Below are 72089 nucleotides of genomic sequence, written 5' to 3'. Positions count from 1 at the left end.
TTAAGGAGCAATATTTCTATAAAAGTACAAAACATTATTTCCCAAGGTTGTATATAACTGTACAAACTTAGTGTCGGCATGAGCACTTTAATGGATCTTTTTTGGCGTATTTAAACTAAAATTCAAACATTATATAGGACAGGCTAATTGGCATGTCTATTGCCTAAAGGGGTACTGAAAAAATCCTAAAAATATAAACATTCAAACTATAGCTGTTTTAGACTTTCATTTTAACTATTCAATATTTAAATGTCGTTGATAAGTGTTAATAAGTAGGCCTATCGTTTAGGTGTTATACAATAACTTAATGAATGTCGTTCAGGCGTTTTACAATAAAACAAATATCTCTTGTCTGGCTGTCACCTTGCAAAGAGCCTCAACTAACCATTACTTTGCGAGAAAAATTGCAAGATAAGTAATGACACTGGGATTCACGAAATATAAAGAGCTTGCTTGTTAACAACTGAAGGTAAACGTCGTTATTCATGGAAATCAACTTTCAGTTTTATTTGAAAAGCATTTTTGTGCAGTTTTCGTTGTTTGCAATATACGCCTAAATAGTATCCAGTGAAAATAGCACCTATAAAGGTTAAGATGAATTTTAATAATTTTGCTTGTTTTCAAAGCTGTTGTTATTACCACGGAATTTAATTGCGTTGCATTACAGAGGAGTAATTATATATACAATTTTGTAGTTGGTCCGCATAAAGCTTATGGGATAGGCATCCTGAACGTAATACAAATTCATGTTAAAAGTGTATGGAAAAAGGTTAATTAATTACCTAATATCCTGCGACATTACCTGTTTTTAGTGCGTCAAACATGAGTTTGAACGCAAGATTTTGCCTGTGCAGAACTTCCGTTGCTTGGTAACATGTACATTGTGTAGCGCTTTGAGACCGGTATACTTTTTTCGAACGCCATTTAATGTTCTTCATTTTTTGTTAGTATAATTTTGCAACATTTTTTACTTTTATTAAACAATATTTAAGAACGAGATAGTTTCCAAATGACGGAAAGTCAATAGGCTTTAACTGAAGCTGCCCAACTCACTTTTTTTACTGAAAAACACAGAAAATTTGTTGTTTCATTTTATTAACAGATAAGATGGTAAAGTCACTGAAATAAAGTGCTATAAATTCAAAATTTTACTCGATGTGCCATACAGGCGGTTTGCGAAACATTCAAAGCATTAGGGAAGTGTTGTAGAGCAAATATAGCAGAAAAACTGAACGCTATTTATAAAGTTAGCGCAATTGGCGGCTAACATTTTTCACTCAAAAATGTAAATGTCAACAGGTGATTTTGTTCAGTGGTTGATCTGCAAACTTCCTTCATTCAACTAATGGGAGATATTGAATAATATGAGAAATATATTTCACAGAAATACGTGCTAGGAAGGTGGGTCAAAATTTTAAACCATTATAGCCACTATTATGAAGCATAGCAAGTCAATGATAATTCTTGCAAAACCAAGGACGCTAAGGTCGACTGTGTGTACTGCCGTAAAATTGTGTTTAACGACTCAATTAAAGTTTTATCCCAGAAAGGACTAACTAACATCGAATTGACCATAGTGCTCCTTTACCTATATGAAAAACACTTTTAACAATGGCGTTAAAAATTTTTTTGCCCTAAATGAAATGCTATAAAAGACAGCGGAGTTGTGCTTAACATTTCACCGTTATTAAAAGAAAATAAATATTGGCAAATGGTTGTTTGTTCAATGTGGTGCACCAAATTTATAAAGACGTTTCATATTTTGTACCTCGGTTTCTGTTTTAAGTAAAAGCTGGGATGAATTAAGTAAAAGCTTTAAACTGCGAGCTGCGTATATACGCATATGCCGCATATGCCATTAAACTTTTGCGTTGATCAGAGTAAAAAAATATGATTAGGCCTACTCGTTGTCATAATGTATAGTAATTTCGTCGATACAAGTGCTGTGATGAAAAATACCCGGAAAGCAGAGCGTCTTGTGTATCTGTCGGTATCTGTAGAGTAAACGTCACTACACAGTCACGCCATGGCTCTTCCTTTCTGATATAGGAACACTTTGAACTAGTACCTAATAAGGCAAAGGGTTCATTGCTGCCTAAAAGTACTACGAGCACTTTGTCTTTAGAAATGCATGCATTAATATCAGATACTTTGGCTGGTGAATACTTAGCTGTATTACACTACTTTATGTATTATTTTCGTAAATATTTTTAGGTTTGTAATAATATACAGTAATAAACGACCAGCAAACCATGTGTCCCGCATTTTATTTATTTTGTTTTTCTTGAATACATCAACTTATAACTTACTTAGATTATAGCAACCATTCAAAAGAACATCTAACTTCTAGTTCTTAAACAGAACTCATTAATCGGTTAGACGGCTAATATGTTCAGTGTTAAAAATATAGATAAATAAAATCATTGAAATCAAAATAACTCAAAAAAATTGTAAAATTGTGCAACACTAGGCTAAAAGTTAATCTAAGTGTGTTTAGAAGTAGGTTTGCGGTTTCGTGAAAAGCGAAATCGAACTAGGGTTAGATTATCCGGATAACGGTTAACCGGTTAACCGATTAACCGCAGTTTTTTTTTCTATCTGATATCCGGATATAATTCTGCCGGTCAACCGGCTAAAAGAGTATGTTGCTAATGCGTTTTACACTTTTTAGTAAGTTTGAACATTATTTGTTACGTAGAGCAGTGGTTCTCAACCAGGGGTCCGCAGCAGAAATCACGTTAAAATAAACGTGTTATAAAGTAATTTGGTGTTGTCTGTAAATTTATTCAACATAAGGTACAGTGCAGATATACTGAATTATTAAAAAGAACTATAAACGCAGATATTCCACCATAAAAATGTAAGGGGTCCGCGACCATTTGAAAGCATCAAAAAGGCGCTACGGGTACAAAAAGGTTGAGAACCACTGACGTAGAGGCTGACTCCCGCTGAGCGCAATTAAACCTTTGTTCACACTTCTATTGTCTTATACTTTCAACTATGGTACTCGCAAAATGCACGAGTGAAATTTACTATCACGTCACAAAGAAAGCATTCTCATGGCAAGGTAAAGTCTGGTAGTGTCAGTTGAAGAGCTTTTGCGTGATTTTTCTCGTACTGCGCGTGTACGAAGATCTACAATAAAACTGTGTAATGATTTTACAATTAATTTTTCATGCAAACCTCGTGAAATCGATTATCTCACTTAGCAGTTATTATCCGGTTAACCGCTTAGATAAATTCCAAATATACGGATATATCCGTTATCCGGACAGTAAAAATTATTGATATCCGACTAACCCTAAATCGAACAGTGAACAAATAAAAAAACAACAGAAAAGGACAAAATGCAGTGTAAAGCGATGAAAGGCAATAGAATATGGTAAAGCTGCATCAAATACAAACAAATCGATTAACTGTTCACCAATGTTTGGCGAAGTGAAGAAGAACACAAGAGATCACCAGAAGAATATGTTGAATTAAATCTACAAATTAAGGCCGGTTTTATGCAATATTAAAATACTAAAAAATGAAAAAAATTATGAAATAACGGTAATGCAATAACTAAATACAGTAATTTTATATCACAGTACAAGAATAAAGCAAGCAATACGTTTCAGACATTGAAAAACCGTTAATATCTCCTGTAATGGATTTTACGCTAAAGACAGCGGGTTAATATAATGTGTTTATGTCAGTGAAACCAGATTCATGACAAATTGATTTGTTATAATCTCACATAATCCCAACCATACCCGATGTTAATAAAACCTAAAAGATGTTTAATTGGAAAGAAGCCCACTTGCGGTTTCTCCATATAGTATTACCCAAAGTTGTTGCGAATCATCGAATTACGACAGAATTTGTCAAAAACAAACTCAAGTGCATTGCAAGACACAAGTAAAACTCCCGTGCAATTTTAGTTGCCGTGATTTGGTATTCAACACTATATTTCTAAACAATACTTGACTTGGGTGCAACAATACTCATGAACGAAATTTGACAGTGTTTACTGTCAGCCTTCCAGATTGACCGTTACGTTGCACTAAATGTTTCGATGATGGTTAAACATAAGGGAAAACTAAAAAAGATTACAACAAAACTTTGCAGCATAATAGTTGAAGGTTGTAGTAGCACGTGGTAAGAATACCAAAGCCCAAACAAAAGTAGGTAGCATTTTGACGTTTAGAATAACTCTATATTCATTTTGAACATAGAAAGAGCTCCTGATTATTGGTTTTATATCATATATGCGTGTGTGTGTATGGACTTTGATATTCTTATTACGTATCACAAAGGAACTTTATGAGAAATCGCAAAATAGGTGTTTTATCACTTTTTTACTTGCGAGTACAAATCATCAGGCGTTGAATGCTGCTCGTGGTTGGAGGAAGCATAGAGAGGGTTGGCAACAGTTTCCTTTTCCGAGGAGGGGTTCTTGTCTCCGTAAAGCGGGTTAGCCACAGTTTCCTTCTCAGTGTAACTGTTCCTTTTTCCGTAAAGCGGGTTAGCCACAGTTTCCTTTTCATTGGACTTTTTCTTTGTTTCTGACGAAAAGTTTTGGCGACGTTTATTGACAGTTGATATATATATATATATGTAATTTAAAAATTCTTACTAAATGTTTTCATTTTTAAATGGTTCGGGTGTTACTGTTATGAGTATGTTGTTTGAAAAAAAATATATTTTAAAACAAAGGCTTATATAAATAGGCTATAATTTCAATTAATTAATTAGAGATATTCAATAATTGATTGATTGTTTCTTCTTGATTATTTCTTGTCTTGAGGAAATACAATTAAAATCAGAGTCAATATGTTTGACTTCAGTTTGCAGGCCCGCCGTTGCACTATCCCAAGCTAGTTGATTTTAGATGAATGTAATTCCTAGGACATCTATGTTAAAGGCTTACCAATCGTTGCCACGGAGTACACCGCCTGTTCTTGTGAGGTGACATTTCCAGTTGCTATTCCGGATAAGTTAAGATGCGAATAATCGTTGCCAGTTTCAGACGCATTTTGACCACCGCTGTGTGGTTGAGAAGTAGTTTCCAAGTTTAAAGACGAGTATTCGTTGTTTGCGGGAATTTCGTTCACATTCCGAGACGTGGCCTGATTACCTATCAGCAAATTTAGAATAAGATTTGTTTCCGACAACTATTTCAATTAAAATGTCATCAATTTTTATGTACTTAACTTAGTTAAATAATAACACATATAGTTGCTTAAAACACAAATGAACAACTTCGGATGAAATCATTTACGGCCGGATGTGAAACAAACCTGGTCACTTTTCGAAATGTCGATTACCATTGCAACCACCGATCCTCGATACTATAGTATTTGTTCTCGTACGATAGTAGCGTGGTATCGTTACATATCGTTTACCAAACTATGCTAAATAAGCGTTTTTAAGTCAGAACAAAGCATTTTGCCACTGTGAGCGTTTTCCATTGTGAGCGTTTCTCACTATGAAACGTTAATTTCTTAGAAAGATCATGTTAACAATAAACGTGCTTCTCGGCGTTTATATATTTGTATCGGAATAGAATAATAAGTGTCAGACAACACTATTGACCATCCGGCTAATTCAATTCGAGCTTTTAGAAGGCGAGATATGCGAGAATTGTCCTATACTTTGGTAATGTAACACTAACCTTCATCGTGATTAATGCTTGGTTGTTGCTCGACCGCTCTGCTCTTCCTGAAAAAAGGAACATGACGCCTTTAAACAATTTAGACTCTTAACCTACACATGTTATAAGCAGTTCAACCCACCTTATGCACAATGCTACAGCAAGAGCTGCAAGGCAAAGAAGCACAACTCCGGAGATCGATGCAATTATTACAACAGTTGAGGATCCAGATTCCTTTGCATACGTCTCCGTAAGGCCGTCTGCAAGTACAGCCTTAACGTTACAAATAAGGCTATAATCGTTTTGCAAAATCAAAATACTTCCGCAATTAATGCTACGCTTTTAATGCGAATTAACTTTTGCCAAATTGCATAGAAAAACACGTGACCTGATGACGAGCTGCTGCTTATTGTTTTTCCTTCGTATGACGTCATATCCGTGATAGTGGGCTCATATTTAGTTTGTTCTACAAAGAGGGTTAAACTGTTTTCGAAACCAAATAATTTTGATGAATTGTCGTTTTACTGTACATTACGTTTGAGAAAGTGAAGTCAATGGCTACCTTTTGGAACGTTCTTGGTTAGTGCATTATTGTTAACAGTTGTGGGGTTTATCACCGCATTAGTGAAGCCTTCAACAGATGTTTGATGAGTCGACGAAGCTGTTGTAGGGCTAAGTAGCTCTGTAAACCGACGTAAATACATAAAACTACAAAACAAAAATGTTAAATGCTAAACCTTCAATATGAACACAACTAACAATGCTATTGGATACAACAACATGGGGTGGTGGTAGATATTTCTAAGGCTACATATTTCTAGCCTTACTATATTTGTAGAGATTTATTAGGATATGGAATCATTTTGGTTAAAACCCGAAGGTTATAGATTATTATGGATTGTGTACCGTTCTGATATGTGTACAAATTTATATACACAATCACACAATCACAATTTGACATTTCACGTATTGTGTGAAATTTTGTTTCGGTATACAAAATCGTGCATGACTAATCCTGTAATCTATCAGAAAGAATATTGCTTTTCGTCTAACAAACAGGCAATTATTTAGGAGGAACAATATTTTTGCAGAAACAAAACTAGAACTTTAATTTTGCTTTATATATATATTTAGTTGCTGATATTACTTAGGTCATTCAAAATCTTGATGGTAGCCCACAGAGCATACATACCAATTGGTCTCTGACAAATGTATGCTTCTTCTCGGCTGCATGATATATCATTCCAAAGAAAGTCTGGACTGTCTTGCATCACGGCACAATCCTCATCATTCCACAGCCAATCATTCGGCTCCCCCTTTTCCCATTTCGTATAAGCTAAACTTGATCCGTCCAACCATTTAAACTTGTCATCCGTTCCTCTCGTTAATCCAATATAGTAAGTGCTTGAACCTGAACAATGAAACGCACACTAAAACCAATAAAAGCTCAATATTTAAATCGAAACTTTAGATACCACCTTACTAACCAACAAAATAGTTAAACCAAAGACTTAATAATACCCTTTGTGTGTTTAGAGTAGAGATTGTTAAAATCGTATTCTGTACGTTTAGGTTGTTTTCTGAAAGGCTTGTTTCATTCCGCTTTACAAGTTTTTCCGACTTTGTGTATTTCTATTTTGGTCTTACTCGGAACTCAATTTTGTTCGAACGATTAGGCCTACGTTATTCTAACTTCCGTAAAATGGATAGTGACCCAGAATAGTACTAAGCTTTAGGAATGATTTGTCTATTTCATAAATATGAGTTACGTGTGATTCGCTCTTTAATTGTTTAAGCTACCTCTTTTAATTTTCTGGGCTAAGAACATTTGGATAACCGAAGAGTTGACTTTGGCCAGAGTTGCATTCATTTCTCTGCAAGCCGTAGAAGCTCCCTTAAACGTTCGTTTTCCATTGCTTTCAGTTTTGTATTCAAAGTTGTCCGATTGGTGCCACATCGCAAATGAGCTTGTTGCAGTAGTAAATGCAATCATCACATTGACTAGTGTGACCATCTTAAACCAACCAGAAGTTGCTGAGAATCGCAAATGAATGCCGTGGGTAAAGCTGTACAGACTACTAACTACATCAGCAGTGACGTAATGCGGTCATTCTTTCAGACAAACTATTCGCCCACAGTCATATATTGTTCTAGTGCAGTACAATCACTTGGTAACACCGAAGCGTATTCTTTCAATTTATATAGTGTGTATGCTAGACAGGTTATAACCTTTATAGCAAGCCGCAACACAAAGCTCACGGAAGTTTTTGCTTCATCACAAAGTATGATTAATTGAATATTAACTTCGTTATGAAATAGAATAAATTTTAATTTAATATTTAACAACTGAGGTTCAACAACACTCATACTATCCATGCCATTGAAATACCGCCTTTTACTTAATCATTGTACTATCCATTCCATTGAAATACCGCCTTTTACTTAATCTTGTACTATCCATTCCATTGAAATACCGCCTTTTACTTAATCAATATATGTGAGGCACAGGCTGAAATTCGTAACTTACAGCAAAGTATGGTTTTTGGTCGCCTCTTCTTCCGTGCTAAGTTTCAAATGAATTTGTACGACTTTCTTCATTAGCAATACTTGATAATTTGTTTATTTAATTGATAAACCGCTAGCGTCTGCTACCAGGGGCAGATCTAACAATTTATAGGGTATAACTATTAACGAATTCGGTCGTGCGACAGTCCCCGTTTTGCCTGAGGTCGTGAGCTCGAAACTTACTCAAGGCTAGATTTTTCTTTTCTTGCTTTTCTGGTACGATAATCCTGATAAGGCTTACTGTGCTTGATAGACTATTCCGAAGGCATCTGGTGGACTATGTAATGCTTGCCGTTATCGTTGGTCGGTGGGACTTCATAAGGTTCTAATCACACAATGTGTATAGGAATGATTCAATAACTTAACGTCTATACCTTCAGGTAATTTAGTCAAGTGAAGCACGAAGAAATTACGTTTTGAAGATTATCACTATTTACTTAATAACTGAATGGCTGCATGAAAATCGCCTAAAACTGGTTAAGCTACTGTGATTGCTATACCCGTGCGATGTGTCATTTCCACAACTTGAAAGAATATTTTTGAACAGGCTTAACATTGAATCAGTCACAACGAACCAGCACGTCTTGTGAGTAATGCTATTGAGGAACCTTTCGCGCTCAGTTCGTTCTACGTGAATCTTGTGTTCAGTTCGTTCTACGAGTGTCTTCATCAAGGTTACAGAAGTCCATGAATAACCCTGGCATATAAATCGTGAAGCGTTACTTATATAAAAAAAAATAATAAGAGCCCTAATTTTCCTCATATGGCGTATAGGGCAAGCTTTCCATCAAATTTATATTGCAGAGTAATGTGCTAAGGGCGAAATTAGTAGATGTAACCAATCCAATTGACATCGTAGCCTAAACTGTTTCTGCTTGTATTTTATCTAGTTGGCCGGTTTAACGCTCAACCTCAAACGCAGAACAATGAAGTTAAAATTGCCAACCTCGTAAAACGAACCATAAGTTAATATTTACGAACAAATCAACAACTTTAGCTATTTTTATTTTGGGTTATTTCACATAAGAAAACCGCAATTTTACGCGATAACAATTGATAACATTTTACGATCAGTTCTTCGTACTCTTCATTTTACATAATTGCACGAACAATGTAGAGATTTTATGCAGCACTGAGTGAAATAGACCAACGTCTGTTGTTAAAAAGTTTACCATTATTGGCTGGAAATTTAAATTTTAACCATATTAAGACAACTTGTTAAGGAGCAATATTTCTATAAAAGTACAAAACATTACTTCCCAAGGTTGTATATAACTGTACAAACTCAAAAAGTGTCGGCATGAGCACTTTAATGGATCTTTTTTTGGCGTATTTAAACTAAAACTCAAACATTATATAGGACAGGCTAATTGGCATTTCTATTGCCTAAAGGGGTACTGAAAGAAATCCTAAAAATATAAACATTCCAACTCGCTGTTTTAGACTTTTATTTTAACTATTTAATAATTAAATGTCGTTGATAAGTGTTAATAAGTATAGGCCTATCGTTTAGGTGTTGTACAATAACTTAATGAATTTCGTTCAGGCGTTTTACAATAAAACAAATATCTCTTGCCTGGCTGTCACCTTGCAAAGAGCTTCAACTAACCATTACTTTGTTACAAGATAAGATAATTAATGACACTGGGATTCACGAAATATAAAGAGCTATAGCCTATATATTAACAACTTAATGTAAACGTCGTTATTCATGGAAATCAACTTTCAGTTTTATTTGAAAATATTTTTTTTCTGCTGTTTCGGTTGTTCGCAATATACATCTAAATAATATCGAGTGAAAATAGCACCTATCAAGGTTAAGATGAATTTTAATAATTTTGCTTGTTTTTAAATCTGTTGTATTTACCACGGAATTTAATCGCGTTGCATTGGAGTAACTATATACGATTCTGTAGTTGGTCCGCATAAAGTGGAATAGGCATCCTGAACGTAATACAAACTCATGTTAAGAGTGTATTGAACCTGGTTAATTAATTACCTAATATCCTGTGACGTTACTTGTTTGTAGTGCGTCAAACATGCTTGAGTTTGAACGCAAGATTTAGCCTGGTTTGCTTGGTAGCAACAGCATCGTGCAGCGTTTTGAGACCGATATACATTTCTTTACGGGCACATTTATTGTTCTTTATTGTTTATTTCTATAATTTTCATTATTTTTGCCTTTCGTTTAAACATATTTTAAAACGAGATTGTTTCCAAATGACAAAAGTTAAATAGTCTTTAACTGAAGCTGCCCAACTGACAAAGCAAAATATTTTTTTTTATTGAAACACACATAAATATTATAGTTTTATTTTATGAATAGATAAGATGGTAACGTCACTGAAATAAAGTGCTATGAATGCAAAATTTTATTCGATGTGACATACAGGCGGTCTGCGAAACATTTGAAGCATTAGGGAAGTGTTGTAGAGAAAAATATAGCAGAAAAACTGACCGCTATTTATAATGTTAGCGCAATTGGCGGCTAAAATTTTTCACTCAAAAAAGTAAATGTCAACAGATGATTTTGTTCAGTGGTTGATCTGCAAACTTCCTTCAATCAACAAATGAGAGATATATTTCACAGAAACACGTGCTAGGCATGTGAGCCAAAATTTTAAATCATAATAGCCACTATTACGAAGCATAACAAGTCAATGATAATTCTTGCAAAACCAAAGACGCTCCGGCCGACTGTGGGTACTGCCGTAAAAATGTGTTTAACGACTCAATTAAAGTTTTATACCAGAAAGGACTAATTAACATCGAATTGACCATATGGCAACTTTACCTATAAACAACACTTTTAACAATGACGTTCAAAAACGCCATGGATCTTCCTTTCTGACATACGAACACTTTGAACTAGCACATAATGAAGCAAAGGTTTCATTTCTGCCTAAAAGTACTACGCGCACTTTGTCTTTGGAAATGCATATATTAATATCAGACTTTGGTTGGTGAATACTTAGCTGTATTACACTACTTTATGTATTATTTTCGTAAATATTTTTAGGTTTGTAATAATATACAGTAATAAACGACCAGCAAACCATGCGTCCCGCATTTTATTTATTTTGTTTTTCTTGAATACATCAACTTATAACTTACTTAGATTATAGCAACCATTCAAAAAAACATCTACCTTCTAGTTCTTAAACAAAACTCATTAATCGGTTATACGGCTAATATGTTCAGTGTTAAAAATATAGATCAATAAAATCATTGAAATCAAAATAACTCAAAAAAATTGTAAAATTGTGCAACACTAGGCTAAAAGTTAATCTAAGTGTGTTTAGAAGTAGGTTTGCGGTTTCGTGAAAAGCGAAATCGAACCAGGGTTAGATTATCCGGATAACGGTTAACCGATTAACCGCAGTTTTTTTTTTCTATATGATATCCGGATATAATTCTGCCGGTTAACCGACTAAAAGAGTATCGTTGCTAATGCGTTTTACAGTTTTTAGTAAGTTTGAACATTCTATGTTACGTACAGCAGTGGTTCTCAACCAGGGGTCCGCAGCAGAAATCACATTAAAATAAACGTGTTATAAAGTAGTTTGGTGTTGTCTGTAAATTTATTCAACATAAGGTACAGTGCAGATATACTGAATTATTAAAAAGAACTATCAACGCAGATATTCCACCATAAAAATGTAAGGGGTCCGCGACCATTTGAAAGCATCAAAAAGGCGTTACGGGTACAAAAAGGTTGAGAACCACTGACGTATAGGCTGACTCCCGCTGAGCGCAATTAAACCTTTGTTCACACTTCTATTGTCTTATACTTTCAACTATGGTACTCGTAAAATGCACGAGTGGAATTTACTATCACGTCACAAAGAAAGCATAATGAATGATTCTATTAATAGAAGACTGCATTCTCATGGCAAGGTAAAGTCTGGTAGTGTCAGTTGAAGAGCTTTTGCGTGATTTTTCTCGTACTGCGCGTGTACGAAGATCTACAATAAAACTGTGTAATGATTTTACAATTAATTTTTCATGCAAACCTCGTAAAATCGATTATCTCACTTAGCAGTTATTATCCGGTTGACCGGTTAGATAAATTCCAAATATACGGATATATCCGTTATCCGGATAGTAAAAATTATTGATGTCCGACTAACCCTAAATCGAACACTGAACAAATAAAAAAGCAACAGAAAAGGACAAAATGCAATGTAAAACGATGAAAGGCAATAGAATATGGTAAAGCTGCATCAAATACAAACAAATCGATTAACTGTTCACCAATGTTTGGCGAAGTGAAGAAGAACACAATAGATCACCAGAAGAATATGTTGAATTAAATCTACAAATTAAGGCCAGTTTTATGCAATATAAAAATACTAAAAAATGAAAAAAATTATGAAATAACGGTAATGCAATAACTTGACAAAATACAGTAATTTTATATCACGGTACAAGAATAAAGCAAGCAATACGTTACAGACATTGAAAAACCGTTAATATCTCCTGTAATGGATTTTACGCTAAAGACAGCGGGTTAATATAATGTGTTTATGTCAGTGAAACCAGATTTATGACAAATTGATTTGTTATAATCTCACATAATCCCAACCATACCCAATGTTAAAAAACCTAAAAGATGTTTAATTGGAAAGAAGCCCACTTGCGGTTTCTCCATATAGTATTACCCAAAGTTGTTGCGAATCATCGAATTACGACAGAATTTGTCAAAAACAAACTCAAGTGCATTGCAAGACACAAGTAAAACTCCCGTGCAATTTTAGTTGCCGTGATTTGGTATTCAACACTATATTTCTAAACAATACTTGACTTGGGTGCAACAATACTCATGAACGAAATTTGACAGTGTTTACTGTCAGCCTTCCAGATTTACCGTTACGTTGCACTAAATGTTTCGATGATAGTAAAACATAAGGGAAAACTAAAAAAGATTACAACAAAACTTTGCAGCATAATAGTTGAAGGTTGTAGTAGCACGTGATAAGAATACCAAAGCTCATACAAAAGTAGGTAGCATTTTGACGTTTGGAATATATCTTAAGATAACTAATGGTTGGAGGATGTAGATGGACGTAGTAATAAAACCAAAGCCCAAACAAAAGTAGGTAGCATTTTGACGTTTGGAATAACTCTATATTCATTTTGAACATAGAAAGAGCTCCTGATTATTAGTGTTTTATATCATATACATATATATATGTGTGTGTGTGTGTATGGACTTTGATATTCTTATTACGTATCACAAAGGAACTTTATGAGAAATCGCGAAACAGGTGTTTTATCACTTTTTTACTTGCGAGTACAAATCATCAGGCGTTGAATGCTGCTCGTGGTTGGAGGAAGCATAGAGAGGATTGGCAACAGTTTCCTTCTCCGAGGAGGGGTTCTTGTCTCCGTAAAGCGGGTTAGCCACAGTTTCCTTCTCAGTGTAACTGTTCCTTTTTCCGTAAAGCGTGTTAGCCACAGTTTCCTTTTCATTGGACTTTTTCTTTGTTTCTGACGAAAAGTTTTGGCGCCGTTTATTAACAGTTGATATATATATATATATATGTAATTTGAAATGAATGTAATTCCTAGGACATCTATGTTAAAGGCTTACCAATCGTTGCCACGGAGTACACCGCCTGTTCTTGTGAGTTGACATTTCCAGTTGCTATTCCGGATAAGTTAAGATGCGAATATTCGTTGCCAGTTTCAGACGCATTTTGACCACTGCTGTGAGGTTGAGAAGTAGTTTCCAAGTTTAAAGTCGAGTATTCGTTGTTTGGAGGCATTTCGTTCACATTCCGAGACGTGGCCTGATTACCTATCAGCAAATTTAGAATAAGATTTGTTTCCGACAACTATTTCAATTAAAATGTCATCAATTTTTATGTACTTAACTTAGTTAAATAATAACACATATAGTTGCTTAAAACACAAATGAACAACTTCGGATGAAATCATTTACGGCCGGATGTGAAACAAACCTGGTCACTTTTCGAAATGTCGATTACCATTACAACAACCGATCCTCGATACTATAGTATTTGTTCTCGTACGATAGTAGCGTGGTATCGTTACATATCGTATACTAAACTATGCTAAATAAGCGTTTTTAAGTCAGAACAAAGCATTTTGCCACTGTGAGCGTTTTCCACTATGAAACGTAAATTTCTTAGAAAGAGCATGTTAACAATAAACGTGGTTCTCGGGGTTTATATATTTGTATCGGAATAGAATAAGAAGTGTCGAACAACACTATTGACCATCCGGCTAATTCAATTTGAGCTTTTAGAAGGCAAGATATGCGAGAATTGTCCTATACTTTGGTAATGTAACACTAACCTTCATCGTGATTAATGCTTGGTTGTTGCTCGACCGCTCTGCTCTTCCTGAAAAAAGGAACATGGCGCCTTTAAACAATTTAGACTCTTAACCTACACATGTTATAAGCAGTTCAACTCACCTTATGCACAATGCTACAGCAAGAGCTGCAAGGCAAAGAAGCACAACTCCGGAGATCGATGCAATTATTACAACAGTTGAGGATCCAGATTCCTTTGCATACGTCTCCGTAAGGCCGTCTGCAAGTAGAGCCTTTACGTTACAAATAAGGCTATAATCGTTTTGCAAAATCAAAATGCTTCCGCAATTAATGCTACGCTTTTAATGCGAATTAACTTTTGCCAAATTGCATAGAAAAACACGTGACCTGATGACGATCTGCTGCTTATTGTTTTTCCTTCGTATGACGTCATATCCGTGATAGTGGGCTCATATTTAGTTTGTTCTACAAAGAGTGTTAAACTGTTTTCGAAACCAAATAATTTTGATGAATTGTCGTTTTACTGTACATTACGTTTAAGAAAGTGAAGTCAATGGCTACCTTTTGGAACGTTCTTGGTTAGTGCATTATTGTTAACAGTTGTGGGGTTTATCACCGCATTAGTGAAGCCTTCAAAAGTTGTTTGATGAGTCGACGAAGCTGTTGTAGGGCTAAGTAGCTCTGTAAACAACGTAAATACATAAAACTACAAAACAAAAATATTAAATGCTAAACCTTCAATATGAACGTAACTAACAAAGCTATTGGATACAACAACATGGGTGGTGGTAGATATTTCCAAGGCTAGATATTTATAACTTTACGTTGTTTATACACAATCAATCAATCATGTATGCATTTTCCGAGACACTTCATCAGGCACTTTATGCAGGCATGTTTCATTTCACACAATCGGGTTTAAGTGATTCGGTAATCTATCAGAAATAATATTTTTGTTTCGGCCAACGAACAGGCAATAATTTAGGGAAAGCAATGTTTTTTTTCAGAAACGAAATTAATAATTTAATCTTTCTTTATAATTATATTTAGTTGTTGGTATAACGTAGGTCATTCACAATCTACGTAAAGGATAGCCTATACAGTATACATACCAATTGGTCTCTGACAAATGTATTTTTCTTTTCGGCTGCATGATATATCATTCCAAAAAAAGTCTGGACTGTCTTTCATCACGACACAATCCTCATTCCACCACCAATCATTTGGCTCCCCCTTTTCCCATTTCGTATAAGCTAAACTTGATCCGTCCAACCATTTGAACTTGTCATCCGTTCCTCTCGTTAATCCAATATAGTAAGTGCGTGAACCTGAACAATGAAACGCACACTAAAAACAATAAAGCTCAATATTTAAATCGAAATTTTAGATAACACCTTACATAATAGTTAAACCAAAGACTCAGTAATACTCTATGTGTGTTTAGAGTAGAGATTGTTAAAATCGTACTCTGTCCGTTTAGGTTGTTTTCTGAAAGGCTTGTTTAATTCCGCTTTACAAGTTTTTCCGACTTTGTGTATTTCTATTTTGGTCTTACTCGGGACTCAATTTTGTTCGAACGAATAGGCCTACATTATTCTAACTTCCGTAAAATGGATAGTGACCCAGAATAGTACTAAGCTTTAGGAATGATTTGTCTAATTGATAAATATGAGTTACGTTTGATTCGCTCTTTAATTGTTTAAGCTACCTGTTTTAATTTTCTGAGCTAAGAACATTTGGATAATCGACGAGTTGACTTTAACCAGAGATGCATTCATTTCCCTGCAAGCCGTAGCAGCTCCCTTAAACGTTCGCTTTACATTGCTTTGAATGCTGTATTCAAAGTTGTCCGATTGGTGCCACATCGCAAATGAGCTTGTCGCAGTAGTAAATGCAATCATCACATTGACTAGTGTGACCATCTTAAACCAACCAGAAGTTACTGAGAATCGCAAATGAATGCCGTGGGTAAAGCTGTACAGACTACTAACTACATCAGCAGTGACGTAATGCGGCCATTCTTTCAGACAAACTATCCACCCACAGTCATATATTGTTCTAGTGCAGTACAATCACTTGGTAACACCGAAATGTATTCTATAAATTTATATAGTGTGTATGCTAGATAGGTTATAACCTTTATAGCAAGCCGCAACACAAAGCTCACAGAATTTTTGCTTCATCACAAAGTATGATTAATTGAATATTAACTTCGTTATGAAATAGAATAAATTTTAATTTAATATTTAACAACTGAGGTTCAACAACACTCATACTATCCATGCCATTTGAAATACCGCCTTTTACTTAATCATTGTACTATCCATTCCATTGAAATACCGCCTTTTACTTAATCATTGTACTATCCATGCCATTGAAATATCGCCTTTTACTTAATCAATATATGTGAGGCACAAGCTGAAATTCGTAACTTAGTGCAAAGTATGGTTTTTGGTCGCCTCTTCCTCCGTGCTAAGTTTCAAATGAATTTGTACGACTTTCTTCATTAGCAATACTTGATAATTTGTTTATTTAATTGATAAACCGCTAGCGTCTGCTACCAGGGGCAGATCTAACAATTTCTAGGGTACTATCAACGAATTCGGGCGCGCGACAGTCCCCGTTTTGACCGAGGTCGTGGGCTCGAAACTCTTCAGGCTAATTTTTCTTTTCTTGCTTTTCTGGTACGATAATCCTGATAAGGCTTACTGTGCTTGATAGACTATTCCGAAGGCATCTGGTGGACTATGTAATGTTTGCCGTTATCGTTGGTCGGTGGGACTTCTTAAGGTTCTAATCACACAATGTGTGTAGGAATGATGCAATAACTTAACGTCTATACCTTCAGCTAATTTAGTCAAGTGAAGCACGAAGAAATTACGTTTTGAAGATTATGACTATTTACTTGATAACTGAATGGCTGCATGAAAATCGCCTAAAACTGGTTAAGCTCTACTGACTGCTATACCCGTGCGATGTGTCATTTCCACAACTTGAAAGTTGCCTGCCTTAATATTTTTGAAACAGGCTTAACATTGAATCAGACACAACGAACTAGTACGCCTTGTGAGTAATGCATTTGAGGAACCTTTCGTGTTCAGTTCGTTATACGTGTGGAGTACTTATTGAAAGTTATAAAAATCAATAAATGAACCCTGGAACGCAAAATCGTGAAGCGTTACTTATTTAAATATAAAATAACAAATAAATAAGCCATAATTTTCCTGATATAGCTTATAGGGTAAACTTTCCAGCAAGTTATATTGCAGAGTAATGTGCTTAGGACGAAATTAGTAGATGAAACCATTCCGATTGACATCGTAGCCTAAACTGTTTCTGTTTTTTTTTTTTATCTAGTTAGCCGGTTTAACACTCAACCTCAAACGCAGAACAATAAAGTTAAAATTGCCAACGTCGTAAAACGAACGTTGAGTTAATATTTAACAATAAATCACCAAATTATTTTTTTATTTTAGATTTACAGAAAACCTTAACCTTATACGCGATAAAGTTTAAAAACATTTTACGATCAGTTTTTCATACTCTTTATTTTACATAATTGTACGAACAATATAGAGATTTTATGCAGTGAAGTACACCAACGTTTGTTGTTAAGAAGGTTACCACTATCGGCTGGAAATTATAATTTCAACTCTATTATGACAACTTGTTACGGATCAATATTTCCATAAAAGTACAAAACATCACTTCCCAAGGTTCTATATAACTGTACAAACACAAAAACTGTCGGCATTATGGAGGTCAATTGGCTTTTCTATTGCCTAAAGGGGTACTGAAAGAAATCCTAAAAATATAAACATTCCAACTAGCTGTTTTAGACTTTTATTTTAACTATTTAATAATTAAATGTCGTTGATAAGTGTTAATAAGTATGGGCCTATCGTTTAGGTGTTATACAATAACTTAATGAATGTCGTTCAGGCGTTTTACAATAAAACAAATATCTCTTGCCTGGCTGTCACCTTGCAAAGAGCCTCAACTAACCATTACTTTGTTACAAGATAAGATAATTAATGACACTGGGATTCACGAAATATAAAGAGCTAGCCTATTAACAACTTAATGTAAACGTCGTTATTCATGGAAATCAACTTTCAGTTTTATTTGAAAATATTTTTTTTCTGCTGTTTCGGTTGTTTGCAATATACATCTAAATAATATCGAGTGAAAATAGCACCTATCAAGGTTAAGATGAATTTTAATAATTTTGCTTGTTTTTAAATCTGTTGTATTTACCACGGAATTTAATCGCGTTGCATTGGAGTAACTATATACGATTCTGTAGTTGGTCCGCATAAAGTGGAATAGGCATCCTGAACGTAATACAAATTCATGTTAAGAGTGTATTGAACCTGGTTAATTAATTACCTAATATCCTGCGACGTTACTTGTTTGTAGTGCGTCAAACATGCTTGAGTTTGAACGCAAGATTTAGCCTGGGTTGCTTGGTAGCAATAGCATCGTGCAGCGTTTTGAGACCGATATACATTTCTTTACGGACACATTTATTGTTCTTTATTGTTTATTTCTATAATTTTCATTATTTTTGCCTTTCGTTTAAACAGATTTTAAAACGAGATTGTTTCCAAATGACAAAAGTTAAATAGTCTTTAACTGAAGCTGCCCAACTGACAAAGCAAAATATTTTTTTTTATTGAAACACACATAAATATTGTAGTTTTATTTTGTTAATAGATAAGATGGTAACGTCACTGAAATAAAGTGCTATAAATGCAAACTTTTATTCGATGTGACATACAGGCGGTTTGCGAAACATTTGAAGCATGAGGGAAGTGTTGTAGAGAAAAATATAGCAGAAAAACTGACCGCTATTTATAAAGTTAGCGCAATTGGCGGCTAAAATTTTTCACTCAAAAAAGTAAATGTCAACAGGTGATTTTGTTTAGTGGTTGATCTGCAAACTTCCTTTAATCAACAAATGAGAGATATATTGCACAGAAACACGTGCTAGGCATGTGAGCCAAAATTTTAAATCATAATAGCCACTATTACGAAGCATAACAAGTCAATGATAATTCTTGCAAAACCAAAGACGCCCCGGCCGACTGTGTGTACTGCCGTAAAAATGTGTTTAACGACTCAATTAAAGTTTTATACCAGAAAGGACTAATTAACATCGAATTGACCATATGGCAACTTTACCTATAAACAACACTTTTAACAATGACGTTCAAAAACGCCATGGCTCTTCCTTTCTGACATACGAACACTTTGAACTAGCACATAATGAAGCAAAGGTTTCATTTCTGCCTAAAAGTACTACGCGCACTTTGTCTTTGGAAATGCATGTATTAATGTCAGACTTTGGTTGGTGAATACTTAGCTGTATTACACTACTTTATGTATTATTTTCGTAAATATTTTTAGGTTTGTAATAATATACAGTAATAAACGACCAGCAAACCATGAGTCCCGCCTTTTATTTATTGTGTTTTTCTTGAATACATCAACTTATAACTTACTTAGATTATAGCAACCATTCAAAAAAACATCTACCTTCTAGTTCTTAAACAAAACTCATTAATCGGTTATACGTCTAATTTGTTCAGTGTTAAAAATATAGATAAATAAAATCATTGAAATCAAAATAACTCAAAAAAATTGTAAAATTGTGCAACACTAGGCTAAAAGTTAATTTAAGTGTGTTTAGAAGTAGGATTGCGGTTTCGTGAAAAGCGAAATCGAACTAGGGTTAGATTATCCGGATAACGGATACCAGTTGACCGATTAACCGCAGTTTTTTTTCTATCTGATATCCGGATATAATTCTGCCGGTCAACCGGCTAAAAGAGTATGTTGCTAATGCGTTTTACACTTTTTAGTAAGTTTGAACATTATTTGTTACGTAGAGCAGTGGTTCTCAACCAAGGGTCCGCAGCAGAAATCACATTAAAATAAACGTGTTATAAAGTAATTTGGTGTTGTCTGTAAATTTATTCAACATAAGGTACAGTGCAGATATACTGAATTATTAAAAAGAACTATGAACGCAGATATTCCACCATAAAAATGTAAGGGGTCCGCGACCATTTGAAAGCATCAAAAAGGCGCTACGGGTACAAAATAGTTTAGAACCCCTGACGTAGAGGCTGACTCCCGCTGAGCGCAATTAAACCTTTGTTCACACTTCTATTGTCTTATACTTTCAACTACGGTACTCGTAAAATGCACGAGTGAAATTTACTATCACGTCACAAAGAAAGCATAATGAATGATTCTATTAATAGAAGACTGCATTCTCATGGCAAGGTAAAGTCTGGTAGTGTCAGTCGAAGAGCTTTTGCGTGATTTTTCTCGTACTGCGCGTGTACGAAGATCTACAATAAAACTGTGTAATGATTTTACAATTAATTTTTCATGCAAACCTCGTGAAATCGATTATCTCACTTAGCAGTTATTATCCGGTTAACCGGTTAGATAAATTCCAAATATACGGATATATCCGTTATCCGGATAGTAAAAATTATTGATATCCGAGTAACCCTATATCGAACACTGAACAAATAAAAAAACAACAGAAAAGGACAAAATGCAGTGTAAAGCGATGAAAGGCAATAGAATATGGTAAAGCTGCATCAAATACAAACAAATCGATTAACTGTTCACCAATGTTTGGCGAAGTGAAGAAGAACACAAGAGATCACCAGAAGAATATGTTGAATTAAATTTACAAATTAAGGCCAGTTTTATGCAATATAAAAATACTAAAAAATAAAAAAATTATGAAATAACGGTAATGCAATAACTTGACAAAATACAGTAATTTTATATCACAGTACAAGAATAAAGCAAGCAATACGTTACAGACATTGAAAAACCGTTAATATATCCTGTAATGGATTTTACGCTAAAGACAGCGGGTTAATATAATGTGTTTATGTCAGTGAAACCAGATTTATGACAAATTGATTTGTTATAATCTCACATAATCCCAACCATACCCGATGTTAAAAAAACCTAAAAGATGTTTAATTGGAAAGAAGCCCACTTGCGGTTTCTCCATATAGTATTACCCAAAGTTGTTGCGAATCATCGAATTAAGACAGAATTTGTCAAAAACAAACTCAAGTGCATTGCAAGACACAAGTAAAACTCCCGTGCAATTTTAGTTGCCGTGATTTGGTATTCAACACTACATTTCTACACAATACTTGACTTGGGTGCAACAATACTCATGAACGAAATTTGACAGTGTTTACTGTCAGCCTTCCAGATTTACCGTTACGTTGCACTAAATGTTTCGATGATGGTAAAACATAAGGGAAAACTAAAAAAGATTACAACAAAACTTTGCAGCATAATAGTTGAAGGTTGTAGTAGCACGTGATAAGAATACCAAAGCCCAAACAAAAGTAGGTAGCATTTTGACGTTTGGAATAACTCTATATTCATTTTGAACATAGAAAGAGCTCCTGATTATTAGTGTTTATATCATATATGCGTGTGTGTGTATGGAGTTTGATATTCTTATTACGTATCACAAAGGAACTTTATGAGAAATCGCAAAATAGGTGTTTTATTACTTTTTTACTTGCGAGTACAAATCATCAGGCGTTGAATGCTGCTCGTGGTTGGAGGAAGCATAGAGAGGGTTGGCAACAGTTTCCTTTTCCGAGGAGGGGCTCGTGTCTCCGTAAAGCGGGTTAGCCACAGTTTCCTTCTCAGTGTAACTGTTCTTGTCTCCGTAAAGCGGGTTAGCCACAGTTTCCTTCTCAGTGTAACTGTTCCTTTTTCCGTAAAGCGGGTTAGCCACAGTTTCCTTTTCATTGGACTTTTTCTTTGTTTCTGACGAAAAGTTTTGGCGCCGTTTATTAACAGTTGATATATATATATATATGTAATTTAAAAATTCTTACTAAATGTTTTCATTTTTAAATGGTTCGGGTGTTACTGTTATGAGTATGTTGTTTGAAAAAAAATATATTTTAAAACAAAGGCTTATAAAAATAGGCTATAATTTCAATTAATTAATTAGAGATATTCAATAATTGATTGATTGTTTCTTCTTGATTATTTCTTGTCTTGAGGAAATACAATTAAAATCAGAGTCAATATGTTTGACTTCAGTTTGCAGGCCCGCCGTTGCACTATCCCAAGCTAGTTGATTTTAGATGAATGTAATTCCTAGGACATCTATGTTGAAGGCTTACCAATCGTTGCCACGGAGTACACCGCCTGTTCTTGTGAGGTGACATTTCCAGTTGCTATTCCGGATAAGTTAAGATGCGAATAATCGTTGCCAGTTTCAGACGCATTTTGACCACCGCTGTGAGGTTGAGAAGTAGTTTCCAAGTTTAAAGACGAGTATTCGTTGTTTGCAGGCATTTCGTTCACATTCCGAGACGTGGCCTGATTACCTATCAGCAAATTTAGAATAAGATTTGTTTTTTCCCATTTACATATTTCAAGTCCGACAACTATTTCAGTTAAAACAACTTCGGATGAAATCATTTACGGCCGGATGTGAAACAAACATGGTCACTTTTCGAAATGTCGAGTGCCATTACAACAACCGATCCTCGATACTAGTATTTGTTCTCGTACGATAGTAGCGTGGTATCGTAACATATCGTATACTAAACTATGCTAAATTTTAAGTCAGAACAAAGCATTTTTAAGTCAGAACAAAGCATTTTGCCACTGTGAGCGTTTTCCACTATGAAACGTAAATTTCTCAGAAAGAGCATGTTTACAATAAACGTGCTTCTCGGCGTTTATCTGTTTGTATCGGAATAGAATAACAAGTGTCGGACAACACTATTGACTATCCGGCTAATTCATATTGAACTTTTAGCAGAGGCAATTTGAGCTTTTAGCAGCCGAGATATACGAGCATTGTCCTATAGGCTACCTGGGAATGTAACACTAACCTTCATCGTGATTAATGCTTGGTTGTTGTTCGACCGCTCTGCTCTTCCTGAAAATAGGAACATGACGCCTTTAAACAATTTAGACTCTTAACCTACACATGTTATAAGCAGTTCAACCCACCTTATGCACAATGCTACAGCAAGAGCTGCAAGGCAAAGAAGCACAACTCCGGAGATCGGTGCAATTATTCAACAGTTGATGATCCAGATTTCTTTGCATACGTCTCAGTAAGACCGTCTGCAAGTAGAGCCTTTACGTTACAAATAAGGCTATAATCGTTTTGCAAAATCAAAATGCTTCCGCAATTAATGCTACGCTTTCAATGCGAATTAACTTTTGCCAAATTGCATAGAAAAACACGTGACCTGATGACGATCTGCTGCTTATTGTTTTTCCTTCGTATGACGTCATATCCGTGATAGTGGGCTCATATTTAGTTTGTTCTACAAAGAGGGTTAAACTGTTTTCGAAACCAAATAATTTTGATGAATTGTCGTTTTACTGTACATTACGTTTGAGAAAGTGAAGTCAATGGCTACCTTTTGGAACGTTCTTGGTTAGTGCATTATTGTTAACAGTTGTGGGGTTTATCACCGCATTAGTGAAGCCTTCAACAGTTGTTTGATGAGTCGACGAAGCTGTTGTAGGGCTAAGTAGCTCTGTAAACCAACGTAAATACATAAAACTACAAAACAAAATATTAAATGCTAAACCTTCAATATGAACGTAACTAACAAAGCTATTGGATACAACAACATGGGTGGTGGTAGATATTTCCAAGGCTAGATATTTATAACTTTACGTTGTTTATACACAATCAATCAATCATGTATGCATTTTCCGAGACACTTCATCAGGCACTTTATGCAGGCATGTTTCATTTCACACAATCGGGTTTAAGTGATTCGGTAATCTATCAGAAATAATATTTTTGTTTCGGCCAACGAACAGGCAATAATTTAGGGAAAGCAATGTTTTTTTTCAGAAACGAAATTAATAATTTAATCTTTCTTTATAATTATATTTAGTTGTTGGTATAACGTAGGTCATTCACAATCTACGTAAAGGATAGCCTATACAGTATACATACCAATTGGTCTCTGACAAATGTATTTTTCTTTTCGGCTGCATGATATATCATTCCAAAAAAATTCTGGACTCTCTTTCATCACGGCACAATCCTCATTCCACCACCAATCATTTGGCTCCCCCTTTTCCCATTTCGTATAAGCTAAACTTGATCCGTCCAACCATTTGAACTTGTCATCCGTTCCACTCGTTAATCCAATATAGTAAGTGCGTGAACCTGAACAATGAAACGCACACTAAAAACAATAAAGCTCAATATTTAAATCGAAATTTTAGATAACACCTTACATAATAGTTAAACAAAAGACTCAGTAATACCCTATGTGTGTTTAGAGTAGAGATTGTTAAAATCGTACTCTGTCCGTTTAGGTTGTTTTCTGAAAGGCTTGTTTAATTCCGCTTTACAAGTTTTTCCGACATTGTGTATTTCTATTTTGGTCTTACTCGGGACTCAATTTTGTTCGAACGAATAGGCCTACATTATTCTAACTTCCGTAAAATGGATAGTGACCCAGAATAGTACTAAGCTTTAGGAATGATTTGTCTAATTGATAAATATGAGTTACGTTTGATTCGCTCTTTAATTGTTTAAGCTACCTGTTTTAATTTTCTGAGCTAAGAACATTTGGATAATCGACGAGTTGACTTTAACCAGAGATGCATTCATTTCCCTGCAAGCCGTAGCAGCTTCCTTAAACGTTCGCTTTACATTGCTTTGAATGCTGTATTGAAAGTCTTCCAATTGGTGCCACGTCGCAAATGAACTTGTCGCAGTAGTAAATGCAATCATCACATTGACTAGTGTGACCATCTTAAACCAACCAGAAGTTACTGAGAATCGCAAATGAATGCCGTGGGTAAAGCTGTACAGACTACTAACTACATCAGCAGTGATGTAATGCAGTCATTCTTTCAGACAAACTATCCACCCACAGTCATATATTGTTCTAGTGCAGTACAATCACTTGGTAACACCGAAGCGTATTCTTTCAATTTATATAGTGTGTATGCTAGATAGGTTATAACCTTTATAGCAAGCCGCAACACAAAGCTCACGGAACTTTTTGCTTCATCACAAAGTATGATTAATTGAATATTAACTTCGTTATGAAATAGAATAAATTTTAATTTAATATTTAACAACTGAGGTTCAACAACACTCATACTATCCATGCCATTGAAATACCGCCTTTTACTTAATCATTGTACTATCCATTCCATTGAAATACCGCCTTTTACTTAATCATTGTACTATCCATTCCATTGAAATACCGCCTTTTACTTAATCATTGTACTATCTATTCCATTGAAATACCGCCTTTTACTTAATCATTGTACTATCCATGCCATTGAAATATCGCCTTTTACTTAATCAATATATGTGAGGCACAAGCTGAAATTCGTAACTTACTGCAAAGTATGGTTTTTGGTCGCCTCTTCCTCCGTGCTAAGTTTCAAATGAATTTGTACGACTTTCTTCATTAGCAATACTTGATAATTTGTTTATTTAATTGATAAACCGCTAGCGTCTGCTACCAGTGGCAGATCTAATAATATCTAGGGTACTATCAACGAATTCGGTCGCGCGACAGTCCCCGTTTTGCCCGAGGTCGTGAGCTCGAAACTTACTCAAGGCTAGATTTTTCATTTCTTGCTTTTCTGGTACGATAATCCTGACAAGGCTTACTGTGCTTGATAGACTATTCCGAAGGCATCTGGTGGACTATGTAATGCTTGCCGTTATCGTTGGTCGGTGGGACTTCTTAAGGTTCTAAGCACACAATGTGTGTAGGAATGATTCAATAACTTAACGTCTATACCTTCAGGTAATTTAGTCAAGTGAAGCACGAATAAATTACGTTTCGAAGATTATGGCTATTTACTTAATAACTGAATGGCTGCATGAAAGTTGCCTAAAACTGGTTAAGCTATACTGACTGCTATACCCGTGCGATGTGTCATTTCCACAACTTGAAAGTCGCCTGCCGTAATATTATTGAAACAGGCTTAACATTGAATCAGACACAACGAACCAGCACGTCTTGTGAGTAATGCTATTGAGTAACCTTTCGTGCTCAGTTGTTTTAAGTTAATCTTGTGTTCTACGTGTGCGCTACTTCATGAAGGTTATAGAAATCAATAAATGAACCCTGGAACGCAAAATCGTGACGCTTTCCCTATTTAAAAATAAAATAATAAATAAATGAACCCTAAATTTATGTATATGGCAACTAGGCTAAATTTTCCGCCAAAGTAATATAACAGAGTAATGTGCTGCGGTCAAAAAAAGCAGATCAAACCATTCTGATTGATTTTGTAGCCCAGGGTTCGGCAACCTTTCGCATACAGTGTGCCAAATTAAGAATAATTTTAAAATATCAACAACTCGTGTGCCAAACATTTTTCTATGTTTGGTTTTGCCCTAGCAACCAGGGCTGCGGAGTCGGTTAAAAACAACCCGAGTCCGACTCAGACTCAACAGCCTGTATACTTCACCGATTTACGTAACTGAAACAAGATGGATAATCCGCAATCCTTCGTAGGGCTCATGGAAAATAGTTTCGAAATTTGGTTAAGCACATGCGCACATGTCGAGCTCGGGTAGTTTTACGGTTTTACCTAGTCTTACTCGAGTCCCGAGCCCGAGCCCGACTCCGCAACCCTGCTGTGATCTGACATCTAAGTTACGTATCTTGGGAGACGCCATTAAACCTAATTTCATAAGTTAAATTCTGTAAAGATACCTTAACCGTGTGAAAAAACACACTGTCACGAACACAATACTGTGACCGCTATTTTGGAATACAATTCCACGTTTTTCAGCAGGTAGCTATAAAAGTGTTAGCTATCAGTTTCGCTTTAAGCTAGGTTTCTCAGACATACAAAAACACACGTGCGTACTTCAATGTAAAATGCCCTGCTTTACCGCAGTAAACATCGCACCAATTTTAGGGCATTGTGCTTAATACAAACGATTAGTGGTGGACAACTAGTATAACGCCCACAAAAAATAATATTAAATACAACATTTAAGACACTAATTTGTGACACAAACACTGCAGATCGAACTAGAAATGTGTGCAATAGTTTAGTTAGCTAGTGTTAGTCATGTAATAATAAAGTTATGATGTGATATTGAATTTTTAAGGTGATATAACGAGCGCGTTAAATCATTTGGCGTGCCCTGTAAAATCATCTCGCGTGTCACTTTTGGCACGCGTACCAGGGGTTGCCGACTCCTGCCGTAGCCTAAACTTTTTCTGTTTGTGTTTTATTTAGTTTGCCGGTTTAACGCGCGACCTCAAACGCCGAAAAATAGAGTTAAAATTTCCAACGTCGTAAAACGAACGTTGAGTTAATATTTAACAATAAATCACCAAATTTAGATATTTTTATATTTGTTTATTTTAGATTTACAGAAAAACGTAACCTTATAAGCAGGGTTACCATACCGTGCTTATTTCTAAGATTTGTGCTTATTTTTGGGCGCAGTGTCTTAGAAAACGCCAATGTGCTTATTTCTAAGAAACGTGCTTATTTTAGAGTTATGTGCTTAGTTTGTCTTATTTTAATTTCTAAAAGCGTTCTTTATCAATTATTTATTTATATTTATCCAGTTATTTAACCCAGATTATAACAGTAATGCATTAAATTACATAATAACAATGGATTGTGATTGTTTATTCCAAATCTAAAAAGTACATTCTAGCCTATAAAAGCGTGGTAGGTTGCTTTAGCAATCAAGTAAACCTTCGGCTTGACGTGAGGACTTGCCAATTTTAACCTAATAAACACATTTTTTTTGCTTCGCGCGATTAAGCTACGTTTTGCGCAAACAAAAATAGCTGTTTTTCAAGTTTTCATTTTATATTATAACGTTATTTCTGAAACCTTGGATATCACCCCCGGAGTCCTGGATCTGTTCCTGATCTTTAGTAGCGTGCTTATTTTTTTGGAGTAGGTGCTTATTTGGTCTGAGCAAATGGTAACCCTGCTTATAAGCGATAACGATAAATGACATTTTACGATCAGTTTTTCATACTCTTCATTTTACGTAATTGTACAAACAATATTGAGATTTTATGCAGCACTGAGTGATGTAGACCAACGACTGTTGTTAAGAAGTTTACCATTATTGGTTGGGAATTATAATTTGAATCATATTACGACAAATTGTTACGAAGCAATATTTCTATAAAGTACAAAACATCTCTTCCCGAGGTTGTACATAACTGTATAAACACAAAAGTGTCGGCATGAGCATTTTAATAAATCTTTTTTGGCGTATTTAAATTAAAAATCAAACATTATATAGGAGAGGTCAGTTGGCATTTCTATTGCCCAAAGGGGTACTGAAAGAAATCATAAAAATATAAACATTCCCACTAACTGTTTTAGACTTTTATTTTGACTATTTAATATTTAAATGTCGTTCATAAGTGTTAATATAGTTATCGTTTAGGCGTTTTACAACAAAACAAATACCTCTTGTCTGGCTTTCACCTTGCAAAGACCTTCAACTAATCATTACTTTGCGAGAAAAAGTTAAGATAATTAATGATCAGTTAATGTGACATGAAGATGATACAAGCTCGTATCGAAACGTCTTAATCAAGATGCTGTCGATCTACTCGACCTTTTTGGCTTGCAATTTACTATCAAGCTACATTACAAATCCGTGCATAGTGTACTCAAGTATGTTGGTATATATACTATTTGTAAGAGCTAGCCTATTGTAAACGTCGTTATTCATGGAAATCAACTTTCAGTTTTATTTGAAAAGCATTTTTTTGTGCTGTTTTCGTTGTTTGCAATATACGCCTAAATAGTATCCAGTGAAAATAGCACCTATAAAGGTTAAGATAAATTTTAATAATTTTGCTTGTTCTCAAAGCTGTTGTTATTACCACGGAATTTAATTGCGTTGAATTACAGAGGAGTAACTATATATACGATTTTGTAGTTGGTCCGCATAAAGCTAATGGGATAGGCATCCTGAACGTAATACAAACTCATGTTAAGACTGTATGGAACCTGGTTAATTAATTACCTAATTTCCTGCGACGTTACCTGTTTGTAGTACACGTCAGACTTGCTTGAGTTTGAACGCAAGATTTAGCCTGTTCAGAACTTCCATTGCATGGAAAAATGTACATTGTGTAGCGCTTTGAAACCGGTATACTTTTTTTCGAACGCCATTTAATGTTCTTCATTTTTTGTTAGCATAATTTTTGCAACATTTTTGACTTTTATTAAACAATATTTAAGAACGAGATAGTTTCCAAAGGACGGAAGTCAATAGGCGTTAACTGAAGCTGCCCAACTCACTTTTTTGACTAAAAACACATAAAATTTGTAGTTTCATTTTATTAACAGATACGATAGTAACGTCACTGAAATAAAGTGCTATAAATTCAAAATTTTATTTGATGTGCCAAACAGGCGGTTTTCGAAACATTCAAAGTATTTGGGAAGTGTTGTAGAGAAAAATAATACAGAAAAAACTGACCGCTATTTATGAAGTTTGCGCAATTGGCGGCTAAAATTTTTCACTCAAAAAAGTAAATGTCAACAGGTGATTTTGTTCAGTGGTTGATCAGCAAACTTCCTTCATTTAACAAATGAGAGATATATTGCACAGAAACACGTGCTAGGCATGTGAGCCAAAATTTTAAATCATAATAGCCACTATTACGAAGCATAACAAGTCAATGATAATTCTTGCAAAACCAAAGACGCTCCGGCCGACTGTGTGTACTGCCGTAAAAATGTGTTTAACGACTCAATTAAAGTTTCATACCAGAAAGGACTAATTAACATCGAGTTGACGAAATGGCAACTTTTCCTATAAACAACACTTTTAACAATGACGTTCAAAAAAGTTTTTGCTCTAACTGAAATGCTATAAAAGACAGCGGTAGTTGTGCTTAACATTTCACCGTTATTAAAAGAAAATAAATATTGCGAAATGGTTGTTTGTTCAATGTTGTGCACCAAATTTCTAAAGACGCTTCATGTTTTGTACCTCAGTTTCTGTTTTAAGTAAAAGCGCAGATAATGTAGCAAAAGCTTTGAACTGCGAGCGGCGTTTACACGTATAGGCAGTTAAACTTTTGCGTTGATTAGAGTACAAAATATGATAGGACCTACTCGTTGTCATAATGTAAAGTCATTAAGTCGTTACAAGGACTGTGATGGAATACACCCGGAAAGCAGAGCGTCTTATGGTAGCTGGAATTTAGATACTCGGTATCTGTAGAGTAAACGTCACTACACAGTCACGCCATGGCTCTTCCTTTCTGACATACGAACATTTGAACTAGCACATAATAAGGCAAAGGTTTCATTGCTGCCTAAATGTACTACGTGCACTTTGTCTTTGGAAATGCATGTATTAATATCAGATAGTCTGGTTGGTGAATACTTTGCTATATTACACTACTTTATGTATTATTTCCGTGTTTTTTTAGGAATGTATTAGTAGACTTTAATAAACGCCCAGCAAACCATGCGTCCTGCCTTTCATTTATTTTTTTTAAATACATCAACTTATAACTTAACTAAATTATGGCAACCATTCAGAAATTAAACATCTGCCTTCTTGTTTTTAACCAAAACGCACTAATCGGTTATACGGCGGATATGTTCAGTGTTAAAAATATAGATAAATAAAATCATTGAAATCAAAAACACTCAACAAAATTGTAAAATAGTGTAACACTAGACTAAAAGTTAATCTAAGTGTGTTTAGAAGTAGGTTTGCGGTTTGGTGAAAAGCGAAATCGAACACTGAACAAATAAAAAACAACAGATAGGGACAAAATGCAGTGTAAAGCGACGAAAGGCAATAGAATATGGTAAAGCTGAATCAAATACAAACAAATCGATTAACTGTTCACCAATGTTTGGCGAAGTGAAGAAGAACACAATAGATCACCGCAAGAATATGTTGAAAAAAAAATACTAAAAAATAAAAAATTTATAAAATAACGGTAATGCAATAACTTGACAAAATACAGTAATTTTATATCACAGTACAAGAATAATGCAAGCAATACGTTACAGACATTGAAAAATCGCTTAATATCTCCTGTAATGGATTTTACGCTAAAGACAGCGGGCTAGTGTAATGTTTTTGTGCCAGTGAAACCAGATTTATGACAAATTGATTTGTTATAATCTCACATAATCCCAACCATACCCGATGTTAAAAAACCCTAAAAGATGTTTAATTGGAAAGAAGCCCACTTGCGGTTTCTCCATATAGTATTACCAAATGTTTCTGCGAAGCATCGAATTACTCAAGTGCATTGCAAGACACAAGTAAAACTCCCATGCAATTTTAGTTGCGGTGATTTGGTGTTCAACACTATATTTCTAAACAATACTTGACTTGGGTGCAACAATACTCATGAACGAAATTTGACAGTGTTTACTGTCAGCATTCCAGATTTACCGTTACGTTGCACTAAATGTTTCGATGATGGTTAAACATAAGGGAAAACTAAAAAAGATTGCAACAAAACTTTGCAGCATAATAGTTGAAGGTTGTAGTAGCACGTGATAAGAATACCAAAGCCCATACAAAAAGAGGGAGCATTTTGACGTTTGGAATAACTCTTAAGATAAGTAATGGTTGGAGGTTGTAGATGGACGTAGTAATAAAATCAAAGCCCAAACAAAAGTAGGTAGCATTTTGACGTTTGGAATAACTCTATATTCATTTTGAACATAGAAAGAGCCCCTGATTATTAGTGTTTATATCATATATGCGTGTGTGTGTATGGACTTTGATATTCTTATTACGTATCACAAAGGAACTTTATGAGAAATCGCAAAATAGGTGTTTTATCACTTTTTTACTTGCGAGTACAAATCATCAGGCGTTGAATGCTGCTCGTGGTTGGAGGAAGCATAGAGAGGGTTGGCAACAGTTTCCTTCTCCGAGGAGGGGCTCGTGTCTCCGTAAAGAGGGTTAGCCACAGTTTCCTTCTCTGTGTAACTGTTCGTTTTTCCGTAAAGCGGGTTAGCCACAGTTTCCTTCTCAGTGTTACTGTTCGTTTCTCCGTAAAGCGGGTTAGCCACAGTTTCCTTCTCAGTGTAACTGTTCGTTTCTCCGTAAAGCGGGTTAGCCACAGTTTCCTTTTCATTGGACTTTTTCTTTGTTTCTGACGAAAAGTTTTGGCGCCGTTTATTAACAGTTGATATATATATATCATTTAAAAATTCTTACTAAAGGTTTGTATTTTTAAATGGTTCGGGTGTTACTGTTATGAGTATGTTGTTTGAAAAAAAAAAGAACATTTTAAAACAAAGGCTTATATAAATAGGCTATAATTTCAATTAATCAATTAGAGATATTCAATAATTGATTGATTATTTCTTGCATTGAGGAAATACAATTAAAATCAGAGCCAATATGAGATGCCAAATGGCAGTATATAGATATATGTTATACGATAGTATAGCATACTCAACTAGTAGGATACCATAGTATGGTACACCACAGACTTAATAGCAAATTTATATAACAATTTTACCTCTAATTTGCGTTAGAATGCATTGATTTTAGTCTAAAAGTTACAGTTATTAAACATGGTACGCTGTTAACTGAAGAAAAAACTAAACCTCGATAGGCTAAGGAAAATTTATTTCTTATATATCCTAGAAAACAATACGTTTGTACATTTCAATTTCATCTATTTTGCTTAATAATAAATATAGTTATTTTTACCAAAAATATCGGTTTTGCTATCGAGAGAAAATATTAGGCTTCTGCTAATTGAAATACAACATATATATATACATATATATATATTGTATATATTTTATTAGGACCCACTTCTACAAAAGTTAGCCATTTTACCTTTGTTCACAGCAGAATAGACCGCATCCTGGTCAGGCCCTAAAGGCTTTCTCTCTGTTGTGTTGATAGAGCTGTATTGGACATTCGAGTCGTATGCCGATTCGCCAGGTCTTACAATCTCAAGCGAGCTGTAGCCTTCGTCTGTCCTGGGATCCGCTCTTCTTTGCAGACCAACAGAATTGGACTCGTCGAGGGTATAGTTGTTCTCAGGCCTTCCATCTTCCCCGCTGGCATCTACCGCGTTGTAGATTGCATCCGGTTGGTCTAACGAAAAAATGCTTTTCTATAGTTCCAACAAATTTTGTACTATTTTCTGCCTTTTGTTTTCATACTAATTTTTGTCGGGTTTCACGAAAGTCGTTAAACCAAACATTAGCTGACTACATAACTTATGTTTCATTGTATTTATAAAAGCATTGTAAACAAGTATATTTGGGAGGGGGTTTATTGATCCAAAATGTAATTCAATTTGTTTTGGGCGTAAAGATTAAACGTTCCAGACAAACGTCAAGAAAATATCAAAGTAATATTTCACACTTTGTTGGTAAAATTATCGACCGATAGCATGTACTGTGTTGAATCCGTTTGCACTAATAATAATTCTATTTTTGTAAATGGTCCTACATGTATTATGCTAAATACTGTAATAAGGTGACACTATATAAAGACAAATTGTATTGAATTCTCGACCAGCTTTCGTACAACCGTGCTTCATCAGTTCAAAGTATAATTTTTTTCTATTCATGTGATTTTTATGCTTTTCGGCAAAATGCAGAAACAGCAAAGCTTATACACAAGACTTTACAATTTTTTATGCGCATTACAAACAGATTTATGCGTTCGCAAAAACAAACTGTTTCAACGTACAAAGAAAGAATTCAAATTACCAGGACAGCAATTTCAGCCTAGAGAGGCCATCAAAGGCAACTTAACGCGGTTAGTTCGGAGAGCTGTTATTCCATAAAACAGTACCAAAGTGCTTAGCGCGCCGTCGCTAAGTTGACTAGAGATTTACTGACTATACAGTTACGCCACCTACACGGAAGTTGTTGAGGGTCTACGCGTCTAAGCTCAAATAAGCCGTACTGTTTCGCGTGAAGTGCAGTTTCTGGCCTTTGGTTATTTGGATTTTGCAAACGTATGGTCGAAATAACTAGTTTCTAAAACAATATATTTCGAAGACTTGTGGAAGTTTTACAAACGGCTTTGGTCATTTAAAACACCAAACACTGATTTGTATTTGCAAAATGTTTGTACAAAGCCCGGTCGCTTCATTAGTTTAATTCGCAAAACGCGTTATTTTATGCAAAATACCTGTTAGACATTCATTCATGGACGACGGTTTGGTAGTCCGACGTCGACATCTAAAAAGTAAATATTATTTAGTATATATACGACAAGGCCTCACAACCCATTGTCGTTCATGAAAACGTTGCTTATTTATATAAAAATAATTCTAGACATTTAAAACGCAAAACAAGTAACTGACCTATTTGCCATTTTCATCATTTTTATTGCCTTTTAAACACTACAAACTCCATCAATAAAACCAATAACATCACTGGTCATTGTAAACCTTTATTGCTTAGTTGAGAAATCCAGGGATAAGGTAGGCCGTTTTTAAGTAAAAAAAAACTTAAAATTTAATCCGAAATCCGAAGTGGGTAGTTACATTATAAACATAATATGTAATGCAAATTCAGAAAAGAAATCGATTTGGTTTGAGATTATTAGACAACCACCTTGGTGTACCGTACGTTCTAACATTTAGCACAAGGAAGTAAAATTTAAAGCTTAAAAAACCAGAATGAAACACAGGGTCAGACTTTGTCGAAAGTAATATACTTATTTTATACGAGTCAGCAGAGAAGTGATCGACATGCCGAAACCTGATGACAACGGTTTCGTTAAAGATACGCCCTTAATGTATAACATATCATGTACTCAAAAAATATCTTTTCATGTCTTACATCATAAGTATGACGAACACGATGAGGCAAATCAGAAGAAGGCCACCTCCCGCTGCACCAATCACGATTGGCAACGAAACTGAGAACAAAATATTGATAAGTTTGAACCAATTTTGTATTATTACTTGGTATTGTTAAAATATACGAAACAGTTACCCTGATAATAAAGATTTTGACATGGTTAACAGCATTTAAGCAATATTTAGCGATAGGGGCTCAGTTATGCTGTACACCAACCACACCGTCTTAAAAGCTTCACAGATTTGCTTAATAGGAGTAAGCACACCGAAAACCATTGCACACTAGAAATTAACACTTTGTAATTTTCCTTAAAATATCGACTTTTTGTTAAAAAATCTATTTTTACTAGATGTTCACATGTTTTATTCTGTGGTAGCCATTTCTATCAACAGGATGGACCTAATTCGAATTACAAAGGTGTCACAAACCACAAGGCATTTTAATTACAAAAGTGACAAAAACCTTAAGGATTATTGCTGTTATCGCTTCCTGTTTGTTTTTTCACTGCAGCTAAAGTAGTTAGCAGTACAAAAACTGTTCAGATTCAAACCTGCGCTCGTTTGTGTTTTGAGAGTGAGTGTTGTTGTTGTTGATGTTGTTGTAGCTATATGTGTAGTCGGAAGAACCGTCGTAGGAATTTCTGCGTTAAAAGGAAAAAATAATACGGTCGCATATGCTCGCTCACATAGTAAAGGAACAAATTAAAACCAAACGTTAACAGGGTTATGATAAATTATAAAATGAAAAGATTATTTTGACCTACTGGTAAGCTATACAGATTTCATTAATGCTGTCTTCAGTAGTTGCATATAAATGATTAATATAGCCTAAACCCACCAATAGATCTCTGGCAAATGTATCGTCCAAGTTTTAAATCACAGTTGATACCGTTGCTGCTTCAATTTTATATTGCAAAGCGAGATGCCATGTTTTAACGCTTAAAAGTACCGAGAAATATTTCAAATTCATTAGGATTCCAAGTTTTGCTCTGTCGGTTGATACAATTTTTTTGTACAATAAAAGATTCAAACATTAAGAAAATTTAACCTTGTTGCATAGTTATTGTGCTGTTGCAATCTCGTTTATTGTCAGCAGAACTTTAGAATGCTACTTAAATTCTAAACGGAAAACAGTATCCTTTTCCCCAAAATATGCGGAATTATTTTACAGCAACGTCACGCGACACTAACGTTAGGCGCTCCATTAATCAGGCGATTGAACAATAGAGCAGTTAATCTTATGCGACTTTCCGGAGTGTAACTCTACTGTAGAAACCACGAGGCTTAATAGTTTGAACGGCCAAACGACACTTACTTTGGTATATGTAAATGGTTCATTACTGCAATGTTAGTACTACTCACGGGAAACAAGACACACACATAGAGATAATTCCTTGTTACGGAAAAGCACTTGTTTTGTTGTCTTAATTGGTATTACCTTATATTAGTTCTTATTTTTGTTGACTTAAACTCGTATTACCTCTGACTATATAGATCAATATGTTTGTTATCATGTGTATACACTTATAGTCATTGCGCTGTGGCTGTTTGGGTTGTGACAAATGTTTTTACTTCCTAATGGAAATTAGTCAACAGGTATAGTCAGTAAACACACCGGTTTGCTTAATAGGAGTAAGCACACCGGAAACCATCGCAGACTAAAAATTAACACTTTGTAATTTTCCTTAAAATATCGACTTTTTGTTAATAAATCTATTTTAACTAGATGTTCACATGTTTTATTATGTGGTAGCCATTTCTATCAACATGATGGACTTAATTCGAATCACAAAGCTGTCACAAACCACAAGGCATTTCAATTACAAAAATGACAAAAACCTTAAGGATTATTGCTGTTATCGCTTCCTGTTCGTTTTTTCACTGCAGTTAAAGTAGTTAGCAGTACATAAAACTGTTCAGATTCAAACCTGCGCTCGTTTGTGGTTTGAGAGTGAGTGTTGTTGTTGTTGTTGATGTTGTTGTAGCTATATGTGTAGTCGGAAGAACCGTCGTAGGAATTTCTGCGTTAAAAGGAAAAAATAATACGGTCGCCTATGCTCGCTTACATTACGGTGCTGGAATTCAAAAACATTTTGTTGGGCAAAAAATGAAAACCTGCTACATAACGTCGGATTTCCGTGTTAAATATGATGAAATTAGTAAAGGAATAAATTAAAACCAAACGTTAACAGGGTTATGATAAATTATAAAATGAAAAGATTATTTTGACCTACTGGTAAGCTATACAGATTTCATTAATGTTGTCTTCAGTAGTTGCATATAAATGATTAATATAGCCTAAACCCACCAATAAATCTCTGGCAAATGTATCGTCCAAGTTTTAAATCACAGTTTATACGGTTGCTGCTTCAATTTTATATTGCAAAGCGAGATGCCATGTTTTAACGCCTAAACGTGCCGAGAAATATTTCAAATTCATTAGGATTCCAAGTTTTGCTCTGTCGGTTGATACAATTTTTTTGTACAATAAAAGAGCCAAACATTAAAACAATTTAACCTTGTTGCATAGTTATTGTGCTGTTTCAATCTCGTTTATTGTCAGCTGAACTTTAGAATGCTACTTAAATTCTAAACGGAAAACAGCATCCTATTCCCCAAAATATGCGGAATTATTTTAAAGCAACGTCACGCGACACTAACGTCAGGCGCTCCATTAATCAGGCGATTGAACAACAGAGCAGTTAATCTTATGCGACTTTCCGTAGTGTAACTCTACTTTAGAAACCACCAGGCTTAATAGTTTAAACGGCCAAACGACACTTACTTTGGTATATGTAAATGGTTCATTACTATAATGTTAGCACTACTCACGGGAAGCAAGACACACACATAGAGATAATTCCTTGTTACGGAAAAGCACTTATTTTGTTGTCTTAATTGGATTACCTTATATTAGTTCTTATTTTTGTTGCCTTAACTTGTATTACATGCTATTAGAGAGATCAATATGTTTGTTACAATTCCGCTTTGGCTGTTTGTGTTGTGACACATTTTTTTACTTCCGAATGGAGAAAAGTCAATATAGGTGAAATAGCATATAAAGAATAAGCACACACGTTGGCAATTGTGAGTGAATTAAATCAATACATATTATTAAGCGGGAAACTATACATCAGCGCAACACAAATATTAATGACTTTGGGATACTGACGCCCTGTTTAATTGTACGGTTAGTTTTTTTAGCTTTGAAATATGACATAGATTACGTAGGGTCAGGGACGGACCAGGTTGTGTGGGGACAGGACTTTATATAGTTTGGCTTTCAAAAACATAAACGCATATGTTGATGTTAATCTTATTTTTCTTTGTATGATATCTTATCACTTTAAAAGAATTGTTTTAAAACCAATGGGGCTTTATGTGTTTACACTTGATTTCTGTATCACTATGCTGATTGCTGAATGGGGTCAGTTTAAAACGGTTCGTTCCTGACAAAACGAAAAAATGTAAAACTTTGTGTAGCGTGTGGTGGAGTTTCCATATCCGTATCGGCAAGTTTACAAGTTTGGAAAATATATAGAAAAAACTAACATATTATACAGGTCAGGTAAGTGATATGTAAAGACATAATAACACGACATTTGTTACTAATTTTTAAGTCGAGTTTATGGCAAAATACAGGATTGTGCACTTACCAATGTTTCTCTGGCAAATGTACCCGAATGTGTTGCTGCAAGGAATGTCATACCACAGTAAATTGCTACTCCAGGAAATACCCATGGTGACGCACTTCTCATTTCCATCGTGGTTGTCAGGTTGCTGATTTCCCCATGACTTATACATCAAAGCTGTTCCATCCAGCCATTGGAATTCACTACCTTTTGTCCGCTTCAAACCGATGTAAAATCCCCCTGGAACTGAAAACAAACGTTGTGTAAGCCACAAACGATGTAAAACTACAACCAAGTAAAAGTTTTAGTCACAAACCTGTAAAATTTGTCAGAAAATTCTGAATCGATGAAGAGTTGACTGTTGCCAAAGTCGCGTTCAGCTTACCACAAGCGGTACGTGCTCCATTAAAATTTGTTGACTCGGTTGCAGCAATGTAGTATTCCTTCTCGTTTAACTGGTGCCAAGTAACAGCTGTTGTTTCACTCAGAAGGAAACACGCAACTAATGTCAAAACGACGCGCATCGTCCATTAATTTTAATCTAATAAGAAGTTATAAAAGAGGCAAAAACAATTCTGCAAACAGAGACAAAACTTAAGCCACCCACTGCTCTATAATACAGGACATTTCTTCACTACAGTGGCAAAGGCTCCGGAATACTAATTACGCCACCAAATGTATTTCAAAGTTATGCTAAAAAAGAGTACATAGCCCCAAATGAGCCAAACGTGGCAAACAAACCGAATGCCTTATTTCTTAATGCAGCAATTTCCACTGAAATATTGAGCCAGCTGACTAAGTTGAATCATTTTTTCTTCGTTTTACTCATCAATTCATCTTACCAGCAATGCGTTATATATACGAATGTATTCTGATAAATAAATATAACGCCTGAACCTTACACTCCAAAACTTTGCACTCACTTATGTATGCCCTACATCCTAATCTAAAACTTTAAACAAGAATAGACAAAAAACTGGTTGCCGTGTGTTTTTCTATCGTTTATCTAGTCATTTGTAGTCCTCCGTAAACAATCGTTCACACAAACTCTTGTACAAGCATAACCTTCTGAAATCAACCTGGTAGTTGTGAGGCGTGGTGCCTAAACAAACTGAAGCAATAGCTTTCAACCGCTTCCTTTTCTAAAGTAAACGTACCGCGGTACTAAAGAATATACGTGCTCTGCGTATGTGGATTGTGGTCATAGCTGGATATATGTCTGAAGTAATACAATACGTAAGCATGTTTTTTATCGACCTAGACCTAGACTGACGGCTGAAGCTGCGATAAGAAAAATTCTTTAGGTGTGATCAAACATAACAATATAATTCATTTCAATTATGTTAAATCAGAATTCAGTGTTCTGAATTAACGCGTTTTTGTAGTCATGCGCTACATAAAAAACATCTAATTGTGAGTTTGTAATTCCAATCCCTTGTTTGTTTTAGGCCAAGCTTTGAAAGGGGTATAACAGCTACATTTATTATATTATCGAAGTGATGAGAATACTCGTTTTCTGCGTATGGCTAAGTGTGTATAAATGGATGTATGCCTGCTTAGAATACGCAAGCATGTCGATTTGGAATACGTAACCATGTTGCTTTAGATTAAATGTAAGAATGTGACTTTTACGGACCTGCACTGACAGCTAAACCTGCTTCATTGACCAACAATAACAATTTATTTGATTTTTAATTATCTTATTAGAATACAGTGTACGGAAATATTTGTTTTCATGCGTTATACAAAACATTGACGTGTAGGTTCCTTATTGAAATGTGTTGCTTGTATCAGGCTAAGCGTTAAAAGCGTCGTTTATTGTAACATCTATTGAATACATTGTGTCAATTGTTCGCTTAGGAATGATTCTCATTTTTACATTTATAATGTTGCAATATAAAACCAACTTTTGTTACATATATACTGTATTTCGCACAATCTTTTCCTACATGAATCTAGTTGCATTTAATAGGATTGGTTTAAGGTGGAGTTAGTGCAACTATAAAGAACGGTTTTTAGAAAGGCTGACATCCACGTTAACTGTGGCACCAATTGCCGTTTGAACTGACGGCCGAATATTTGTTATATCGAATAGCGTTTATAAAGTCTGTGTGGGTTTTTGTTTGGTTTTCCAGCATAGTGCTGTCAAAATAAAGACACAGCGCTGTGTACAGACAGTTTGCTTGCTGCCCACTTAACTCACCAACAAAAACAAATCGCCCTTGTCTCAAACACAACAAATGAAGAACAATTCACAACAACAACACGCTGTCATTATACAGCTAAAAATAACTGATTTAAAAATTGGTACATGTGTCAATTTATTGCTTGTTAACAGCTGTATATATTGGTTCCACGTCGTGTGGTTTAGATGAAGTTTGTTGGTCGGTTGTGTCTTTATTTTGGGTCTTTCTTTTCCTTGGTTCTGTTGAAACAATAAAACTCGGAGAATTTTTTTTATGTTTCGAGTACCATTTATAGTGTTGTTTAAATTTTGGTAAAAAAATAATGTCACAGCAGACATGTAAATGACACAATAAGTATGATACATGGCTATGCTAAAGTTAAAAATTGCTTTAAATTGTTTTGCTTTGCGCTGGAGTTTGCAAGGTGACCAGCAGCTAAATTTAAATAAAAGGACAAATCTGATACGACAACGGTTAAATTATTTGTTAAAGCCCAATACACTTTGAGAGGGGTTGTATTTAGAGTTTTGCTTGGCAGTTAAAAAATGCTTCAAAGATTAGAACTGCTCCTGATATACAGTATAACATGTGCTATTTTAGTAACCTCGCAGAGCTTGGCGCGCGAAGTTTTACATTAGACTTCAGAGATCTGAAACTCTCACCCTCGAATTGGTTTCAGGTATTCATCACTCACACTTAAGGCGACAAACGTTAATAAATACTAAAATTTACAAATGTGAATATTTTTCAGCCATATTATAAACATCTAATTGTTGCGATTTCCCACTGTAACAACAATACAAGTTCTCATACCTGCTTAAGTGCAAGATACGGCCTTAAAGTCCACAAACATCATTTAACATTCACTTTAGAGAATTAAATTCCTTGTAATTGCTTCGACTATCCAGCGCACAGACTTTTAGCAAAAACTAATAAACAAAATATTATAATGTTAATTTGCCTATTAAAGGAAAAAAGCGGACAAAAGGGCAAGAGAAATATCTTCGGCCAAGCGCATTCTAAAAAAAATCTCGGTTTTGGCCGTTAATTGGCAATCTGCCAACCCTGGGTTGCTGTTTGTAGTTTTTGAACTCGCTAACTTCTCGAAATTTAGTGAATTTCCTAACCTTTTCTGACAGCCGCGTAAACTTCGTGCGAAGCACATTGCTCTGTTACTTCGTGCACTGGCGGTTTTCCGGGAATATTGCTTGAATTCGTCAAGGGTTCAGCCTTTGAACCGGAGAATTCGGATGTTTGTACTGTACCACAATAAAAGATAATCAAGGGATTTAAATTGCCTTATAACTAATTTATATGAACAAAAAACCCTTGAACACAATTGTTGAATGTCGGAACTAGAATTTTAATTCAAATGACGTTGAATTAATTTTCAATTATCGCTGGTTTGAGCATCCAGCAATACCCTTTAATTTCACAAAAAATGACACGATATACTAAGTGCTTTTCTAAAGGCTACAACCTTAATCAGTTGGCATAATCAATCAGGTTTGTAGTACAGCAAGTCCAGCCTACAACAACTTATAGTCTGGAATTCACTAGTAAATAGTCATACCTCCGTCTGTGACGTAATAGGCGTTGTGTAGTTCAGCGGGAAGTTGAGGATTAGTATTTGGATGATATTCTGTAAGATTAGTTGATTTGGAAGGAGGGGCTTCACGTTGGAGTCGGGAATAGACGTTCTCGCCTTCTAAAGTTACACTTTGAGAAAAATCCTGTCGGGCTTCGGCTAAGGTTGAGTATTCCACACTTGGTGGCCGCCTTTCTTCTTCCTGGTTTGCTGTTTGGGCGTTGTCAGTTGTTGCTTCTACATGAGTCAAAATAAATGTCAGCACTAATCGTAAACCTAACCTATTTTGCAGCATATTGCAGATGCGATTTATATGGCCGCTAAATCACAAATTCGACAAAATACGCATTGTAGTTTTTATGCGACAAGCATCTCCAAATTGTGCTTTTAAGTAACGCTATCAAGCTTTATTAATTAAGAGCTGTTTTCCTTCTGCAACTTTAAAACATTCTCTTAATTCAAATTTAAAAGTTTTCGCTCGTCTTGTAAACTGGACGTCATTTTATGAGCAACCCAAACATTTTTAACTTAATGTTTTTACAAAAGTATAATGTATATAACTTAAAGATAATACGAACTCCAAGATTTGGCTTTTGGCAATTACTTAATTGAGGTGTTTTATGTGATGCACGTAACATGGACCTAAACGCTTTTATGTAAGCAGGCAATTGGCGTTTATTGTAATTAACAGTTATATTGTAACTGAGTAGTGTTATTTTTTCAACGTATAAACAAACATACCAACCTGTCGGTTCATTACGTTGGCGGTCTGAAGCCTGCTTATTCTGCTTCCTGGAATATTACAACATGATCGTACGTAAGATACCAAGCTTTCCAAGCCTGCTGTTTACCATACACCCAGCTCTTATAGAATAAGACAGCTGAAATTATAAGAAGCACAATAATAATACAGCTTAATGTTGCTCCCAATATAACCGATGTTTGTGAATCGATTGGAGCCGTTTCGTTGGTAGCTGAAAATAAATATAGTATTTGTATTAGCCAGAAATGCTTTTGTTACAAATAGTTTTACTGCAAAGACACTTTCTTTATCAAACCAAAAATACCCTAAGCAAAATTTATCATAACCAAATAAGTTGTTCTATGCACGATTTTTATTTACGGTACTATAAAGTTGATAGACGTAAACATACGGGGAACTGAATTATTTGTATAAAGCGTTATAAAAAAAAATCGATTGTTTTTTAAATAAATTTATGGTCAACAACTTACTAAACATAAATCTTAACCGCTCTTGAACTGTCAACATGCAAGTATTTACCGATGGTTCTCTGACAAATGTATCCTATTGAAAAGCCGCAAGGGTAATCGTTCCAGAGAAAGCCAGTTTTATTATCCCAAGGAGCTCCTATAACCACACAATCCTCGTTTCCACTTGTTGCATGATTGTTCGGTTCACCGCCTCGCCAACTCGACCAAGTTAACTTTGAACCATCCAACCAAGAAAAGTTAGTAGGTGATGGGTTCCTCTTTAGACCGATGTAGTAGCCCTTGCTTGGAGCTAAACACACAAATAAGCGTCAAAAGTCCTCGTCAATATTTATAAATAATTTATATTTACATACCTGATAAATCTGCTAAAAATAATTAAATGTTTGAAGAATTTACTTTAGCCAGCGTCGCCCCCAAGCTATTACAAGACGAAAGTGCTCCATCGAAGTTTGCTGACGAGTTGGTGGCGACATAAAATTCTAAGTTGTCTAACTTATGCCAAGGTACAGTGGAAGCCTCACACAGTAGAATATAAAGAACGACCAGCCAGATATTATGCATTACGAACTAACGTATTTCGAATTAATTCGTGGCCTGCAAAGATAGAACATTATTAAACCTGCCAAGTTTAAATATCTATTTCGCCCAGGTGGATGCTTGATTTCTTAGATCACATGCTTAAGTGAGGCTTTGTTTGATTTTGAGTAGGAAGAAATGTGGAACCGCCCTACAACTTTACGTAGAACTACAATGCCGTAAATAATTTGATTTGCGCTCACAGAGTATGTAGGCTATACTCTATGCGTTGGAGAAGGAAGTGTTTTTATACCACAAAGGCCGTGAAAAACTGATAAACTGATACTAATCGAATGCCATTTATTTCAATAACGGTCAGTGAAATAACACAAATTTAATATGACAAAAAGTTGTAGTATTTTTGCTAAATGAAATGTTGAAATAGATTATACAGATCGGGAAAGCAGGGCATCATCCACTTAATCCGTCAACTCGATTAAAACAAAACAAATTAACAAATGACAGAGCATAAGTATTGTATATAGAAACGGAAATTAAGCTATCCGCTGCAATCATCCAGTAATAAGCTGTATAAGCAGCGCTATTAATTCCGTGCCATAAGCTGGTCGAAATACTCCATGCTCCATGTTTTATTCCAATGTTTGGTAAACTTTTTCCTCCTGGCTCACCTGTAGACCTTTAAAACGTGGTGGCGGAACCTATCGAGTAAAGTATACCCGACATTTTTGACTTTACCCATATTCCTTTGCAATTGGCATATGTTTTAAGCCATGTTTTTTAAACTGTTGAATGCAGCGGCACCGGTATAGTTAAAAAATATATTTGCGGAAAGTTAATCAAAGTTTCGAAGGCACGATCCTATACAAAGACTGCAAAAGGGATATAGTCACTATAAATATTGACCTTTGTTTTATATATCAGGTAATTTACAAGCTATAGACTACAGAGTATTACTTGATTTGTATTATGCAAAAAGTGTATTATGTGACTATATAGGACCACAACCATTATGATGTACGCCTATTGATTCGTATATGCACAAGCAAGAGCGCGATTATTTAAGAAAATATACTTGTGTTATGTCTGATCATTGTAACAGAACTATGTAGGAAGCGGTACACTAGTACAGGGTTTCTAGCAGGGTTCGTAGCCGGAGCACAGAGCCGTGCATTTTAAATGGAGCTGTAGAAGGAGCTGGAGCAGTTGTTTGAAAAATAGCTTCGGCTCCGATGTATTTCATAAGATGCTATGCTACTACCAATGGCTGAATTTACATTCACAGCAACCCTTAACAAAATTAAGAATTGTTGACTCTTTGGCGCCACCCTTTCTAACTAACAAGTTGTTGGGGGATTTGACAGCAGACTGAGCAGAGCAGCTGCAACCGATGATACTGACTATATACTGACAGACCCCAGTGGATGGTTTTTGCTGGAGCTGAGTGGAATCAATAAGCTGCGGAGCTGGAGCTAACCTATTATAAAAAAGTGCTTTGGAGCTGGAGAGAAATTTAACATTTACGCCTTCTCCGAAGCCCTAGTTGTTAGGTAATCAGACTTTATTAGTACGGAATTCGAACATACTGGACCAAATAAACATTTTAGCATGACCCTAGTTCGAGGCACCGTATTTCTGTTCCAAAATCCTTTACATATTTGCCCATTTGTATGGGTAATCAATCTATTATAGAAATGCAATGATTAAGCTTTAAGTTACGTTTGCTTGTGCGATTTAAAACCAAAAAAACACAAGGAATGCGTTTGCTTTGCCGAACACACTACACAAAACTTACAACCAGTCATGCAAATTTGGAACTGTATTCGAGCAAAAGCGTATATACATACCAATGCAAATTGTGTCACTGTAATAAATGTTTCATATTATAGCTAGAGTGACATGAACTATATTTTCGGGTTGCTTTTTGTGCTTAGCAGACTCTCCAAAAGCGGATACTAAGCGAAAAAAGTTTACACAGTTAAGGTTGACAAAAAACATGGTTGCCAACTTCCAAAAGTAACCAAACGATTCAACGGACTAACGAAGAATGCACTTTAAACACAAAAATGCATCACTCAATTTTCACGCAAGAAAAATACTGGTTTGGTGTTTCAAGCGAAATGTTTGACATGTTTGACTAAAGAATAAGAAAAAAATATTTCTGTGAAGAAAAGGTGGTTTATAATAGCGGATCGAAGAATGCCGATCAGTTTATTGGACAATCACCTTATCAATTTAATAATGTTTATCTCATTTGCAATGTTTTCAGGCTTAAGCAAAATTCACAACTATATAAGTAGTAGTAAGAAGAAACCCAATTTAAAATCTCGGTTCTATTTTCTAAATCGTGGTATGTTCAACATAAAAGTCAGGACACGTGGTGTTAACGATCAACAAAAATTACCAAAACTTTGACTAACAGTATATCAGAAATCTATAATGAACTTAAATATTTGGTTTTGTTTATCGGAGAAGAAATTTTATATTTATTTTTTTATTGAGTGACGCTTTGGAACGTAACGCGGCCGCTTTGCAGAGGGTCGTTATTGATTGTAGCACAATCCTGACTCTGTCGTTTCTCTCCAACAGCTAAGTGAACGTTGACATATTGAACTGTCGCCTGACGCTCTGTATAAAACAGATATTAAGCACATAAACAAACATTTAAGTTCATTTTCGTAATGATTATAAAAATACGTTTAAGATGCCTTTTGTATGATATCTATTTCTATGGCTACAATTCTAGACGTCAAGTTTTAAAATATTCAGAAAATTAAATCTAAATTTAGTTTTACTGCATGGTCCATTAGTAACGGTTTCCATTTACTATAAACATTGCATTGGCTTATTTGTATTCAATAGGTAAGTTTTTATGATATAGGATATATATTAAATTTTTGGTCATACCTGTGCCAATAAATGATGCACTTGCTGATTGACTTGCGGTAGAATATTTTCTGCAGGAAATATGAAGTGAAAGTTATACAGTTATCGAACGTAACCACTAGTCCATTTTATATAGCAAAACTAACTTTCTGTAGTAGATAGCAATGACAGTGATAAGAAAATGGAAAATTATGGAAGCGACCAATGCTCCTAAGACTACTGGTGAGCTGTTTTCCTGCTGGTTGGTCGCGATTGTTTGGGGGCTACTGGTGGCACAACCTAACAGAAACGAATAAGAATCTTAATATGACATTTTTGAAGAAAACAAGTTTGAATTTTATTTTTTTCTATACATCTATCATGGGCAGGCGAAGAGAGGCATAAATGCAGGTCCAATCACCTAGAATTCATAGAGGTATTTTATAAGCAATATTACATGGCCTGTTGTCAATTGCAGAAGTTCCACTCTTAATATTAGGTTTAACTTACCTACAGTCGTTGTCACTACACCAAGTGTTGTCTTATGTGTTTGCGTCACATCCTTGTTGTTTTCTGTGGGTGTTGCTGTTTTAAACCTCAGTCTTGTTACTGCTTCGGTTCCAGAGGTTGAAATATTTGTTGTGTTTGATTGAGTTCCTAAGCCTAAATGTAGCACGATTTTATCAAAATGCTAGATCAACCTAAATAGAAATCGTATAAAGTTTTCGAAGCACGGTTTAACACTTACTGCAAGTGAAGTGTAACAAAACAGTATTTATATTCGTTATATACACTAAATTTTAAATAGTCAAAATAAGTGGGTTGGCATTAGTAGTTCTTACATTTTGTAAACTGGCCATTGGGAACTCTTAATGCGTTTGCAAATATCTTTAAGGAATTAGTCACAATAACATCATATTGCCAACCCATAGCTATTCCCAAACTCAAGCATATTTAGCGAAGTGCATAATTGCAAGGAAAATTGTTTAACTCAACATCCTGGTAAATGTTGAATTCCGAGAAGCTTACATAACAACAAAATCCTCATTTCAAAATCCTCGGCACTTACAGCAACAAATTAAAAAATTCTACAACCGCTCTTAAACTGTCAACATACAAGTATTTACCATTGGTTCTCTGACAAATATATGCTACTGAAAAGTAACATGGATAGTCGTTCCAGAGGAAACTATATCCGCTATCCCATGGAGCTCCCATAACAACACAATCCTCGTTTCCAGACACCAATAGATTATTCGGTTCACCACCTCTCCAATTAGACCATGTTAATATCGAACCATCCAACCAGGTAAAGTTAGTAGGTGATGGGTCTCCCTTCAGTCCAATGAAGTGACCCTTTCTTGGTGCTAAACACATTTATAGGGTGCTTCGAAAATCCTCGTCAAGTATTAATCAATATTATATTTAGGCCAACATACCTGTTAAACTTGCTGAAAACAATTGAATGTTTGAAGAGTTGACTTTGGCCAGAGTCGCACCCATGCCTGTACAAGACAAAAGTGCTCCATCGAAGTTTGCTGAAGAGTTGGTGGCGACATAAAATTCTGAGTAGTCAAACTTATGCCACGTCACATTGGAAGCTTCACACAGTAGAATAAATAGAACTACAAGCCGAATATTATGCATTACGAAATAATGTATAGTATTTAGACAAAATTCATGCCCTGCAAAGTTAGAACGTTATTAAATCTGCCAAGCCTAAATATCTATTTCGGCCAGTTCGTACTTGATTGGTTACATCGAATGCTTAAGTGCGGCTTTGTTTGGCTTTGAGTAGGAAGGAATCTGGAAGCGCATACTACTTTACGTAGAATAACAATACCGTATATATATTTTTAGTTTAGCTCACAGCGTATTTAGGCTATACTCTATGCGTTGGAGAAAGAAGTGTGTTCAAAGCACAAAAGCTGTGAATAACTGACAATGATCGAATGTAATTTATTTCAATAATAGTCAAATCATACACATTTAATATGACGAAAGGTTGTTGTATTTTTCCTAAATGAAATGTTTAAATAGATTATACAGACCGGGAAGAATGCAGGACGTGTTACGTTTAATCATTAAGAAAGAACTATATAGGCAGCGGTACGCTGGTACAGGGATGCTAGCAGGGCTTTGGAGCCGGAGCACAGAGCCGTGCATTTTCAATGGAGCTGGAGCAGTTATTTAACAAATAGATCCGGCTACGATGTATTTCATAAGATGCTATGCTACTACTATAATGGCTGAATTCACATAACTTAAGAGCAACTTCCGCAAAATTAGGAATTGACGCCTCTTTGACGCCACCTTTTCTAAGTAACAAAACTGTTGGGAAATTTGAGAGCAGACGGAGCGAGCACTCCGCAGCTGCAACCAATGATACTGACTTCTGACAGACCCCAGTGGATAGTTTTTGCTGGAGCTGGAGTAGTGGTATCAATCAGCTCCAGAACTCGAGCTAATTAACCTATTATAAAAAGAGCTCCGGAGCTGGAGCCGGAGCAACTTAACATTTACGCCTGCTTCGAAGCCCTGGTTGCTAGGTAATCAGACTACAGTAATTATTGGAACGGAATTCGAACATACAGGACCAAATAAATATTTTAGCATGACCTAGTGCGATGCACCGTATTTTTGTGCTAAAATACCTTACATATTTGCCCGTTTATATTAGGTAATTTTTATAGAAATGCAATGATTAAGCTTTCAGTAAAGTTTGCTTGTGCGATTGAAAACAAAAAAACACCAGGAATGCGTTTGCGTTGGAGTTGCTTTTGCCGAACACACTACGCAAAACTTACAACCAGTCATGCAAATTTGGAACTGTAGCAGCAGCGTGCAATACATAAAAATGCAAACTATACATTCAGTTCGCTTTTTTGTTAGAGTTTCCAAAAAGGATACAAAGCGAAAAATAGTACACCCTTAAAGTTGCAAAAACACTTAAAATAAAGCAAATACTGGACGGACTAGCAAGAATGTATGGCAAACCGGCTGTTAACAACGCGTTCTTTAACGCACTGTTCAGACAATATGACAAACTGTAAGAAAATCGACAAGTAATTGTGGTAAATGTAGGCATATGTTTTTTATCTTTCCGTGGCACAAATGTCTCTATAGCGTACTGGAAGGAACGCTGCTTAATGCGTGAAGCATTTCACATAGACACATATATTTTCCTAAACGAGTTTACAAGAGCCGAATGTTTAGCCATAATTATTCCTAAACAATAATGTAGGAAAAATTGACATGTAAAACCATATGTCAAAAAAGACGCAAACATATAACATATGGTGTTCCTAAAATACCGATCGTAAAAATTCTAAGTTAATAGATGATGTTAATGAATAATTTTTGAAAACAGCAAAAAAAAATTAGCATCAGTGAAATTTTAATGTGAAAAAAACAAATCTATGCTTTGTAAAAAATCGTTGTGAAGAGGCAAACTTATTAGGTTATATAAACATACGGTAAACGAATAAAGAATATTGTAAAAATAAAATATACATCACATAAATAGTAGTGAAAAAGCCTAACATATTTACAAAAATTGTGTGCATAACGACTTATTTATTATCTGCCATAAAATACCACTCACAAGTAACTTAAGTCATAGAAAACGTAATTATTACATAAAAATTTGAAAGAAAGAGCTCTTCTAAAAATAAGAAAAATTAGTAAAATATGGGAATGGCAGTTTGACCGAACAGCGATGCTCTGCTTTAATACGTTTTAGGAAGCTTTATTTCAGTCAGACCGCTGATTAAATTACTGGTGTGCAGTCAATCAAATGAGTGTCACCAAAAACATGTAGGATGCGTAAGAGCAGCAAAGCAATATGAAAGGTTAAAAACAGGTCGAAGCAATCGCTTAATTTGCTTAAAAATTTTATATTTTAGAGCTCAGATGTTATAGTTGGTCGAAAATGAATTACAAAAAACAACGACATACAAAAAAAATCGGTCTTCAAATAGTTTTGATATTTTTGGATCGGTGTTTAAATAGTTAGATATTTAACTATATCCGAGTTAATTTTTGTTGACAACAGAATAAAGGCTATCTAAATCCGGTTTTTCTTGAACGGTGACCAATGGTTTCTTTTCTTTGTCATCCTGTTCTTTTTCTAGGATCAAAGCCTTTTCATATTCAGGTTCTAAAAAGTAAATATAAATATGTCAGTTAAAATGGTGCTAAAGTTTAATCTTGTTTTAGCAGTAATCGGGGATACAACTATACAGAAGAATTTTTGGGAAGCTTTAAATAAAACATTTTATAGAAATATATTTTAGAGCCATTTATTTTTGCTTTTCTTTAAAGGTATAGCAGTTTGTATGAAAAAGAGGTATTAAGTTATTAGCTACTCAACGTATTGTATTAGTAATTTGTTTCTAATTGTATGTCATACGGTGGCAAACGGTTAAGACACAATTATTTTATGTATCCGTTAGATGGTGCCCCCGCGCTTTGATCACTTATAAAGTGATATTGAGAATTTCCGTCCTACTGCAGTGCTTTGTTGTTATGAGCGTAAGCCTTTTACTACTCAATATCCTTGCTGAAATCTATTCATTGATCTGCGTGCTAAATTTGTCAACGTTAGTAGTTGAGGTGTGTTTGAAAAATAGGCTTTTTTTCTGCATATCCAAATATTGGAAAACTAATAGAGCACGATTGATCCAAGGTTTTGCTGCCGCAACATGATGTCCGTGAGCATTTATGTCTGATAAACTCACACGTCAGGTACCTGCATTGTTTTGTTAATAAAACAAACCTTTGGCTCTTAAACAACCTGGCCAAAAGCAATGTATTATTTTGCTAAATTGTATATATTATAGTGGTTTATGTGTATTTGTCAATTAATCTACGGCTCGAACCATTTGTTTTACTACCGGAATTTATCATTGAAGATTAATATGTGTGGAAGTTGATAATACGTGAATAAGTCACTTGATGTGGGTTATAGGATAACTTTTAAAATACAACTGTATGCGTAACTGGCCCTATTTTATTATATTGGATAGGAGGGTGATTTAATTTGGTTAAGATAACGAACACAACGTATTTAATCTTATGTTACCACCTTTGTGCACAGTTATGTAAAAGTCCGGTGGTGGTGGAGGCAATAATAATTCAGCAGTGGATGATGTTGTTCGCTGATCGGTAACAGCCTTCTGGGTAGCTGTTGAACTTCCACGAATAGTCTTTCGATCTTTCTGATTACCTGCAGCAGTATATATTAATGATCAATTTATCAGCTTAGACGTAAGGGCCTACAGCTCCCAGTAGTTGTCATTGTCGTTGCAGCCTTATCGTCAGAACTAATAACGCCACATTTCTAACAGAAATATTTTCACTTTAAATTTAAATGGTTTGTAAGGTCATTAGGGATGTAGTTCATTTAAAAAGAATTTGGTTATACTATCAAACATGTTAAAAGTTATACTATGCGATATTGAGGCTCCTTTTTGACGATGTTTTTCACTTTAAATTAAAGTTGTTGTTGTTATGGCCTCACCGAACCTTGATGGTTCTCCTTGAGTCGTAACGATTTAATTGCATTGAAAATTTGTACATTATACTACTAAACATGTTGTTCTATAGTTCTATACAATGCCATCTAACCTGCCATTGACGTGTATAGAGATTCGTTGACGTCAGAAATCTTTACCACTTCTTCCGGCAGTTTTGCGATATCATACATGGTGCTGTACTGGTCGCCCAACGGTGTTTCTCCTTCGTTGCTCACATGAGTTTGGTCTATAGCTGCGTAGCTCGGTTCGGCTTCGACTTTAATATTTGCTTCTATTGTGGAATATTCGGCTCCCTGCTTTATGTCCTGATATTCTGTTATTGGTGGTGGGGGTGGTAAGTCGGAAGAGGATGGTACATTGGTGTTAAGTTTCGAGTAAACATGGTCGCCCTCTTCAGATTTTGAATCCTCTGTTTCGTTTATTTTAGCGTAAGTGGTTTCATCTTTAAAATCAACTTTGGCCAGATTGGATGTTTCGGTGTTGTGAGTTCCATCGTTTTCATCCGCGCTAACAACGTTAGCATGCTGGGCTGCCAGAAAAATGCCAAGTCAAGCAAATAAACACAATATATTTTCTAATTATTACACGGACAAAACAGTTTGCGACAAAGGGATTTGACGAGACCTAGCAAATTATGCCATTCGAACTGTGAAAAATTCTTGTTCGTCTTTTGTGGAGTATACTTATAGTTAGTATCGAGCCTGTCTAAATTATACGTGGGCATAGCATGTTTTGCCTACGATATATTTTATAAACGTACAAACATATTACACCTGTAGGATCTGTTGTACTCGATGTATTCTTCGCGGATTTAGATTTTTGCATCCTTCTAACAACAACAAAAAAGATGAATTTCACCTCAGAATTTCACCTCCTTGTTACATTCTTTTGAATAAAAAAATCTGCCTGAATCCAAATGGTAAAATAAACGATTCTGGTTGCACATCAATGATATCGAATATGTGAACAGTATAGGTTTGGGGTTTTAGTACCGTACATCTTGATTTATATTGTGTTATATTTTCAGATACTGATGATGCTTTTACTATAGCGAAATATATTTATCACATAACATCCAAACAAACCGATTTTCGGTTAATTAAGTTCTGTTCTTAGTTTATTCTTTATGCTTTTACTTTTTTAAATAAAACTTTTAGAAAACGATGTATACAAAATTATCGACTTTGGAATAGATTAAAGCAGTGCATCGCATTTTTATATGGTTGGGCCTAAATTAGCCACTAACCTTAGACAAACCAACACAGCAGCTATGATGATAATCAGGAGCAGACTACCACCACCTGCCGAGGAAGCTATGATGGCTATGTTGAAAGGTGTTACCTGGAAAGTTTCCTCGTTTGATGTCGTAAAAGCTTTAAAGATATAAAAACGTGATAGTAGAAGTTTGATTTAAGCAGTAGTCTATACCTATTATATCTGTATTATTATTAAACTTATACCCCAATTCTAGATATAAATATGATTTGTTTTTGCAGTCACAATGGTGTGCTGCAAGCGATTAATCAGGTGATGTTGAATTATCTACTTGCTTCTGTCTTGTTTTTAGGTTATGTATAGTATAAAAATATCACTTCTTGGAAAGGGCTTACGGAGTGTTTGGAAATGCAAGGGGTAAGGAACCTTACAGCAAGAATCAACCATCAATAAAGGTAAAAACATTTTGCAATGCATTATTAGCATGATATTTCAATGAACCAAACCAAAAGTTATAGGTGAACTGATTTTATGCTAAACCTGTTTTTCCAGCGTTTTAAATTGGTTGTTGTATATTTCCTTTGGTCGTTTAAAAGACAATTCGGGCCTACATCAAACTCACTTATATGTATAGATCATTTTGGGACTAAGTTAGCATTCTTTCTACAAAGTCTATACTACCTTTGTCAGTAGACAATAAGCCATAGGACACCACCTTCCGACCAACGGTTGTTGTGTGGAGTAATGACCTAGTTGATATATTTTTTTCTACGCTCGTAAACGGTCCAGATATTTGTATTGTAGATGAAGTGACAGATTCGCTGTTTTTTGTTGTTACTATAAAAATAAATGTTTCATTGAACTACGCGAAATTTCTAAATGGCAATGCAATATTTGTTCCATTTTCCTTGTAAAAGCATCATTTTTGTTTAAATTAAAAACCTATAAAATAAGTATTTACAGGGTTAAGTGTCCACTCACCATCATTTTTCTGGCATATGTATCCTGCAGATATTCCACAAGAAATGTCATACCACTTAAGACTGACACCCCACGATATACCCATGGTGACGCAATTTTCGGGCCCGCTGTGGTTGTCAGGTTGATCCTTTCCCCATGACTTATACATCAAAGCTGTCCCGTCCAACCATCGGAACTCACCACCACTTGCGATCCGCTTCAAACCGATGTAAAATCCATTGTTTGGAACTAAAAATAGAATTGACAAGAAATTTGTAAATTTCGAAGTTACTGAACCAATTATTAAATCGTTGTACGTGTTAAATTTGTTAGAAACTTTTGTATATCTGACGAGTCGACTTTAGCAAGTGTCGCATTCATTTTAGCGCACGCGGAACGCGCTCCATCAAAGTTCTTTGAATCATTAACAACAGCGTAATGAAAGTTGTCCAACTTGTACCAATCCATAGCAAAGGATTTTGACGCCAGAATGAAGCACAGAATTACAGTTACAGTAAAACCCATTGATTGGTAAAGCGACTAAAAAACTCTACAACAAAGTATCTTCAAGTTTGAAATTCATCTGAAAGATAAAAATTTTATTTTTAAAAATTAAATCAAAATACGTATATAAAAACGACGTAAACCAGCCAATTGTGAAATATACCTAAGAATATCACACGAAACGACCGACTTTTGATAGTTTTCAAATTAGGCTGAATTTTTTTTTTTTTTTGCTTTCAGTTCTAACCAGTTGATGATATTTTTGAATGTGCAATATTATTTAGTGATCCAGGTGGTTTATCAGTGGTCTCTTACGCCCGCGGTGAGCAGCTATGTTATCAGCACACTCTAAACCAGCGGTTTCAACCAGTGGGGAATGACTCACTGGTGGGCTATGTAAACTTTTTAGGTGGGCTACACAACTATTTAAAAAAGCTAGATTTATTGAAGGATTTAGTTTTATTTGTGCCGCTATGTATAATTCCACAGGAATAATGGCTTGGGGAGAAATTGAGAAGGAATGTAAATCAACGTAAATTTATTGTTCAGAAGCTAGTACCTCACTAATACACGGTTGAATAAATAATCCGTTTTGATATATGCTCCACTATTTTTGTTCTAAACTTTTCTATATAGTTTGTTCTTTCATAAAAATTTATCGGCTCTCCGAATTTTTGTGCAACGAAAATGGGCCACGAAAGAAAAAAAGGTGGAGAACCACTCGACAAAAATGGTTTATTTGGCTTTAGTCTTACTCGGAACCGATTAGGCCGCAAACTCATCGTAAAAGTAGAATAGCATTTAGTGAAAGGGAAAAAAGTCGTTGTTTACTGTTATAGATATCCAAAGGCGCACGGTATGTCAAGCTGTGGCCACCAAAGGCGTAAAGCGTAGTAAAGATCCGTAACCCAGCTTTTTGTTAGAACTAAATAAACATCTACAGTATATTTGCTGCAAATAACGTTTTTTTTAACCCTGTATGAATTTTTTATTTTGAGTGGTTGAAGATACAATGTTATCATACGTTCTACCATCCCAGAATAAGTTTTTCTTAACCCGCTTGAAAACATTTGTGAAAAAACAACTAAAAGCGAACAATAAACTGAACGGCTGACAGAGAGACCGACAGCCAACTGACCGGCAAACTACTCAAAATACGTCCTACATTAGACCAATGGAAAATGTCTTCGTGATTGGTTTGACTAATATTAGCATTTTCAGACCAAAATAAATCAATATGTACAAACATCTTGCTACGTTTATGATATTTTCTTCTTAGCAGGTCTAAAAACTGTTTGATGAGCAATTAGCAGAGGAATCGCTGCTGGTATATTAGCTCATAAATTTGTACACGAACCTATAGCCTATATAGTGTCTCAGATTTCACATCCCTCTCAAAGCCGTTCCTATAGCAATACGATATATAGTCTATTAGTGCATTAGGGCGAAAACAAAATCAGTGATATAAAATCAACTGTAAGTATAAAACAAATGCATTTTAAATGAGATATGTTCTGAGCTTGAAAATTGTTCCACTAAACCTTTGGTAAGAAAACGAATATTTTAGAAACAAATATATAATATGAATTTAAATTCGTTTTCTGGTTCCAAGTCGAACACAATGAATGTTAAACTCGAAGCAAAAATATAAGGTATATTAAAACTTCTCTAAACTGTGAATTTATTAGTGGCTATCTATAAGTGATAGTAATTTCACAGGATCACTGATGCTCAACGAGTATACCTAAATTTATCGTCTATATTACCTTCCGTTTTTGACATGTCAAACATCTTCTGTTTTTGAAATATAAAACAGCAGTTACTATCTACTAACTACACACAACACAGCAGTTGCCGTATACAAAGAGCTCCACTGCATATGCGTAGGGCAACGTTTCACTAAGAATAGATTCGCAGGCGCTATTGAGTATTTTAAAGGTAGGCGAGGTGATGACAAAACACAAGTACGCTATACCGGTCACTGCTTTCAAATAGATGAAGCAACAAACAATCAAACTATAATTCCATTACAACACATTAAAGATTTGACGTAGTGATAGGCAAGCCATTATACTCCAATATTCAGGCACTCCATTTACAAACAAGGAATTAGGACGTAAATGCACATTTTTCACCATTCTCGTGAATCTTGTTCGTGTAAAGTATTGTTATATAGTCTAAAATGTTTACGTTTTAAAGAAATCTTAGAATCCTAACTATACACAGTCTGGAATTATCAACAATGAAAGTTTATCCAACTTAGTATATTTGATAGATATGAATGCATCATCTTTTAAATAGGAATGCATAATAGGAAGGCTTGGGAAATGATTTTTGACAGTGGGCCGCATGAGGGGTAGAAAATGTCTTGGCGAAAATATGCAAACTGTGATTTCTTTTAAAACAATGCATATATATAACTGTTTTGACAAACTGTTAAGTAGAGGATGTGGGAATGTTTGAAAATGTATTTTCTCTTTTTTTTAAGTATTCAAAAACAAAAAAATAGTTTAGGCTTAGCAGGTTGTTTTTAAAGTTTGTTTAAATATGAGCGGCGGGCCATAATAAAACACTTGGCGGGCCAATCCCACCCACGAACCGTTGATTGATTAGGTCTTTTATGGAGAATTGAACGGCTCTAATCAAATCAAAACTATCATGGATGACGCTATTAAAATTTTTACACCAAACAAATGACATTTTTTCGCGCTTCGCGTGAAAGGGTGGTCGCGCCTATTTTTTCCATAATTAGATCCATATTTATCTGTAAAAAATCCTACCGAAACCTTTCTGAGTTTTACTTTTACCTGCGACAATAAGAGGCAGTCGACAACTAGTTTAAAACGTTATGTGACGACATTAGTTAATAATCATTGATTAGATACTTCGCAAATGCTATCAAACCGTAATTAGTTTAAATGCAATAGACTGATAACTCTTTTCAGAAACAATATGAACATTGAGCAGTCAGACACATAACTAGCATATAAATAGAAGGATTTTTGCTTAACAAGAAAAGTGACATATTCATACTTCGTCTAGGATTGCAAATCTATTCTTTTGCTATATGGCGCGGGAATGCTAAAAAATAATATCTTTAATACATAAATTTTGTCAATCTAAGACTCTAAGTAAACTAAAAAATATAGTATTGTGTTTTTGACATATAACTTGAATATACCCAAACGGACTTAACCCGAGTGAAACTAATACATCAGAGAACTGGTTTCATTGCATATTAGCAATCCGGAAATAATAATTAATATAAGCCTACCCACATCCTATATAACAGGGGTTACTTTGTTGGCATTCCTGAACAAGAGAATTACAAATGGAATGTTCGAACTTGAATTGTTAAAACTTGAAAGTCTTACTCGCGTTTGGTTAAACAAGGAGGAGCCGCATTATTAACAATTGTGTATACATATTTTAAAATATATATAATTGTTGTCATACTTTATAGATAACCTATCCTACTGCGGTTTTGTGGTTTCAATTCAATTTATTAGGTCGCGTCCCATATTTGGCACGCGTACCGCTTGTTGGACACCCCTGTTTTAGATAAAGTGTCTGAAATGGTTTAACCAAACTAAATTCTTCCCCAGACATGAGTAACACCTTATTAGCGTACGGCCTATGTGGAATCTGAAGTAAATCGACTGGCGTGGTACAAATTTCGAAATAATTTTCGCGACCGTAAAACATCAAATGGATTTTATCGCTTTCGTGAAACTAAAATTATCTTCAAGTTTTATGAAATATGTAAAACATTTCTAAGCGTAACATTAAAAAATAAATATTGCAAATATCTGTATAGTAACTATTGTAACACATGGCTTGCTTAGCCGTTAGCTGATTTTGCTATGCTTAAAATTTATAACTGCAAAACTGGAATATACAACAAAAGTAATGTTGTAGGTTTTGTCGGAAATGGTTTGAATAAACCTCTTTTGTAAAGCGCGCTACACTTGGTTAAGTACGGCACGCACACAAAGACACATATTACCCCAATGAAAGTGCTTTTCATAATTCACTGGATATTTACATTTGGAGCAAGCGAGACCTTCGACATGGCCCACGACACAACCATTTTCCTGCTCCTGTTATTCTGGTTCCACCACAGTATAAATACCAACGACACAATTTTTATGCTAGCGTGACATTAGCAGCGATTTATGTGCCATTTGATGCAGAGGCCAAAGCAGAATTCAGTGAGATCGTGCGACTGGGAATGAAGCCGGTTTTCCAAATAGAAAATCCTCGTCGCATTTTTTCACGTTTCTCTCCGTTCCTGACTGTCTAGCTAAAAGTAGTCCGTTTAACTTAAAGGGCTTCTTACTTGCGTTTTTCTGCTTTTCTATAGTAACAAACAAAACAACTAAAGAGATTCCGTCGGCCAACAGACATTTAATTAAAATAAATATTAGACTAGGCATGAAAATGTGTTTTCTGCCAAAATTTGCCATTCTTGAACCAAAAAGGTTAATTGATCAAATATTTTGCAATTTTTCCTTTTAACTTGTTAAAAACGAATTAAATCGCATTATGCTTTAAAAGCGACGCTTCGTGATTTGTAACACAATTATCATTTACACATATCAACACTTTTTAACCCCTTCCTATCGCAACAAGACAGATCGTACTTTGCTATATTAGCGACAATAACCAAATCGAACCTCGTGAGATCATTTTAAAATTTAAAATGGCATTCGATTTTATACAGAATTTTATACAGACCCCGTTAAAGTTTTACCTAACTTTTTTTACAAAATAAATCGGTTAGAACTGTTTTAGGCTGTTAATCGGTTGTAAAAATGATCTTTAACAACCTATACAACTCAATAATAAAATACGAATTGCCCACTGCCGATTGTTCGTAAAAACAAACGTAGTTTTCCAGGACTACTAATGTTTTTAACAGAAATTATCTAAGAAACATCGTCTAATATATCTTCTGTTTTGATTTTTTAGTTTTAAATATCCAGTTAAACAGCGTTGCCGTAAACAAAGCACCAGTTGCGTTATACAAAAAATCTCGCATCTGCGTAGTGCAAAGATTCTCTAAGAACGGATTCTTAGGCGGTGTCGGATATTTGGACAGTAGGCGAAACGATGCCAAAACACAAGTAGGTTAATGAAACAACAAACTATTGATATATTCTCATCACAACATTATTTTTAGAACTGTATTCTTAAAACACAGGTTAAATATTGCAATAAGACACTCTTAGGCTTTACTACATTATATTTGGACAATACCCTTCCATCAGAACACAACTCGTTAGGCAAGGCACAAATCGATTTCTTACCCAGAATAATGTTTTAGATGCAGCTTTGTGTTTAAATAAAACTGTTTTACAAAAATGTGTGCAAAAAGCATGACTTGTGTTAAGTTACCTTTAGAAGCTTGAGAAAATCTTAAGCTAAATTATCAGCCCAATTTAACTCAACGTTTTAACATTTTGCAACGGGAAATATATGCGCTTTACTAATATATAGGGGCGGAAATAATTATGATCACAACAAACCCTTATATTACCAATAACCCGCTTCTTTAAATCAATTGTACAGTGATTGACGTATACAGTAGGATAAAGAATTCGCCCACACATACAAAAATATTCGCTCACGCATATCCAATATCGCAGAGACTACGTCAACAGATTTCTTAGCAAAACAGTCCCAGCCCTGAAAAATACCCTCATGACAAAATTTAAAACAACCGTAACCCCGTTAAGTTAATTAAATTCATTAAATTATTTTGTATAAGTATTGCTTTTGTATCGCAAAACCGATTATGCTGGAAAGCCTAATTCAAATTTGAATTTTGTACCTCTTTGGAATCCGTATCCCTATTATATATTAGCTTGTTAGTGACAAACTCCTAACATATGTTTTTTTAGATTGAAGCAAATAAGTTCCCTGGATATAGAGTTTTTTCCTATATTTAGCCACATAACATTCTTTTTTACAGGTGTGATGTGTTAACAACAGCATAAAGGCTGTTAACGTCCAGGGTTTCTTGCACACCGTTAGATTGGTTCGATTCTTTGGCTTCTTGTTTCTTCTCATTGATTAACGTATCCTCGATTTTCGGTTCTAAAAGCACATAACGTTAAAAAACTGAAAAAAAGATCCTTATAAGGTCATTTATAGTCCGAAGAAAAACCACCATATCGTATTCAATTTAATTGAAATCTTGACATTTTTATTTGTGTGAGTTTTCACCGTTTATTATGTGGTTGACCCGATTTGAGCGCTTGCGTTAAATTTAGTTGTGCACATTGGTATTCGTAATTTTTTTTTTGTAAATTCGCCCTAAATTAAAATATATTTTTTGAATGGGCTCATGTTATCTTATGATTCCATTTAAAATTGATAAAAGTAATTTAACTAACATGAAAATGTAGAACTGTAAATAAGTATATTGTCTATTGAAGTAAACAATTTTTAATGAATTGCAATGATAATAATGATATACAGTTGATGGCGACGCAATTACAAAATTTGAAAAACAAACTTATATTTGCATAAGTTTATTTTTACAATTCCTACCACAGTTCACGGTAAATTGGTGGTAACATCTTTAAATGTGGCTCATTAAAGTTATACGATTTCATGAATAGAAGACGCACGTTAGCTTTTCAGCTTACAAAATTATGAAGATGATGGTAGGGTGTTTTACAAGCGCGTTCAATATATTTATTGCCACTAGGCGTCGTCGCGAAGGGTTGGATAAAGACGCCAAAAAGGAAAATGAACTATAGTAACCTTTGGGCACGGTCGTGTAAAACTCCTGTGGTGGCGGTGGAAGCATATCATCACGATCGACCGATAATGATTTCTCCTTGTTGTCAGGATTCGGATTTGTTGTAGAACTTCCGGAAACGGTTTTCGTTTTTTCTGGAGTTCGAAAAATAGAATCCAAAAAAAGTAATAAAAAAAAAAGACAAGAACGCTATACCATTTATGTATTTCTAGTGGGGGAAAATTGTTAGCAAAGTAAGGGGGCAGTTCTTAGTAAATTAGCAAAGTTAAAACTATGCTTGTCCATAATAAAGGTATCTCAATGGTAAAAACAATAAATGTAAGTCAAGTAAGCGTTTATAACATAGCTTTGCGATACTAAAATATGACATCGAAGCACCTAAAATTATACGGTTACATGTCACAATTGACGCTAAAGATGTGCAAACCTACGTTATGTTACTTTTGCAAAACGCTTTATCTGAGACATGTCGGGGTACGGTTTCTGCAAACGAAGCATCATTGTAGAAATCACTGCGTTGTACTAAGCTGTTTAACCTTGGATATCCAATTAACTCACCTTTCTGTACAGTGGTGTAAACTTCCTGCAGTGGTAGCAGTAGTGTTTCATCAGTAGTGAGCGATGATTTTCCCTCTATTTGAGACTTATAAACGGAAGTTGAACATTCTGAAGTGCTAGATTTTTCCAGAGTCGAATTGCCTGCACCAAAATGTGAACCTCATGCCTCAAGTGTCACTTCATTTTGTTTTGGTTAACATCGATATAACGGAGCAAAGGTAAATTATTCTAACCACCCCTCATAATACAGAATATGCTTGACATAGTTTGAACCTTAATGTATGTTCATCGGTGAAAAATGAGTGGTAAAATACATCTTTAGCACTGGAAAAGTCTATTTTATCTAAAAATTCCAAACAATAAAAATGTCAAGAAAGTTTCAATAGTAGTGTAGCCGAACATCAATATTGAAAACGTATGACTGTAAAGTGTAACTTTTAGGTATTATCGATCGGATTGAAAAGGATGTTGTGAAGGAGCATAACTACTTGCCAAACTGGAAAAGTTCAAAATGTATAATCAATTAACCAACCTTTCTGCTCGGTCGTGTAAAGTTCCTGTGGCGGGGGAGGTAACATTTCATCACGAGTGTAAGATGTCAATTGTGTCTTTTTTTGCTGGGAGATAGCAGTTGAACTTCCTGGAGGTGTCTTCGTTTTGTCTAAAGTAAAATTACTTGAGGGATGAAATTATACAGCACATCAGAATAAACCTTAAGCAACTATAGTACGCCTTTTAACTGAACATACTACTTTTGATTAAATGGCATTCGTACACATAAGCAACCAGCATTTGTTTCTACCTGGCCTATTAATGTGGAAATTATGTAGCTGGAAAAGCTTGTCGCTTGATAATTGGTAAAATACATATATTCTATTTGGATATGCCAGTTTGCTGTTGGAGTCTGTAAACACAATGATACTCCGTTTTGGTAATAGGTGTTATATTTTAAGTGTTTTGACTTATGGTTAATCGTATTTGGCACCAAGATTATGTTTTCGACCTGCTTCGAACAGGTTTTAACACCAAAGTTACGATAGAGAAATAAAACACCTCAGCATTCAACAAAATGTATTGCGCGTTGGCTAACGATTTTTATGCAAGAGCTCAGCATTTCACAAAATGTATTGTGCGTTGGCTAACGATTTCTGCAAGAGTAGGATTATATTACACTAAGAAAGCTTAACCTTGGGTTGGTATAATCAATTCACCATTGTGAATCGTCACGTAGAGATCTTGTGGTGGTGGAGGCAGTAGACTATCAGGAATGGGCGAAGGTAATTTCGTCCTAATTTCAGGTTTGGATATAGCAGCTGAACTTTCTGGGGCTGCTTTCCCTTTTTTTAGAGTAAGATTTCCTAAACAAAAACAAAATCTTAGCGCATGCAATTTGGTGTTGATTAATTAACATAAACAAACAAAAATATGTCTTTATTATTTACATTTTTTTAATATTTTTTGCAAACTACGACGTACTACAATTTGTGCCTTAAAAGATGTTCAGGAAATTTATAAATTAAACATTAAATCTTTAAAGATATACCTATAGTATTAAAGTGTTAGTTCCTGTTCATACAGGGCAATTAAGAAAGCGGGCGTGGTATAGAAGGTTTGAAATCACTGTATGAATATGTAGGGTTACACCTAAAAATAGCAGCAAGTTACGCAATAAGGTTCAAGTGTTCCGTTATAACTTCCGCAGATACTTTCCGCAGAAGCTAGGCAGCTGGCGTGCTAACCAACCTGCCATTGACGTGTATAGAGATTCGTTGACGTCAGAAATCTTCACCTCTTCTCCTGGCAGTTTTGCGATATCGTATATTGAGCTGTACTGGAGTTCTTCTGCGTTGCTAACTAGCGGTTGATCTATGGCTGCGTAGCTTGGTTCGGGTTCGACTTTGATACTTGTTTCAATAACAGAATATTCGGCTCCCTGCTTTATGTTTTGATATTCTGTTATTTGTGGAGGTGGTGGAAAATCGGACGAGGATGGTACATCGGTGTTGAGTTTCGAATAGACGTCGTCGTCTTCTTTTGGTTTCGAGGTCTTAATTTCGTCTATTTTTGCGTACGCTGTCTCTTCTTGGGCATCAGCGTTTGTAGAGGTGGAAGCTTTTGGCTTGTCGGAACTGACGACCTTGTCCTTCCTTTTAACGTTAGCGTAATGCACTTGGGGTTCTGCAATTGATAAAATCATACGTTAAGTAGGTGAATTTTTGTCTATCAAAAAGTGCTATTTAAATATACAATAGAGCGCACAAAAAGTGTGGAATGAACCATGCAAAGTATATTGGGCTACCTACTATTAATGTTACATTGATAAATATCTGAAAATTAATTGTTTTTAAGTCGCAAATGGACATTTAACCAACACTGTTAGCAAAATTGGGTATTCAATACCCAAAATCATTGGGTACTTTTTTGTCAAACAGGGTACGCTCGTGGGGATTCCCAATAAATATTTTTGGGTAATTAATACCCAAAATACCTTGGGTACCACTGATATCTACCTAATCTAAATTATTGGGTATCACATTATTTTACCTAAATTACATGGGTAACATAAGCCTGTACCTAATTTAATTTCCTGGGTACGCTCGTGGGGATTCCCAATAAATATTTTTGGGTATCGCATTGTTCCACCCAAATGGTATTCTTAGGTAATATTAGGTTGTACCCACTTCACTTTTCTGGGTACGCTCGTGGGGATTCCCAATAAATATTTTTTGGTATCGCTTTGTTCCACCCAAATGCTATATTGGGTAATTTTAGTTTGTGCCATACATAATATTCAAGGTACATTTGTCGAGAAATTTAACATTGTTGGGTAGAAAAAGAATTCACCCTAATAATTTTGCGTTCACCACAATTTCTAAGAATCAAATAAGAAAGTGTATTAGAAAGAACACTGTTGTAACAAATGGAACTTGACAAATAAAAATACAAAAGAAAAAAACAACATAAGGAAAAATACTTTAAAATTACAATGAAAATAGCATTATTTTGCAAACAATAATTATAATCAACGTATCACTAACATTTAAGAAGGTTTCACCAAAAAGACTATAAAAAATGAAGGGCTAAACGTACATGTGGGGACATCACTCATATTAAACACACAATGGTATATACAGAAGTGGGGTTAAATTTTTACAACAGTAGTTTTTTTCTGCACTGACAAACACTGCTATAAATGGTTATTTGGGAGTCCTGGACAGCCCTCGTAACATGATATGTGGTTGTCTTTTTCTACAAAAACAAAATATGTCCTTCACTTAATGCAAACTAAGTTTTGTGACAAAAGCCATTAGACAAATATATTCTACTAATCTAAACATATATGAATTATAAAATAAGTAATGTTAACAGTATCAATTTTAGGCAACATTAGTCTTTATTGTTTGGAGTTATTTTATTGCATATTATCACTTAACAGGAGCTATAAACATATTTCTTACCAGGAGAATAGTTCTTTGTTTTTCAATGGCGTTTGGTTAATTTGCTTCACCTGACCAGATACGGTCCGTTGTTAAGCATAGTGGACACTGCTGATAATAATCCTTGCTTGTCTGTAAAAAAAAACATGAAGTTAAAAAGAAATTATAGTGCCGTAGTCTGTATGTGCCTATACTTTAAAATAATATCACTTACTACATGCATATTTGTGTTTTTATACTTAAAATTAGGAATGTCTAATACAAGAAAATTTAGGCAAAATGTAGCGGGATCTGATCCAATACCAAATTACGTCATTACTATATTAAAATGAGCAAAACAAATTTATAAGTGCATTTACAGGAAAGACTCTTTAGTGATTTTTAATGTAAAATTTTCTCAGAAATTTAACTTCAAATTAGAAAACACTACAGTGGATCGAAAAACATGGCAAAGTGCATAAATTAATATGATGAGAAGTACCGCTACTAATGGAATTTGGTTTATCAGTAACCTATAGTTCCAATAAGTGCAATAGTTAATGTTACAAAACTATTTAGGTAAACAAAATTGCCTCATGTAAAGCATTTTACTATATAAAGCACACTTGTACAAATAAAGGTAATATCTAAAAACAACATTGACAATTATAACCATATAAAATAGCAAAATATTGCAAATATTAATTTTGTACCTCTAATGGCTTTTTGTAACTCTTATCCACTGAGACAACTTCATTTTTTGCAGTTTGGGATTGCTGAAAGATGAAAACAAAAACTAAAATAAATGATTTAACAAAAGAGAAATTGTCTTTTTATTTGGATAAGGGTGGGTCAAATAGTATTATATTAATTATTTATTAACATTGCTTAACCTACAAGTTTTTGGTGTGAACTTGACTGGGTCAATAAGATCACCAAAAAAGGTAAAGTAGTAAATATCAGTGGGGTATATTTTCTTGTTTCTTTTTCAACAAAAGTGTTGACATATAAATTAAATAAAACAGTAATGTTTTAACTTACCATAAAAGGCTTGACCTAGACATATCCACCTTCCTTTTCTTTTTTATCCTAATCTTTTTAAAGTTGAGAACACGATAACTGCAACTGGCTGATGTTTATAACACTTCTCACATACACATAACTTATGTGGTTCGCCACCCGATCCGTTAGAAATCAGTGCATTTCTAAGCAAAAAGGTCTACGACAATCAGGGCATCCAATGGCAGAAAAGTCTAGACTTTTAGACCTTGAGGTCCTGGCAATGCACTGATTTGGACCTTTAGGTAAACTCCCGGCGTAGATTAATTAAAAATATTCATTAAAAGTTCAGAAAAGATAACAAAAAGTATGAGATAGGATTAATAACACTTGACCCACCTAAACCCTAACGCTAACCCGAATCCTAACCCAAATAATGTGCGTTATTTTAATAATTCTTTAAATGCTGGGGAAAAAAGCCCAAACTCGGAGGGGCATAAGATGGTTTCTCGTCCATTGTATTTAAGATTATTACGTCACAAATTGAGGTATTGGGGCCTGAAGCGTTATAATTATTAAATTATCGCACATTATTTGGGTTAGGGCGCTGGTTAGCGTTTGGGTTTGGTTGGGTCAAGTATTGTTAAACTTAATCTTCTTATGCACATTTGTTAATGCAAATTAGTGCATTGTCCAAGACCTAAAAGTCGGACTTTTTGATCCTTTGAATGCACTGATTGTCGTATACCTTTTTGCTTAGAACTGCACTGATTTCTGACGGATGGGGTGAACGCTTACAAACCAAATCTGCATAGGGCTCACAATCAGTGCATTGTCCAAAACCTCAAGGTCTAAAAGTCTAGACTTTTCTGCCTTAGGATGCGCTGATTGTCATAGACATTTTTGCTTAGATATGCACTGATTTCTGACGGATCGGGTGGGTTCGCAAACTAACTTTTAGACGCGCACTTGCGGCTTGGCGAGACAAAGGCGTTTTTAGACGCGCGCTTTGCGAAAGAATGCCTCTCGCTTAACGGAGTGTGACGTCTCGCGCCGACTTTCAAATGGCATTCGTACGCACAAGCAACCAGGTTTCCACCTGGCCTATTAATGTGGAAATTATGTAGCTTAAAAAGCTTGTCGCTTGATAATTGGTAAAATACATATATTCTATTTGGATATGCCAGTTTGCTGTTGGTGTCTGCAGACACCATGACACTCTACCGTTTTGGTAATAGGTGTTATATTTTAAGTGTTTTGACTTATCGTTGTTATCGTATTTGGCATCAAAATTATGTTGTCGACCTGCTTCGAACAGGTTTAAACCCATAAGTTACGCTAGAGAAACAAAACAGCTCAGCATTCCACAAAATGTATTGCGCGTTGGCTATCGATTTCTGCAAGAGTAGGATTATATTACACTAAGAAAGCTTAACCTTGGGTTGGTATAATTAACTCACCATTCTGAATCTTCATGTAGAGATCTTGTGGTGGTGGAGGCAGTAGACTATCAGGAGTGGGCGAAGGTAATTTCGTCCCAATTTCAGGTTTGGAAATAGCAGCGGAACTTTCTGGGGTTGTTTTCCTTTTTTTTAGAGTAGGATTTCCTAAACAAAAAACAAAATCTAAATCTTAGCGCATGCAATTTGGTGTTGATTGATTAACATAAACAAAGAAAAACATTTTTTATTAATTAAAATTTTTTAATATTTTTTGGAAACTACGACGTAATACAGTTTGTGCCTTAATAGATGTTCAGGAAATTTAAAAATTAAACATTAAATCTTTAAAGATATACCTATGGTGTTAAAGTATTAGTTCCTATCCGTACAGGGCAATAATAAAGCGGGCGTGGTATAGAAGGTTTGAAATCACTGTATGAATATGTAGGGCTACACCTAAAAATAGCTCCAAGTTACGCAATAAGGTTCAAGTGTTCCGTTATAATTTCCGCAGATACTTTAAGCTAAGCCAGCTGGCGTGCTAACCAACCTGCCATTGACGTGTATAGAGATTCCTTGACGTCAGAAATCTTCACCTCTTCTCCTGGCAGTTTTGCGATATCGTATATTGAGCTGTACTGGAGTTCTCCTGCGTTGCTAACTGGCGGTTGATCTAACGCTGCATAGCTTGGTTCGGGTTCGACTTTGATACTTGTTTCAATAACAGAATATTCGGCTCCCTGCTTTATGTCTTGATATTCTGTTATTTGTGGAGGTGGCGGAAAATCGGACGAGGATGGTACATCGGTGTTGAGTTTCGAATAGACGTCGTCGTCTTCTTTTGGTTTCGAGTTCTTAATTTCGTCTATTTTTGCGTACGCTGTCTCTTCTTGGGCATCAGCGTTTTCAGAGGTGCAAGCTTTGGGCTTGTCGGAACTGCCGACCTTGTCCTTCCCTTTAACGTTAGCGTAATGCACTCGGGTTTCTGCAATTGATAAAAACATACGTTAAGTAGGTGAATTTTTTTGTCTAACAAAAAGTGCTATTTAAATACAATACAGCGTACAAAAAGTGTGGAATGAACCATTCAAAGTAGATTGGGCTACCTGCTATTAATGTCACATTGATAAATTGCTAACTGAAAATTAATTGTTTTTAACTCGCAAATGGACATTTAACCAAGTTACAGAAAGATTTAACGATGTATTTATTTTGCTTTTATTTTGTTCATATTTCCAAATCAAATTATTGAAGTAAACCTTACCTGTTGTTTCTGATGCAGCAGGATTATTCGCAGCTATCTTCGCTCGTCTGATTAATTATAAATAAAAAGGGTTGTTGTAGGTTTGAGGAGCATTTATCAACACAAATCGGTCTAGATCTACTAAATTGATATTATAGTGGTTCAATTTAACGGGTATTAGGCCCATAAATGTGTGATTTTACGCGTCGTTAAATGGAACTTTCTTCCAAAATTATCCTTATATTAGACCACATACAATATTACATTTTCCGTCATTAAAAAAATCGTTGCATTTATTTAAAAACTGTTCGCATTACACCACCCACCTTTTACAAAGTAATCCAACTGCCAGTGAAACAACCAGCAACAGAACGAAGCCACCTGCTGAAGAAGCTGCTATGACAACCTTGTCGAAAGATGTTGTCGATGAAATTTCAATGCTGGTCTTTGTAGTAGCTTTGCAAATTTTGAAATACAAAAATTAAAAGTCCTGTTTTGAAGGCAGCCGTGTCGCTATTTAAATGTTTCTTAATTCAACCAAATTTGTTTTCTCAATTAAACGCTTTAATACAAAAAAACTGCTATTCCGATAATAATAATTTTTCAGCTTGATCTTAAATTAAACGTTAGGACTGTTGTAAAACATTGTGAAATTAAATTTTAACTCAATTAATTGTATAGCGGTAAACTATTCTGGTGAATTATGCAAATAATAAACGAGTATTTTTTTTAAGATAAAACATTGCCTAATACAATTCCTATGAAAAAAGCATAATATTTTAGTTCATAATATATATTTTTGTCTGAATGGAAGGGATAAATATTTTGGCGTTAATTCTACCTTTGTCAGTTGAAATATATTCAGATGTCAACTCGACCAGACCACTAGTTGTATTTCTTGTGGTACTCTTACTCCAGGTAGCTTCTATTTACATACGAAAGATAAATTAGAAACGTTAAAAGGGTTTCGTGAAATATGGCATAGTTTGGTGTAATATTTTATGTACATTATAACAAAGACCCTTTCGTGCACAAGCGTAAGCAGATTAAGTTTTACCGATATATATAAAGTTAAACTTTAGCTTTGCGATGAAGTACTATACTCTAGAGGCAATATAACGGCAGGGGAAACATCTTCTCAAATAACAGCACATTTTGTCATGACTGCAAGGTTTTGTTAATGAGGACTATGTGTATTCAGCAGGCGCGGATATAAAATATTTTTAGGAGGGGCATGTTATATTTTTAGAGATGACGTCACAAAGTTACGTCATAACACGACGTCACAAACTAACGATTTAAAGTTATTTAAACCTGCTTTCATAAAAAAGTAAGATTTAGAACACTATACACAGTATGTTCATTTAAAAATTTTAAGTTGAGAATCTTCTACTTTTATTGCAAATGCATAAAGATGTAATCGATTGACGGAAAGCGCTTTTATTTTTTTTAGGTTGCCAACACTTTCGTATTCGATACTGTGCTGAAACGTGAGACGCTTTCGGGCTAAAACAAATATATCAAAATAGGTCAAGACATACTAGAAACGTAATCCAGATTTCCGTTTTTGTCATTTGCGTATAGCAGTACCATTTTTGGCATTTGCGTATAAAATAGGCAAAACATACAGTTAAGTATTGGGCATGGCGATGTGTCTCCCACAGTCAAAATGCTAATGGAGTGCGTCATAAGTGGTGATAAAAGTGTGAGATGGTACTAAAACAGGGGAAAAAAACTTATTGCTTTTGTAGTGGGCCATTTGAGCTTATTCCAATTCTTTAAATACGCTCTTCGGAGTAAATCATTTATGGGTTTAAATTTAATTTATATATTTTATCCGTCAAATATTTACCAGCATAGGAGGCGACCACCTGATTACCAGCATAGGAGGCGACCACCTCATTAGCGCTTGTTTTGCTGAGCAAATTTGTTGGGATTGCTCTTTGTGTACTTGGTAATACTGTGGTGGTTTGTGTTAAAGAGCCCGTAGTCGTTTGGAGCGTGGACGTCGTGGTCGTTTGTAGCGTGGAGGTTATAGCAGATTCGCTA

General features: G+C 35.1%; 2 protein-coding genes and 1 long non-coding RNA gene across 3 annotated transcripts; all 3 read right to left on the bottom strand.

The window, feature by feature from the left end:
• Window positions 1–32354: 32354 nt before the first annotated feature.
• LOC146163339 (uncharacterized) lies at window positions 32355–39515 on the bottom strand. The gene is made up of 9 exons (XM_083380448.1): window positions 39308–39515; window positions 39039–39237; window positions 37288–37380; window positions 35911–36000; window positions 35465–35496; window positions 35340–35418; window positions 34684–34733; window positions 33370–33633; window positions 32355–32671 (listed from the first exon to the last, which is right to left on the bottom strand). The coding sequence occupies exons 1-9, from the start codon at window positions 39513–39515 to the stop codon at window positions 32355–32357; spliced, it is 1332 nt and encodes a 443-aa protein (XP_083236574.1).
• An 11916-nt stretch (window positions 39516–51431) lies between these two features.
• LOC146163338 (uncharacterized) lies at window positions 51432–55577 on the bottom strand. The gene is made up of 8 exons (XM_083380447.1): window positions 55427–55577; window positions 55131–55358; window positions 54831–54986; window positions 54181–54307; window positions 53708–53763; window positions 53026–53463; window positions 52481–52624; window positions 51432–51556 (listed from the first exon to the last, which is right to left on the bottom strand). Exons 1-8 carry the CDS (start codon window positions 55575–55577, stop codon window positions 51432–51434), a joined length of 1425 nt encoding a protein of 474 aa, XP_083236573.1.
• Window positions 55578–65969: 10392 nt separating this feature from the next.
• Window positions 65970–67521, bottom strand: LOC146163337 (uncharacterized). The gene is made up of 4 exons (XR_014494583.1): window positions 67398–67521; window positions 67070–67132; window positions 66399–66509; window positions 65970–66189 (listed from the first exon to the last, which is right to left on the bottom strand). It is a non-coding gene; the product is annotated as an uncharacterized LOC146163337 (long non-coding RNA).
• Between the last annotated feature and the right edge of the window lie 4568 nt (window positions 67522–72089).

This window comes from Ascidiella aspersa, chromosome 2, assembly GCF_963924565.1.
Source record: "Ascidiella aspersa chromosome 2, kaAscAspe10.2, whole genome shotgun sequence".
NCBI lineage: Eukaryota > Metazoa > Chordata > Ascidiacea > Phlebobranchia > Ascidiidae > Ascidiella > Ascidiella aspersa.
This window is presented reverse-complemented; position numbering and strand designations above follow the sequence as displayed.

What these genes read in the sequence shown, in the direction of transcription:
- LOC146163338 (XM_083380447.1), bottom strand. Translation starts at nt 55,577, where the DNA reads ATGGATTGGTACAAGTTGGACAACTTTCATTACGCTGTTGTTAATGAT. An exon ending in CTTATTGTCTACTGACAAAG is followed by an intron (nt 54,308 to 54,830) that starts GTAGTATAGACT and finishes ATATCTTTAAAG; the next exon opens with CTTTTACGACATCAAACGAG. An exon ending in GCTGTGTTGGTTTGTCTAAG is followed by an intron (nt 53,764 to 54,180) that starts GTTAGTGGCTAA and finishes TGTTGTTGTTAG; the next exon opens with AAGGATGCAAAAATCTAAAT.
- LOC146163339 (XM_083380448.1), bottom strand. Translation starts at nt 39,515, where the DNA reads ATGCGCGTCGTTTTGACATTAGTTGCGTGTTTCCTTCTGAGTGAAACA. An exon ending in CCTTGCAGCAACACATTCGG is followed by an intron (nt 37,381 to 39,038) that starts GTACATTTGCCA and finishes CTTTTAACGCAG; the next exon opens with AAATTCCTACGACGGTTCTT. An exon ending in GTATATTTTAACAATACCAA is followed by an intron (nt 35,419 to 35,464) that starts GTAATAATACAA and finishes TTTTGTTCTCAG; the next exon opens with TTTCGTTGCCAATCGTGATT.